This window comes from Brassica rapa, chromosome A02, assembly GCF_000309985.2.
Source record: "Brassica rapa cultivar Chiifu-401-42 chromosome A02, CAAS_Brap_v3.01, whole genome shotgun sequence".
Classification (NCBI taxonomy): domain Eukaryota; kingdom Viridiplantae; phylum Streptophyta; class Magnoliopsida; order Brassicales; family Brassicaceae; genus Brassica; species Brassica rapa.
Genome location: NC_024796.2, coordinates 10171778 through 10242476, shown reverse-complemented (window position 1 = coordinate 10242476; position 70699 = coordinate 10171778). Strand labels below are relative to the sequence as shown.

At 34.0% G+C, this 70699-nt stretch overlaps 10 protein-coding genes, 1 long non-coding RNA gene and 1 other non-coding gene across 12 annotated transcripts in view; 8 read left to right on the top strand and 4 right to left on the bottom strand.

Annotated features, from left to right (window-relative positions):
* The window catches only part of LOC103852483 (VQ motif-containing protein 8, chloroplastic), a 4390-nt gene extending 2331 nt beyond the window's left edge, over window positions 1-2059 (top strand). Inside the window, exon 1 of the mRNA XM_033283724.1 lies at window positions 1-2059. This exon is cut by the window's left edge and continues 2331 nt beyond it. Within this exon, the coding sequence (XP_033139615.1) occupies window positions 1278-1691 (414 nt within the window). The 5' untranslated portion in view covers window positions 1-1277 and the 3' untranslated portion in view covers window positions 1692-2059.
* A 2127-nt stretch (window positions 2060-4186) lies between these two features.
* LOC103852504 lies at window positions 4187-5523 on the top strand. The gene is made up of 2 exons (XM_009129405.1): window positions 4187-4191; window positions 4755-5523. Exons 1-2 carry the CDS (start codon window positions 4187-4189, stop codon window positions 5521-5523), a joined length of 774 nt encoding a protein of 257 aa, XP_009127653.1.
* A 5348-nt stretch (window positions 5524-10871) lies between these two features.
* On the bottom strand, window positions 10872-12275 carry LOC103852482. Its single transcript, XM_009129384.3, has one exon. The coding sequence runs from the start codon at window positions 12097-12099 to the stop codon at window positions 11149-11151; it is 951 nt and encodes a 316-aa protein (XP_009127632.1). The 5' UTR covers window positions 12100-12275; the 3' UTR covers window positions 10872-11148.
* Window positions 12276-12484: 209 nt separating this feature from the next.
* LOC103852480 lies at window positions 12485-19727 on the top strand. Its single transcript, XM_033283723.1, has one exon. The coding sequence runs from the start codon at window positions 18895-18897 to the stop codon at window positions 19336-19338; it is 444 nt and encodes a 147-aa protein (XP_033139614.1). The 5' UTR covers window positions 12485-18894; the 3' UTR covers window positions 19339-19727.
* Window positions 19728-24957: 5230 nt separating this feature from the next.
* Window positions 24958-27587, top strand: LOC103852478 (probable protein phosphatase 2C 15). Its single transcript, XM_009129381.3, has 8 exons — window positions 24958-25204; window positions 25300-25567; window positions 25643-25814; window positions 25883-26036; window positions 26097-26268; window positions 26360-26485; window positions 26789-27024; window positions 27096-27587. Exons 2-8 carry the CDS (start codon window positions 25382-25384, stop codon window positions 27328-27330), a joined length of 1281 nt encoding a protein of 426 aa, XP_009127629.1. The 5' UTR covers window positions 24958-25204; window positions 25300-25381; the 3' UTR covers window positions 27331-27587.
* A 1568-nt stretch (window positions 27588-29155) lies between these two features.
* Window positions 29156-34249, bottom strand: LOC103852503 (disease resistance protein RPS6). The gene is given in 6 exon segments (XM_033283729.1): window positions 29156-30339; window positions 30822-31228; window positions 31293-31544; window positions 31547-32562; window positions 32667-32958; window positions 32961-34249. Coding segments are annotated over 6 exon segments (2340 nt in total). The 5' UTR covers window positions 33019-34249; the 3' UTR covers window positions 29156-30024.
* A 291-nt stretch (window positions 34250-34540) lies between these two features.
* Window positions 34541-38228, top strand: LOC103852477 (probable leucine-rich repeat receptor-like protein kinase At1g68400). The gene is made up of 2 exons (XM_009129380.3): window positions 34541-36105; window positions 37396-38228. The coding sequence occupies exons 1-2, from the start codon at window positions 34767-34769 to the stop codon at window positions 38061-38063; spliced, it is 2007 nt and encodes a 668-aa protein (XP_009127628.1). The 5' UTR covers window positions 34541-34766; the 3' UTR covers window positions 38064-38228.
* A 1061-nt stretch (window positions 38229-39289) lies between these two features.
* LOC103852476 (glycosyltransferase BC10) lies at window positions 39290-42165 on the bottom strand. Its single transcript, XM_009129379.3, has 2 exons — window positions 41202-42165; window positions 39290-40153 (listed from the first exon to the last, which is right to left on the bottom strand). The coding sequence occupies exons 1-2, from the start codon at window positions 41775-41777 to the stop codon at window positions 39497-39499; spliced, it is 1233 nt and encodes a 410-aa protein (XP_009127627.1). The 5' UTR covers window positions 41778-42165; the 3' UTR covers window positions 39290-39496.
* LOC117131654 lies at window positions 41945-45477 on the top strand. The gene is made up of 2 exons (XR_004454744.1): window positions 41945-42173; window positions 43018-45477. It is a non-coding gene; the product is annotated as an uncharacterized LOC117131654 (long non-coding RNA).
* A 524-nt stretch (window positions 45478-46001) lies between these two features.
* LOC103852475 (chaperone protein dnaJ 15) lies at window positions 46002-48687 on the top strand. Its single transcript, XM_009129378.3, has 8 exons — window positions 46002-46793; window positions 46875-47298; window positions 47365-47415; window positions 47485-47574; window positions 47642-47750; window positions 47827-47975; window positions 48061-48114; window positions 48191-48687. The coding sequence occupies exons 1-8, from the start codon at window positions 46666-46668 to the stop codon at window positions 48416-48418; spliced, it is 1233 nt and encodes a 410-aa protein (XP_009127626.1). The 5' UTR covers window positions 46002-46665; the 3' UTR covers window positions 48419-48687.
* A 3727-nt stretch (window positions 48688-52414) lies between these two features.
* LOC103852473 (zinc finger protein GIS3) lies at window positions 52415-63575 on the top strand. Its single transcript, XM_009129376.3, has 2 exons — window positions 52415-63440; window positions 63473-63575. Exon 1 carries the CDS (start codon window positions 62620-62622, stop codon window positions 63316-63318), a length of 699 nt encoding a protein of 232 aa, XP_009127624.2. The 5' UTR covers window positions 52415-62619; the 3' UTR covers window positions 63319-63440; window positions 63473-63575.
* Window positions 63576-67683: 4108 nt separating this feature from the next.
* Window positions 67684-67790, bottom strand: LOC117132230. Its single transcript, XR_004455790.1, has one exon. It is a non-coding gene; the product is annotated as a small nucleolar RNA R71 (small nucleolar RNA).
* Window positions 67791-70699: the final 2909 nt, after the last annotated feature.

Genomic DNA, 70699 nt, shown 5'->3' with positions numbered 1-70699 from the left:
TATTTTTAATTTTTTTATATAAAAGTATCTATAATGTAAATCTAAACTACAATTTACTATTTTATAAGAGTATCACAAACATATGTTCTATTATTAAAAGTTAGATTTTAAAAAGAATATTTTATTCACATATATTTTTGTAAGTTATGTTCTTAAGTATTTGGGCTTTATTCTATTTTAAATTTAATATGAGTCTCAATTTAATTATGTTTAAATTTTTGGTCTCATTAATTTGGGGTTTATCTGTGTTAGAAATTAATTGTGTAGTCGATGGTACTATGCTTCTGGTGGGTGAAATGAATATTTCGATGTTTTTATAAATGGGGGAATAATATTTCGATAAAGTTGTGTTATAATAGGTTGTGCTTTGGCTTTGGTTCATGTAATTTATTTTGTTTGGGTAGGGTGGTTTAGCAATCGATGATTTAAATAGTTAAGAATAAATAATAATGTATCCAGTTTGATAGTTAGATTAAAAATCGCTTATATATAGGTAAAATATCTTGTCACATATTGTTATAATATATAGGAGAAGTCTAAAAAAATAGAAAAGAAAAGAGTCCAAACAATTTTTTTAAGTAGATTTATTAAAACTCCTTCCCTTTTAATAGTATTGATCTTTTATATTATTAATCATAAAATAAAATAATAATACCATACTAACAAATTAACATCTTTAACTGAAACTGTAAAGCAAAAAAAAAAAAATAGTGACAAGCCTAATAAAAACTCATATGTTGACATTTGATTCAACATAAAAATTAACTGGATACACAATAATCTAAATTTTTTTTAATAGTTTAAAATAAAAAAATTACTTCGTAAAATATGTATAAACATAATGGTTTATGTTACATATCTATAAATATACTGATCGTATCGGATATCTAGCTTTTTTAAAAAAAATATTTTTGATATTTTTCTTTTTACAGATATTACATTTTACTATTTACTTAATTACTTTGATTCAAATTTTTTATGGATATCCGAATTTTTTAAATCGACTCAAAATGAATAAACAGATCTAATCAAATTTAACAGAATATACCCAACCTTAACCGCAATTTAAAGTCAACGGTCAGAATCGTTGGCTCTAATATAATATGATTTTAATTTAATTATACTTACCCGCATATATAGTTATAACTTATATATAATCAGCTTAATGAATGTCTTGTCCGGATACACAAATTAATCCCTTTATCTTCAAAAGTCTTCCCTGATCTTTACTCCATCTCTGTTTAACCCATTCTCTTGATACTATTCAAGTACTCATCATGATTCCTACAAGATGCCATGAGCTCAGCGGCTCTCGTCCTCCGTCGCTTAAACTCACAGGAGAATCCCATTCCATCAAGAAAACGACTTCGTTCAACGTCTTCAAACAGTCACGGCGACATGGACGTGCAGCTCCCGTAGTCATCTACGCGCACTCTCCAAAGGTGATCCACACGCGTGCTGAAAACTTTATGGCCTTGGTTCAGCGGCTCACGGGTCTCGAAGGGATTAGAAGGCGTAACCCTAACGACGTCAACGAATCATCGTTGTCTGTGTTAACCACGGAAGAGGCCAGTGTCGGTACTGATGACACAAGTTGGGAGAGACATCAACAAAGGAAAAACCTAGTTGATATTCCATTGTATACGCCGAGCTCGATGGCCTTGTTTGGTTCTCCAACTCAACGTCTTTAATTATCTATCACCTAACCGGAACGATCCGGTTTAAACCCTCTGTTTAAGTTCATAAAAGACTTCCAATAGAATACTATAATATGGTTCCTTTATTATAGATAGATTATGCTTTTATTTGTTTGTACGTGTGTTCATCCGTTCTTAAGCTGGTTAGCTTAGTGGAGGAGTATTTGGTGTAAATGACACTTGGTTTCTTTAATCGGTTGGTTTGGAAAACTTGTTCTTATCGTTTTTACGGCAGTTTAAAGAAAAATACAAAAGAGTTACCAAAAAAAAAATACAAAAGAACCGCGAGTTTCTTCCAACACTCGTAAAAATACTGATCATATATGAAAAACAAAATATCTCATGATACAAAATGACAATATGATGCGGCAAAATAAATGTTGCTACAGAATAATTCAATTATATCGCATAAAATCGCAATTTTCAAATCTGTTGCAAAATCTTCGTTATTTTAAATGGATTAGTGATGACGTTTGAAAATGAATATACGTCATGTTGATTTTTCTGCTGCACATGGACGACCAAGTGCGATCGCGGGCTGAACTCACCAAATGAAGAGGTGTCGTCTTAACTCAATCGTAAAATTTTGTGTTTGATAAGAAGAAAATTTATGATGGAATATCCATCATATTTCTGTGTTGGAATATTACGTCAGAATTGGAGCATCAATATCAGTAGATACTATTTAAATTTCTCAATAAATAAGAAATATCAATATTTCGGTTTGTATCTATTTCCATTTATTTTTTAAAATTAAATATTGGTATTATGACACGTGAAATTTTTTATCTTTCACAAAGGTCCGAAGAGTTCTCAAACGAAAACATTTTCTGATTCTCTATTATTTTATATTTGATTTCTTTATTTTTATTTTAAGAACACATGTGAAAAGAACATCCGTTTTACGGATTCCAGTATATACTTATAGTATTATATTCTCTCTCTTTATTTATGTAGGATTGTTTATCAATTTTTTTCATCTTATTTGATTTTATCATATTGTTTTATGCATAATTTAAATTAATATACTATTATGTGAATATTTCTATTATGCAGCATTTTTTATTATTGATTTATTCATTTTTAGCTGTATATTTAATATTTCAATGTAAGAATATGAAAGATAAAACAAATTGCTATTATTTAAAATTTTAATTTTGGGTATAGTTTTATTTTATTTTTTTCAAATATGTTGCTTATCCTAGCAGAAAGAATTGTGGGTATCACGCAACGCAGTTAGTTGATGGTGGCGATCAAGGGCCTGACTGGTGTAACCGCAGTGGTTACAGAAGTTTGCGGATGCAGATGATTGCGGTTTTACCTGGTTTTAAAAGATTTGTACGGCCGGTGCTGTGGTTAGAAATTGAAGCGTCTGCAGGATACTTATGACTCGTTAACCACCAAATAAAATAACGGCTAAATAATAAATTAACAATATTTACATTTTATATAATTATTAAAATATCAAACATCACCATATGATGATAAATATAAAAATTATATTTTTGAAACTATATTTTAAAATTTTTAAATTTTAAATTTTTTTTAAACAATTATTGAAAATATTTTTTTATTTTAAAATTTATAATATAAATATAATATAATAGATATATTTTAGTATTTCTGTTATTTCAGTTTAAAATTTTAATTTTAATTTTTGTATTTATATTGTTTTTAGAAAAAGAAAAAACTATTTACTTTTCGCAACTGCCCACGACCGCAAACGCTAGCTTTTGAATTAAAGAGGTTAAAAGCGGTTTGAAGTGATTTAGAGCGGTTTGAGTGATTGTTGCAAAATGCCAATAACCGCTACAAACCGCAAAAGCTGCGTTTGCGGGTGGTAGCGGAGAAACTAGTCAACCCCCAAGTCTTCAATTTTTCTTGAATAATGCTTGTTGATCTAAGAAATTCAAAATAATTATATATCTTCTATTTTAGTATCTTTCATAAGTTTCCGAATCTTTTGTATGATTTACATTATTGTTGGTCAAAGTAAAGCAGCATATGTATGATTTACATTATTGTTGAAGTATTAATATTTAACATATTTTGAAAGAGTAACTTGTGGTTATAAATTTCATTATATACATTCACAAAGCAAAATTAAAGAAAATATAATATATCTGTAATTTTTATATTTTCATTTTTTTCTCTTTTTTTTGCATAGTTATGAGAATGGTCCACAACTTTAGTTTGTCGACCTCATTAATCCAAAATAATACCTTTTGTAGATGTCTTATTGTTGAGCCCAAATAACCAAATGAAATATTTTTCTATGTTCGTTAAGATTTAGGACCCATTGAGCCCAGATATAGGTTATTTATTCCACTCCATTATATCATATTCTAGTTCTGGTGGATTCAACAAAAAATGCATGATATAACAACTTACTCTGATATAGAGTAAACCTATTTTTACTTTATTATAGTGTACAAAATAGAATATCATTAAAATATTTTTACTTAAATTCTATTTTAGACAAAAATATAATGGGGTTAGACATGTACTAGTGTTCTACATGCTTCAATGTTCCAAAAGTAAATTTAATACAAAAAAGAGGAGACGATGGAAAAAGTTCACGAGAACGATATATACAATGGAAATGTTTCATATACATATCAATTAAAATTTGGAAGAATAATTGGTTTAGTGATGATCAGGGGCGAAGGCACGTTGATGGTAATGGGTGCACGTGCCCCTGTACAAATAATAAAATTTTAAAATTAAAACAGCTGAAATGGTAAAAATCAAGTTATACACTCAAGTTATACACTCATAGTTTTTCAGGTTCAAGTTCTCATTTATGCTCTTTTTATAAATAATTAGTATAAATTTCTAGCTTCGCTCCTGGTGACGATGATCTAGTGATTACTGTTTTAATATGTAATTTTGTGTTACTCCTAAAGTTGTGATATTTTTTCTTCTTATGTATCGGTTAAATCTCTTTTGGAAAGAAAATTTATGAAAAATGTATACAAAACATACCAGTTCCTGTCTCATAATTTAGCAGCAATCGGGTGTAACTAAAATGTAGACTTCAAATTGGTCCCCTTTTAGAAAAATCAGGGATTACTTGCAAGGAGAATCTAGCTTGTCAGTTGGAATCCGATCTTCATCGACGTTGGCTGAGCTATGGGACACTGATCATTGGGTCTTGCCTCCAGCAAGATCAGAGAAGCAAGTCCAAATCTACTCTTGCCTCTCATCACTACAGATCACGCCTTATGCTGATGCAATGGTCTGGTCACCTGAGGCAAGCCCAGAGAGCGTCTACTCAACTCGAAAGACGTATGATCTCTTGCGCGTTAAGGAACCAACAGTCCTCTGGCACAAAGAAGTCTGGTTTGGGGGAGAAATTCCCAAACACAAAGTCAGAACTTGGTTGATGGTGCTAAACCGCTGCCCTACCCGGGATCGTATGCTCCAGTGGGGACTTCAAACAGACAGCCACTGCCTCCTATGCAACTCCTACCCTGAATCACGATCACACCTATTCTTTGAATGTGCATTCTCATGGGAGATTTGGACCAATATCTTACGTCGCTGTGCCTTCTCACCGAGACGAAACTGGGATGCAACACTATTGGATCTCCAAGCTTATAGGGGTACTAAGCATACTCGAAAACTTCTCCTTCTAGCATGGCAAGGAACGATCTACTTCATCTGGTCGGAGAGAAACAACAGAATTCACAGGAACAATTTCCGTTCTTCCCACTCAATCATCTCTGAGATTGATCGCACTATCAGGAGAAAGCTTGCCTCCTTTAGGCTAGCAAACCCAGCTCTATCATCCGCCCTTCTGGAAATCTGGTTCTCAAATCAGTAACGGTCTCAGTCTTATCGCATATCTCTTCTCCTCCAACTATTTCTAACATTACTGATAGTATCAGATTGGGTTCTTTAATGTATCTCGACCTTTGGTCCACTAGCAACAGCTTGTAACATTTGCTTTCATGCATTTTCAATAGAAAAAATTTTATTAAAAGAAAAAAATCTAAAATCTAAAACTTATGCCTATTTTGTTAAATGCTTGGAGCGACTGGTTTGCGTGAAAATGTGAACGACATACATGAATAGAAGAAACGTGACCCCCAAAATCAAAGAACTGTTCAACATAAAGCAGCCAAAGTCTCCCTAAATATTAAAACATCCCCGATCAACACGTTTGGTTTATTATTTCCCAACCTAACAATTAAATTAAGAGGAAAAAACGTAGTTTTTATTTTAAATTCTTCAATTACTAAATATTTTAAAAGTAAAACGAAGTATAACAAGTATGTTATTTGGTAAAGTCTGGTTGGTTTCGTTTTAGTTTTTCAAGTATCTATTTTATTAGTATTAAAAATACAAATAGTATGGCTTAGAATGTTACGAACTGCCCCGTCCCGCACCGCAGTTAACAGTAACAAAAATCTTTACATATATCATATATCTATACGTTTTTCTAACTGTTAAAACCGCACTACAGTTAAACCGCTTGTCCCGCACCGCTCAAACCGCAGTTACCATTCGGAGTCTATGAGTGGTGCTAAAATTAGAGGAAATAAATAAATAAAAGGAATTCAACAGTAAAAATAGAAAGTGATAATGATTGTTAATATTTTCCCACCTGTATTGGAATTTAAATTCTTGTTTTGCTCCTGTGTCTCGGTTTCCTCATGGAAATAACAAAGAAAATTATTTTTCTCTCTCTTTTGATTGGTAAAATTAGCATGAAACTATTATATTTCGACCAGTCCTAGCCCATGTTAAAAAACACACGCACTTAGAGCATCTAAAAAAAACTCTATAATTTCAAATATAGAGTTTTTTGCTTTTCAAAAAGAAATTTTAAATTTTCAAATTTAAAGTTTTAAGTTTTAAGAAGTGAAACTTCATATTTGAAATTTCACTACTCAAAACTCTAAATTTAAAGTTTTATCTTTTTATTTGCATCTTTGTCTTTATAATTAATTATACATCACATTTATGATTCTTAAGTATTTTCTCATTCATAGTTTTAATCTTCAAAACTTTTTTATATTTTAAATATTTCAAATTTATTTTTATAAATTAAAATTTTTCATAGAAAAGTTTTTTTTTTAAATCAAAATAAGATTTATAATATTTTAAAAGTATAATTAGATACAAGAATATTACAAAAGAAACTTAATAATTTTTTAAGAATATATATACATGAAGATATAATTATTACACAAATTAAAATATTACATCAACACTAATAGTCTAGTAATTTTTCTTCCAAACTTCTAAAATATTGTCCAAACAAATTTTGTATAACCTAAAATGGTACATTAAAAAAATTATGTAATAATGTGGTATTTTTCTTGTAGTTTAATATTTAATTATGTATTTCTATTTATAATTTTATGTTTTAGTGTAAGATTTTATTAATTAATATTACTAGAATATTTTTATATTTGTGCTAGTTATCTACAAAAAATTATATGGATTTATATTAATTATGACAAATATAAAGAGCATAGTGTAAAATAAAAATAAATTTGAAGTTAAATTTGAAGTTTTACTTTTGGAGAAGAACGCCTTGAAACTTCAAATATAGAATTTGCAAGACTCTATAATAGAAAGTTTTTTTGGAGATGCTCTTAACCGAGTAATCGGCTGCCTAGGTGCATATGTTATGTGGCGATTAACTTCAAATCTTCTAATTTAATCGGCCAACATTTAGTCACACGGTTGAAATGATTAATCAGTGCAATACCGATTTTTAACAGCCTAATGAAAATAATTTTGAGAGTGCTGACAATTTTCCGGGTTTATTCATTGTTTAAAGTCACTAACTTTCATATATATCTTGATTACATTAGGTAATTTCGTAGCTTAAATCTAAAAAAAGAAAAAAAATATTTTTTATATATTCATAATTAATTTTATGGTTAGTTTAATAAAAAATATAGTATATATTAAGACATACCAATCTATTTCTCAAAATAATCTAAAAATTAATATAGTCATAACACATGTCATAACTCAAATGTTGTAATGTTTCTCAAATAATATATAAGAAATTAGAGACAATGTTTTTAAAACCCCATCTGGACCTTGAATCGGATAACTTTCTTGGTCACGGGATTATTGGATTGACCGCAGATTGGTAAATTAGTTAATTTTAGTATATAATTATATATTAAATATTTTAAAAATATAAGATTTTTTTTATTTTTCATACAATAAATTTCATATTTAAATTTGGGTTCATACTTTTTATTTTTATTTTAACGTATAAAATATTTAAATTATTTAGTAATTGTTTTGTAAGAAGCTAGGACATATAATAAAACATAGCATGACTTAAATTTCGTAAGTTTTTAAAATCTAATCTAAATAATAAAATTAAATTTTAAATTCTAAATAAACCAAAAGTAAAACATAAAAATTTAATAGATTTTCGATAACAAAAATATATTAACATCAAATCTCATTAACTAATTTTGGTTGTTTCTATCATTGTTCACTATATTTTTTCAGGTAGTAAGTGAAAAATTCATGCAAGTCTAAATATCACATTAAAATAGTTTAGACTATATTAAATATAATTTTGCAAAATCGAATCCAATCCAATGACTTTGTTCACGACAAAATATTATTTATCTAGAAACATGTAAAATCAAGAAAAGAGAGAGGTAACAGCATGTAATTTACTAAAAAGGAATTAAAAACACAGTTTATATGATATAAGTTAGAATTTAGGATGCTTGAAAAAATGTTATTCACGATGAACAAAATAAGCAAGAGTTTGAAAAAGAAAAAGGAGATATAGAAGATATGCAACAGCAAGGAAAACGATAAGTTTCTGAAAAACTAAAAATTAAAAAGTTCTTATTTGAAATACAAAACATATTTAGGTGATGATTGTTTCCATTAGTTTCTGGTTTTAGTTTTTGGTTTTTAGATTTTGGTTTTAGATTTTGGTTTTTAGTTTTTAACTTTTAGATTTTGGTTTTTGATTTTCAGCTTTTGGTTTTGGTTTTTGGTTTTACTGTATTTTTAGTTTTTTTTTATAAAATATGCAATACATTGCTTTAAAATAATAATTTTTAAAAAAATTACCATTAAAGTTTATCAAAATATAGTGGCTGTTATTTAAAATAAAAACATTACCATGTTTTAAATTATTTTACTTTTAAGTGTTATACTTAAATATAATTAATAAATATCTATAAATTATTAAAATTAAAATATTTTAAAAATTTGAAACTATTAATAAATTTTATTACATAAAATATTTTTCGTTTTTTAGAACTTGAATGGCTATTTTTTCAAATTAATATAATATATTGTATTAATAAAATATTTTAAATTTATAATTTTTAGTTGTTGTTTAGTATGTATAACAAAAAAAGGGAAAATTACATGTTTACCACTTTCATGTTACCACTTTTCATTTTTACCACCACTAAAAAGACATTTTCAAAAATATCTTCTTTACTAAATGACAAAAGACTCTTATGCCCTTATTATTTATATATATAATAAATCATTATTTAAATAAAAAATAAAATAATAATAATAATAATAATAAAAAAGTAATAATTTTTTTTTATGTTTTCGAATTATATTTTTTTCAAATTCGAAATTTTTTATAATTTTTTTTTGAATGTTCTTTTTTTGAAGTTTTTTTTTCAAATTTCTTTTTGAAAAACGAAATTTATGTTTGAAACTATTTTTAAAATTTTTTTATATTTTTTAAGTATTTATTTATATATTTATTAGAATCCTAAATTTAACATTCCAAAAACCTTACCCCACCCCTCAACTCTAAACCCTAAGTCTAGATTAGTTAACCTTAAGGGTATAATTGTGTTTTACCTTTCATTAAAAGTGATGGTAAAAATGGTTAGTGTAAACATGAAAAGTGTTACTATGAATGTGCTATTTATGGCAATTTTCCATAAAAAAATTCAATAATTTATTTATAGATATTAATAAGTAATTGGTTACAACTAATACTGAAATTATCTATATTTATTTACATATATGAAACACATAAATTATTTTACATTAGTGTTAAATGATAAAAAAAATTGTATGGGAATTTTACCTTTATGAAAACATTATTTACTTAATTATTAATTAATTAAAATATAGTATTTTATACAAAATAAACAAAATTCGTTTTTGTATTGAAAACCCACAAAAGTTGGTTTTGGCTTTTCTTCACAAATTGGTTGAAATTTTGAAAAACTAGTTTCCTAAATTTTAGGGAATCTATTTGTTAAAAAACTTGATTGGCAAGTGAAATGGTTTTTACAAAAACAAAAACTAAAAGCTAAAAACTTAATTGGATAAAAAATTGTTTTTACAAAAGCAAAAACCAAAAACTAAAACAAAAACTACAAACAATCAACCTCTTAATAAAATATTTAAAAATCTAAAAAAATGCTAAATAAAAATTACTCACTAGTTCATCTAGTGGTTCTACCAGTAGCTAGATTATTGGATTTAAGAGGTTTTAACAGGTTTTAAATTAATGGATATTTTAAAATCCAAGCTAGATCATTTAATAGGTCATCAGGTTTTGCCGGTCCGACCATGGATATGGATCGGAGTGACAACACTGATTTGAGGTAAACTGTTATATCTCATATCTGTTTTTTTTTCTAAAGTAGAATTACAATTTGTTTTTCTATTTATAAAGAAAGTAATTATATTGCTTAACTTTTATTCTATATTTAAAAAATGTTATTTAAAAAAATACATAGAAACAAGTCACGTTTTTACCTTATTTTTTTCTATTTACATACAAAGAATAAAGTAAAGTACATTGCCATTGTGGTTTCTGCCCTATACTATATTAAATATTTTAATCTCGTAATAACTATTTATTTCAAAACCTTTTACAAACTCGAAACCGGCCTTTGCTGGCTTCGCATTATGTGGCACTCACTTCAAGTGAAGTAACCGACCAAACCATCCAGACGACAAAACACACAAATTATTTACAAACAGCTTGTCGTTCTCGTTTAAACATTTTCGCCGTCTTTAATTTATAAACGCAACCGCCCCAATCAAATCTTAAATATTTTCCTCACTTTTGATTCTTAAAATTAGAATACAAGCTTTTTCTTCCATTTTCAGCCATATGTTCCATTATTAGTCCTTGCCATATTCTTACGACATTATATTCACAATTTATTTAAAAAACCTATTAGAAACTTGAAACCGGCCACATTGCTGGCTTCGCATTATTGAACCACTAATCGACCCAAACCAAACACTGAAAAATATGTTAAATCATTTTATTTTATTTTTTTATAAAATCATCCTCAGATGATTTTATTCAAATTTTAAAATAAAAACTGACGAGAAACAAACATACAAATTATTTACAAAACGTTCGGCGTCCCCGTTTTAAACATCTTCGCGTTTAAATCATTCGCCGTCTTTAATTTATAGACGCAACCGTCCCAATCAATTCTTAATCATTTAATCACCGCTTCTCCTCAACGAAACCATCAGCCCCGATAACGACGTCAGCGTCCCACCAAGTCTCACCATCAGATTCCGTCAACGCACCGTTAAACTTCCTCAAATCTCCCACGGCGATTTTTCCGCTGACGTCATCCCTGACGTATAACTTCTCCACGCCGCCGACGTCAACTCCGACTATGTTCCCAAGAAACCTCCCCGGCTGCCTCCACTCCGCCAGCAACGCCGGCATCCTAAAACCAACGCGTGGATCACACGCCTCCACCTTAACGGCGTCGCTGCCTTTCTTCTCCGCCGTCAAGAAAAACGACGACGGCGAAGAAGAGCTACAGTTTCTGAGAAACGACGCCACCACATTGTTCTGTTGATCATCATCTCCGTCGTAGTCTCCGCCGTCTATATCTAAATGATCCCAAAGCTTCACGACTCCGCTCGACCCGATCCCACCGAGATCCGGCCACGAGAGCAAACCCCCGAAGCTACCATTAAAACATGCGAAATTACCATTTTGCCCCTGGTCGTCATTACTGTAATAATCAGACCCTTTCACGCGGAAGCCTCCGTTGACCCATCCCTTATTATAGATAAAGTCAACATCCTTCTCGTCTTCGTCTTCATCATCTTCTCGATCATCTTCGTCTTCCTCGTCTGAAGAAACAGAGGAAGAGCAAGAAACATCGGAGTCGCTGTCGTAATCATCGAAAAGAGTTGGGGGAGATATCGAGACATCGATTTTTCGTAACCTAACAACTAAACTCTTGAGTCTTGTAATGAAATTTGTGAAATAAGCTAAGAAAGCAATAATCAAAGCTCCCCATTTCCAGAAACCGTAGGCTTGGTGTAGCTTTCCGATACCGGAAACAGCAACAGATCTGGAGAGAAACGACGGGTCGTTTATTGAGCTCATGCCCACTTCGAAATCTCTTATTATATTAATCATCGGAACCTCCATGGCTAAAAGTTTTTAAGCAAAGAAACAAAAAGAATAATTAGGCTAAAGAGAAAATGGTTGAGAGGAGAAAGAAGAAGAGGGTTGAATGCAAGAGGTGAAGTAAGTCTTATAAAGAGAGATGAGGAGCACGGTAACTAGTGGATGAGCGTGAGAGTTTTGTGGGCACACGTATGAAAAAAGTGAGAAAGATAAGGTAACAATCGGAATGAGTTAACTTGTGCCAGATGGGTTCTATGTGTCTATCATTAAAGTGTTAAAACCCATGTTCGAGAACTCGCTAGGCGCAACGCGTGCGGTCAGGTAACGCCTAGCGCCGAATCAATTAATCGGAGATTATACAGGGATTAATCGGGGCGTTATTTTGAGCATTTAATTCTGTAATTCGGTATATATATTAATTATGTGCGCCTTTAGTGATTTGTGACGTGGTCTAGTGGTGAGAGGTTCTAGTTTAAAACGCCTGGACCTGGGTTCGAGTAGAGTAGGCGCTTGTTTTGTCTCTTTTTTAAAAAATGAGGTTAAATGATTTGGAAATGACGAAATTAACCTTATCTTCTACCTTTCAATGTGATATCTCTGCAACCTCTGGCCGCTTTTCAATTGTTTTTTTCTCGATTTCACAGATCTTTCTCACTATTCTTGTATGTTTTAGTGAAAATACATCAAATCTAAGACACGCTTGCGATATCAAACAAGAAAACCATGAAAACTTTGAGTTTTTTTAAAGTTCCGATTTATTGGCCGTATAACATCAATTCGCCACGGATGCAGCCCGATTTGCGTGTTTCCGGCGATTACTCGGCCGCCTAGCCCGCGTTTTCGAACATGGGTTAAAACTATTATCTCTCTGCACCACAATAAAAAACAAATTTTCTTGTTTTTTCGGTGTTATTTTAGTAATTAAAATCATAAATACACGAGTAGTTCGAACCACCTACCACAATATAGCTTTATTTTAGTATTTGCCTTTTCCTACTTCACAATAATTGAAATAAGGTTTGGATTTGAGGCGCCCAAAATAATTGTGTTGGTGGTGGTTACTTTGTTAAGAGGATCACTGAGGTCCTCAAAGAATAGCTCTTTTTGTTTTTCCTTATGAACATTTTAAAACAATAATAGGATTATAATTTTATTATATGACAACTCATAAAATATGACAACTGTTTCCCCATACATATTTATTTTCTTATCATTATGTATTAAGGAAATTTGAATATACATACATGACTTTTATTTTAGAAAGATACTTAAGAGTACTAAATAAGTTTGACTATTATATGTGGCGATTAAATTTACTTTTATCTTTTAAAGTATGGTAAAAAGTAATTTATCATATTAGGTTAAATTACAGAATTACAGAATTTTCAAAACATATGAATATTGTTTTCGGTAAATCAGAAATTTTAAATTATATTAAAAACACAGAAAGGGTGCTAGAAACTCTCGTGGACCCGGTCTGAGACAATTTCGTATTGTAAGAACAAAGACATGTTAACCACAGATTTCCTGCCACGTGTCTCTCCTAAACGAGCGGGAAAACGAAATAGCATTTATATCCATTACTTATAAGTTGATTCCTACCAACATGAGCTGTAGATAGATTTGGTCCAGATGAATCACAATAATTTTTTATATGGTTAGATGCACGCCACGGTTTCTTCTATGAGAAGGTAACATCATCAGATCAAATCTTTACTTAATAGTTGATTAGGGGCTTTACGTTTTCATCTTGACTTAAAACTTATGTGTTCAACAAAAGAATTCAAAGCAAAGTCTATTTTGTTTTACTTATGTAAATGTTGGACTTTTCTTTTGGGATAAAGTTATAGGAGTAGATTTTAGTGCAATTTTTATTTTGAAGATAAGATTTTTCAACAGCTAATTAAGCTTATCCTCTCATGATGGTACATTACCCTTACACCGAATATGCCAGAATGGTGGCTTGACTCGATCCAATCCGTTTATTAGTGAAGGTATTCTTCTACCCTACAAATAAATGCATAAATGGATTAGTTTTTTTAAGCTATTGAATGGGTTACACTAGTAATGTGTTACCGATTTCTAAGGTATTGAGCTCTTTGAATGGATTTTTATGTTACTACATTTAATTATAGGGACGTGTAAATCATGATTTTCTGATTAAACAATACTCCAAGTTTAACACATCAATGTAAATTATTGCAGTATTTAAGATTCATTTTAATATTTATTAACTTTTGTCATTTTATATGATCTTTTCTTATTGAGATAAGATGTGTAAGAGAGGGGGGGGGGGGGGGGGGTAACTATTTAGTTAACACTTTTTTGGTAACTCTCAGTATAGAATACTCGTTCAGATGAAGTAGACAGTAATGATAAAATTTTGATAATGATGAGATTTGATTATTATGCATGGCAATAATGTGGAGTCAAGTTGAGATGCATGTTGTAATTTGTAAAGTGAAAGTGCAAGAAAAGTCATCCATTAAAATGATTTTATGATTTGGATAGGAAAATTATCAAGGAACGAATGTTTTTGAGAAAACTCTGAAAAGGAGAAGCCACCAATTCGACAGCTGGAAAAGGGTTTCAGAGTTGGGCCAAACGAATTTCAGAAGTGACCCACTTGGATTCACTATTGATCCAAATAAATCAAATCAAATGAAAATCTCTTCTGCCCAACAAATGAAAATCCTTCCTCTTTTGCTTTGTTTCCAGCCTAATCATAACAATAAGCACATCCAGGGATGTTAACTAAACAATTTTGGCCCGGCCCAGCCATATATGATACAAACCCGATCCTATTTGAATCCTATGAATGAAAGAGCTAGATGGTGACCAAGAAAACGAAAATGAACATTCACCAATTACAAGAAATAATTCAATTCCTTATCATTCTTATAAAATTACATAATTTACGAGGAATATTTTTTTACTAATATTCTTCTTATTATTTTTTCTGTAAAAAATAATATAACAAAATTATTTCTTACTAAATTTAGAAAGGAGCAATAATTTTTATTAATTCCTATAATTTTATTCTTCTTTATTCTTTTCATATTTTTTCATGATGTTCCTAAAATTGTCACCAGTTAAACCCTTAGTCTATCATATTATAAGTACATTATTTCAATTTATTTTCATTGTAGTAAATACTAATATTTTTCTGTTAAAGTAAATTTATTAAAAATTAATAATTTATATGTTCACAAAGAGTGTCATTTTGTGTATTTAGTAGTTCTTTTGTTACATTTTGTCTGTTTTCTTTTGTTATTTAGAGGTGGTGTCATAACTTCAAAATATGAATTCATATTTCTATCAATTGGTTGTATTTGAGTATTCAATCCTTTGTGACATTTCTCTGGGGTTATATTTCTATTTATCATTTCATGACACAATATAAAATAATAATGGGTATTTGCAACAACTCGTAGTATTTAATTTGAAATATGTAGAAACCAGGTTTACAAGACTCAAACTTAAGAACACTACCAAATACACAATTATTTTAAAATATTATGAATCAACTAATCTTTGACCAAATTGGCATCAACAAATTATGTAAAATGCAGCCGAATGCATATATTTGATGGGCTTGTGCGATGGCTGACCCTCTGCCCTCAATAGCCAATGTAAAAACCCGATCCTCTGCTCTCAATAGCCAATATAAAAACCAGGTTTACAAGACTCAAACTTAAGAACACTACCAAATACACAACTATTTTAAAATCGTCTGAATCAACTAATTTTGACAATTGGCCTCAACAAATTATGTAAAGTACAGCCAAAAGCATAATTGATGGGCTTGTGCCGATGACCGGCTCTCTGCTCTCAATAGCCAATGAATGAGTTGATCAATATATGATATGATTACTCAAGGAGAGATACGATTCAAAATTCTAGATTTTGTGTTAAGAATTAGTTAAAACTAGTGTTCTGTCTCGTACTACAGCACAAAAATTAATTTGCATATTTTATGAAAATCTAATATATACAATAATATTGGTTGAAGATCCAATGAAGTAACTGATGAGATCCTCAAAAAAGTTTCCTACCTGATATACTGTTGTTATAATCTGATCCAGTAAAATGATGTGGATTCTTTAGTCTAGTGTTGTGTTAGAAGAATACACTCATTTGTACGCACATCGTTTTATCTTTTTGTTTTTGTTTTTATTGACTCTTCATATTTTACATAATACTTGTGTTAATGGTCCACTAATCACGTGTTCACTCCTTTTCTATACAGAAGCATCACCAAAACATGCAAAACTTCTAATAAATTAGAACTTTTTGATTGAAGAATATACCTTTCTAAAGATAAGCCATAAAAACTAATTTAAAATAGCCAATTCTTTATATAGAGAGAATGTAATTATTTTTACTTCATTTGCAAATATTACTCTGGTTTCCCTGTCCTTTGGAAGAATTAAGCTCTGAAAAAAACAGACTGAAGTTACATCTTCTATCTGAATCATGTTAAACGAATCAAATGATATTAATTTGAACAGAATAGAAAAAGAATATGAATAGAGTAGTCACAGACCTGTACTGATTTTTGTTTATATACAGAAAAGCTGGGAAAATTGAATATGAATCGATGGAGAAAAAGAGAGAAAAAAAAAACAGTTATGGAAAATTATATAGTAGAAGATGAAACAGGTTGAAGTCATATCATGATTTGAGAAGTTATATATGACGTGAAACAGATTCGTAGATCAAAAGTTATGTAGGAGAAAAATTGTTTGAAGGGGTGAAAACTAATTTTGAACGTGGGATGAGATCCTTTGAGAAAATATAGGAGTTTAATTATATTTGAAGTTGCAAATTTTGGAAATTACGTGATGGTTTTTTTAGCCTTTTTAGTTTTTTTTTTGTAAAACAATAGCCATGTGTCATTATTTTAGTGGTCAAGTGACTTGTGCTTTAGTATATAAAAGATACATAACAATCAAAACCACTTTGTTTGACCATATATAGGCCCAGCCTTACAAAAATTGGGCTGGAAGCAGTAAAAAACGTGAGTTTTTTATTTAAATAAATAATAACTAGACAGTAACCTCTGATGTATGTGAAGTGAAATAGTTTATTAGATTATTTATAGTATGATGTACTAAGAGATTTGTCGTATAGCTTTTTATGAATTAATATTCATATATCTGTTTGGATTCATTTGATCTTTCAAATTTTCAGAGTAATAATTTAAATCTTATTTAAATATTTATAAATTTTGGTTTAAATTTGGTTCGAATCATTGTGGGTTCAGTTCGAATTTGAGTTCAAATACCCATTTTAATTACATATTCTTTTATAAAAAAACCAAAATATACCTAAATCCTCAAAATCTGAAAATAAAATAATATAAAACATACACATTTGAATAATGTAAGACTAACTATTTAAATTGACATAAAAATTAGTTCAATTAAAATATTTGGATGGAGAACAAATAAATGTTATCAGTATTTTAAACATTTACTGTTATTTTTAGATATTTACTTGTGACTATGTTGATAATTTTGAGATATTTTCATATTTTTGAATATCTAATAGATATAATTTTAAAATAATTAATATATTTTAGTATCCAAAATATTTTAGTTTGGATTAGTATCGAGTCTGGTTATTTGAATATTAAACTTTTAGATCCATCTGAGTATATTTAATCAATTTTAGTTTGTGTTTAATATTACTTTCAAATCTAGTTCGATTCGGTTTTGGATCCAGATTAGTTGATTAAAAAAAGTGTGCGAACACATTAAATTATCTGCGGTGGAGTTAAAAAATTAGTGTGTAAACTCATTAATTATTAAATAATTGTGAGACCGAAATATCAGCACACTCAAATTGAAATCAATGTGAAGCTACCACATGGCAAAATATAGTGTGAACACATTAATTACAAATATTTTTCTTTTAATATATAAGAGATAATGAAAAGTTAAAAAAATTAGTATGTGAAATTGAAATCAATGTGAGGCTGCTACGTAATTAATATAGCGTGAACGCATTAATTACAAATGTTTCTATTTTATATATAAGAGACGTCAGAAAAAAAATACATATAAGAGATAATGAAAAGTTAAAAGTGATGCTAATCAGGTTTGAACTGGCCACCTTTTAAAGCACAAGAGCAACATAACAACAAAAGGTAGCGTTGATTTTGAAAAATGGGTGGCAAAATATAGATATCCTAACAAAGCTTTGGCGGAAAGCATATGCTTCTATGGCTTCTAATCAGGACCGCTACTGACCACCTGCTACTGACCACCTGAATCTGGCTATGCAGTCTAATATTAGACTGTGTTTGTTGAACCAAAAAAAAAAAAGACTGTGTTTATTTGTTAGATATTCTTATGGAGGTTTTTTTTTTTGCAAATCAGTGGCATACGAAATAACTACTAGTCATCAAAATCACAAAAGGTACTGTGTCTCATTCCAAAACGCACTAAGAAGACGAGAATATTTAAAGCTGAAAAGATGAATCTAAGACCAGAAACATGTGGCTCTCATCAGGTTTCGCTATGCACATTGAAGAAAGTACAAGTGCAAACAACATGAGAAAGAAAAAGGAATCGAATAAAACAAACACTTTTTCTTTTTCAAATTTTCGGCAATGACACATTTGGAATTTCATCGGAAACTACGTCCTTAAGGTCCACATAAATTCCATTCAAAGCACGCACTTTTGAGAGAAGAGACTGCATCAAAAGAATAAAAAAGACAAATCAAAGTGTTTTTGCGTTTGATTCTCATTTGGAAACAGCTATAACGAGGCACGTTGTTATTAGCTCAAGTTTTCAATTTCGCAAATCCATGGCGACGCTGCAGAGAATCAAGTTCCTAGCGACGCAGTGTGGAGTTGCACCGAGCCCGACAAGAAGTCCAAGCCCGAGGACAAGTCCGTTGGTGCAGTTTCGTCGCAAGAAGACAACCTTAAAGATGCTTCTGAGTCTTATACCGCCTAGCCGCAGAGAGCAGCCGCTCATTCATCATGGCCGCTCCTTGGCTGCTGACAAGGACGTAGCTGCGAGCAAACTGCGAGACTTATTCGTGACTTCGTCTCCCGTAGAGGAAGGAGAAGAGAAAGAGAGACCGAAAGGGAAGACAAAAGAAGAAGTTCTTGCAGCCATGGCAGCTAAATTAAACGCAGCTGCTAGTTCACAGGTGGGGAACAATGCAGCACCGGTTTGGTTTAGATTCAGCAAGCGGCTTCTCCAGCGAGCTTGGCGTCCTAAGCTTGGTACCATTCCTGAGTAATGTATAACCAGTTTCTTGTCTTTCTTATGTGACACTCAAAACTAATTTGGAAACCATTTGTTTCTCTATGAAAAAAGTATATTTATGCTTTCATCAAATCTCGTATCTTGCCAACAAACTATAAGTTTGAATATATCATAAGAGCATCTCCAACAATCACCTCCAACAATCACCTTAGTTTTGAATGGGAAATACAAGAGGTTGAATGTGTATTGCTCCAATAATGGTCACTTTTAATTTGTTCTTTTAAAAAATTGATATTTACATTTTGAGTCCTTAATATCATTAATAATTTACAATAATCACTAATTTTTTATAAATACATATAAAATATTAGTATTTGACAAATATTAAAATAAAATATTTTGAGAAATATATAATAATAAATACTAAAATGTAACTATATATCAATAATATAAAAGTGCTAAATAAAATATTTATATGAAAATATAATGATAAGCACAAAAATGTGATATTAAAAAATTATTCATGAAATTATTATTATATATATATAAAGATAATGATTAAAGTTTGAAGGTACAATGTTACACCCTTAAAATTTGAGAGGATCAATGCTTGTTGGATGCAAAATCCTAAAAAATGAGAAGACACATAGCGACTGAAGATGCTCTAATAAAACAAATAAACTTTTATATTGAAAACTTCAACTACTAACAGTGACCAGAAACGCATAATAGATCATGAAATATCAAACCTCTTAAAGGATTATGTTTTTGATCTTTAGTACTTTCTATGTGTGAAATGTTGGTGTAGTATTGTTGTGGGCACGAAAGCCGACTTGACCAGATGGTCGAAGAAGCTTGAATCTGATCGACCAAAGATATGGTTGATATATCGATATGTATGGAATCTGACCTTATAACCTGAAAACAAATAGAAATTTGAATAGATTCTGATGATAATAATAATAACAAGAAGAATGAAAAAAGAAAATAAAATAAAAATAGATAAAGCGGTATCAAGTTGCTGGCACACTCTCAGCTTGATCAAATGATGGTTGAAGTGGATGCGATGGAACTGATGAATAGATGATTGACTCTATCAATCAGTGGGTCGATTGACTCTCTCAATCTGTGAACTAAGTGTGTTTGAATCACACAAACAATCTGAAATTCGCGAAATCAATAGAACAACAAAGAATCACACTTTGAATTCTAAAGACCAATTTTTATGCAAAGACTCTTCTTTGATAAAATAAGAACAAACTGATTTTATTACTTAAAGATTGTAAGGTTATTTGTACAAAGAAATAGAATGAGCTTATGTAAGTCGTGGTCTTTCTCAGAATTACAAAACTAAAAAAGAAAATCAAGCATTTAAAAACTAGCCGTTGGAGCTTTTGAGGGATCTTAGCTCCAATTAAAGAACTTGAGTCTTCTTCCTTGGAGTCTTCCTTATTGATTTAAGGTGCTGATCTCGTGCATAAACTCAAGGGAAAAGAGCTTTTGGGTTTTGAATGTATGAGACTCCAAATAAGGCAAACATGGGCAAGAATATATAGATCCTATGCTTGCTGGTCCATGATATGATGATGGCAAGTGCTCATGGGTGGTTGGATTTGTATTATGGAGGTCTTGGTTCAAGTAGTAATCCTCCTGGTTGAGATAGATTGGTTTGGAATTGATTGAACCGAAAGATTTTCCACTCTTTTCTTAAATGGCTCCGGGTGGGTTGGATGTCTTCTTCAAGGATCCATAACTTTTTGATCCGTAGAGATTTTCTGGTAATTCCAAACCTCAGTGATGAATTGATGAGTTGAACTTCTTGGAAAAGGTTTTCATGCTAAAGCTCCTTTTGGTTGTCGAGATATGCTCCTTGGACGAAACCTCAATCGCTAGATTCTCCTAGATGGCTTGTGTGGACGGTTTGGTGAGACTCTGATAAAGCCACAGATTTCAGGACCACAACAAGTATTTTGTTTAAGATTATGATTTTAGTGCTCTATATTTTTCTTATGTTGTATGTTAGTGAAATTTTCTGCATTTTTTTCCAAAAGTATTTGTGATACTGAGAGAATTACTGATTGTCAAAAAATCTTTGGTAAATACGAAATAACATAAATAAAAGAGAACCATAACGTTTGTTCCAGTTAAGCTTCAAAGATGATAAACTTAAGACACAATTCAATAATAAAAAAAGAAACTAGAGACTTATTTGGTAGGCACAAAACTAATGAAAGATACTCATTTCGGATCAGGATGCAAACACATTTTTGGTTTGAATATCATTATCTGGAATGGATCGAGAAACATTATAAAAGTTGAGTGTATATACAGAAACACGTGGGTGAAATTAGTGTGTCCGGTAAAGAACGGGGTGTGTTACATAAAAATTACAATACAAGGCCCCGTGTGATGGATACTCGTTTTGGAACAAAATGCTACCACATGTTGTCTCTGATTTCGACCACTGTCCTGTTGAGGCACATGTTTCTTTTCATCTCTGGATGAAAAACTAATTATGGTAAAGATCTACTGAAAAAGTAGTGGTCACACACAAGATGTTTAAAAGTGTTTCAGAAAGAATGTGATTGTGTTAAGGATCTATATCTGGATTAGAGTTTCTTAAGATGAACTGATTTGTGACAGCTATACTCGACTGAGAAATAGCTACAAACTGGAGCTGGTGCATTGATTTCATTAAACCCTGGTGACTAGCTGTGGAGCAAGTATGTACAAAAGTGATTTTCTCAGACACAAGAAAAATGGTGGCGACCGTAAAAAATGAGTTTTTGTAAATATGTGTTGATAAATTTCTCGATGAACAGTTATGTTGATTTTTATGGGGTCCTTACATCTCTTTTGCCAAAATCTCATTGATCAACATGTTGAGTGCTTGGATAACTTCATCTCTATCACATGTGGACCATCAAAATTAGACATTTCTTTGGGTCAGGAATGTTTTTGTTTAAGTGTGCTAGAGCTTTGCTAATTTCCCACTTATAATGAAAAACTCTTCCTTGTTTCACATCTTCATCAAAGTAGCCGACACACTCTCATCTTGATTTGTGTCTCTCTCCTTTCAAATCGTAACATGTACCATGTTCGCTGGAGCACTCAAACGAATCATGCAATTAAAATCCTAAATCTAATAAGTGGATTTACTCAGACATGATAACAAAAACGCAAATCATATTCTAAATAAATTTCACTAAAATATTAAGATAAAGAATATTATAGTTCAAAATCAAGAAGGAGTTATGAAGTTTCTCTCCAAAAACTCTCTAATATCTTTTTTTTTTTTTGAAACACAGCTTACTTTCATTCAAACTCAGTTGTTTTGGTTACAATAACAAGAGGGAATGTACCATCCTCTTTGATTAAAAAGATAAATTACAATGCCAAAAGAAGATAAAGTAGATAGTTCTTCGTGAGAAGATGACAGCGAATTCAAGACCAAGCTTAAATGCGTCGATAAGGCTTTCACAACAAAGTTGGATAGCTGAGAGATAGTCACATGAAAAAGTGACGTTAACATCCAATCCGCACCTCGGAGTATCGTCGAGACGAAATCCGCTGCATCTTCAGGTCCCGAACAGACCGCTCCACAAAATAGCAAGACGGTTATAGATATGGATGGACACTTCCATTTAATGTTTGGAAGGGAAACACTCTTTAACAAAGAGGTATTGGATAGCACGGTTCGCTTTTTCACGAGGACTGATGCTAGTGGTGGTGAAGGCGATCCCGGTGAGCCCACCGGTAAATGATTAGAGAGTAAACTCTTCGCACAAGAGAAATAGGGCGTTGTATGTAAATCTGCTTCGGTAAAAACTCCGTTGAACCCATCGGAAGTCTTCAGGCAATTAATCAAAGAGATTAAAAAACCCCACAAGACTGTGGGCTGTGAAAGCAATGGACTGGACCATTTATAATTAAAAGCAATTGGGCTAACCAAGCCCAAATTCAATATCTGAAGGCCCAGCTTAAGAAAAGTAGAATCGTGACCTTGTTGGAAAAGTGAGGCGGAGGAAGCGCGGTGATTGGCGGTGACGGTGGTAAGGGAGATGAGGGACGGCGAGCCCATGACTCTAAACTGGAACAGTTTCGGATCTAGAAACCGCGTTTTATGTGGAATCCCACTAACACCGGTCAAGACATCAGAAGTTGTTGTCTGAGAATGAGCTTGCGAAGAGATGGAGGGCGAACGTCGGTGAGGATCTTCTAGCCGGAGTAACATCGAGAGGGGGAGGATGAAATACACGGATCTGCGGTTTGAGCTTACAGATCTGAGACCACGATGAGGCGGGCGGTAAAGGGTGAGACGGCGGGTAGAAGATCTACATAGATTCACAGAACGGGAGTCCCCGTAGAACAACGGCGTCGAAGAAACCTTCGGCCTAGAGGAGACCATCGGAGCCCCGATGGATAAATAACGTGACCTTGAGCAGCAAAGAACACGAGAGCTGGAGCGAAAGGAGAGTAGAGAGATACAGGTCGATGATGACGTCGCCGCGAGTAGCCAGCGCCGACGGGAAAACGCATCGCCGGCGCCGGAGAACATTGATTTATGGAGTGCCTCGAGCCCCGTGACTGAGAGCGTTTCTTCAAAAACAACTGAGGAAACTATAAACTCTCTAATATCAGAGACTAGATTATATAGGTCAAAACACGTTCGAAATTGCAAATAATTCTAGACTTTTTTGGTAATTCTTGAAAACTTGATAAATCATGTCAGCTTTTTTTGTCTATGTGGGTGTCGATCTACTCAAGTCAAAAATACAGACTCTAACTTGATCTTTTTAGCATTACTTCACTTCATAATTCAATATGTTCTAGAATCTTTAAAGTTGTATGGAACATACTTAAACCTATAAAAAATACTTATAAAGATTCTAAAAATGACTCGAAACATTTTTTCGGTCTAAATGTTATTTTATTTCAATATTGTCTATCAAAGACAATAACAAAACATTTGATATGATAAATCATATAAAAAAATCCAAAACAAGCTTTTGAGAAACAATCTAACCGGTAAAAAAAGATCTGACAAATACTACTACAAAAAAAATCAATGATGAAGCCCAGCCCGAAATTTGGTTTGATGATGCCAATATATTGATATCAAAATGATCTCGTTTCGTGCTTTTTAACAGTCAAAGTGGTTTCCCATATCACAACGTGCTGCAGTCACCTTCATTGCCTACACGATAAAAAAATTTCCAGATAAAGATAGATCCTTTTCTTTGGTTAAAAATGTTCTAGAAGAAATCTCTTCCGAAAAATATACTCTAAACCCGTTAAACAAATCTGTGACAACCATTACAACAACAATCAAAGCAAAACGAGTATATATCTTCGATTACAAAAGCTGACGGAGAACAAAAATATCCATGTAAACTTACAACAAATCACTTAGAATAAAACCACAATACTAGAAAACACAGAAGAAAAGTCACCTGCGTAGACTCACACAAAAAAAAAAATCTCCTTTTTACCATGCGATATAAACTCGAAACATAACATAAAGATTCTAAAATAAAAGTTAAATCATAGTCAACACCTATAAAAACATTAATTAACCCAACAAATAATGAGAATGACTAGAAAACCAAATTAAAATGAAAAGTACTACCGTATTATCTTTTTTTTTCATTGAAGATATGAATTATTGTGGGGTTTTTATTTTGGAGTGAGCACCAACAATCACGCGTTTTATGTCTCCGCGTTGAGCTTTCTTCCTTCACCCTTCGGAAAACCATTTTAATAATTTTCTTCAACTCACTTTTGTCCTTATCCGTGTCTCTGCCTGAATCGGGCAGATATGCACTTTGCTCTTCTTCTTGTCTTCGCCACCGGCAAATCGCGAGGCAGACATTCTCTCGCCAACAAAGAGAGCCTTAAGTGTTAGTCCATTTCTCTTACAAGTAACAAACAAAAGCTACTTCCTTTACTTACTTCTTGATTCAGATTTACTTTTCGTCTTATATGTTATTTGCAGGTCAAGTAAACTCATGACTTGGCTCTGAAAGATTGTTTCTTTTAGTAATTTGAGATTGTTGTAAGGTCGTCTCGGGTCTGTAATGGCGTCTAGAGAAGGAAAGAGGCCTAGTCATGAGACTCTTGTGCCTCTTGCCGCTCTGTTAAGCAGAGAGACGAGAGCTGCTAAGATGGAGAAACCGATTGTGAGATACGGGGAAGCTGCTCAATCTAGGAAAGGCGAAGATTATCTCTTGATCAACACTGATACTACTTTCTCTGTCTTTGCGGTAACATTAAAGATATGTTCTGTAATTAATGTATTGATTAATCTATACCTTAGTGTTGTGTTTATTTATTGTTAGATATTCGATGGGCACAATGGAAAAGCTGCAGCTGTTTTCACAAGGGAGAATCTGTTGAACCATGTGCTTAGTGCTCTTCCCCGCGGGCTTAGCCGTGATGAGTGGCTTCAAGCTTTGCCTCGTGCGTTAGTCTCCGGATTCGTCAAGACTGACAAGGAGTTTCAGAGCAGAGGTATTGTATAGCCTCTAGTAGTTAATGAATGATGGTTGTGGTTTATTTACTTTCTTGATTGATAACAGGAGAAACTTCCGGAACAACAGCCACGTTTGTTATAGTAGATGGATGGACTGTGACTGTTGCATGTGTTGGGGACTCCCGCTGCATCTTGGATACTTCAGGCGGTTCAGTTTCAAACCTCACTGTGGATCACAGGCTTGAAGATAATAAAGAAGAGTATGTATCTTGCTTTTGCTTTTTGCATCTTAAAGCAAACATCTAACCCCTGTTATATAGGAGAGAACGGGTGACTGCTAGTGGTGGAGAAGTTGGAAGGCTAAGCATTGTTGGAGGCGTTGAGATTGGTCCTCTACGGTGTTGGCCTGGAGGTCTCTGCCTTTCAAGGTCTATTGGGGATATGGATGTTGGAGAGTTCATTGTTCCAGTTCCTTTTGTAAAGCAAGTGAAGGTACATACCATAGTCTCATTGTTTCCTTATAGATTTATTTTGCCATTTTACAAAAAAAACACTCACAATTGTTTATATATGAATATAAAAGCTATCAAACCTTGGAGGAAGGCTTATAATAGCCTCAGACGGTATATGGGACGCTCTCTCCTCAGAAGCTGCAGCTAAAGCTTGCCGTGGATTACCAGCTGAACTTGCTGCTAGACAAGTAGTTAAGGTAATACTCGCTCTGTTTCATAATAGACATGATGTTATGACTAATAGCACACAAATTAAGTGATTTACTTTTTCAAAAAAAAATTATCATTAAAATATAAATAAAAACTAAATTAACTAATCATAAAAAGAACTGGAAAATACCATTTGTTGAACAGTGAACATTGAAATGTCATAACCTCTTATAATTTGAAACATCAAAAATCTTCTAGTATTATGAAACGGAGGGAATATAAGTTTCTTACAACATATTGTGTAGTTGGGATTTGTAGACAAGTGATTGAGGTTGAGGTTTGTGTTGCAGGAAGCATTGAGAAGAAGGGGACTAAAGGATGACACAACCTGCATTGTGGTCGACATAATCCCACCAGACAACTCCCAAGAACCGTCCTCTTCTCCTCTTAAGAAACACAACAACTTCTTTAGATCTTTGCTCTTTAGAAAGAAATCGAACTCATCTAACAAACTCTCCAAGAAACTCTCCACTGTCAGTATCGTTGAAGAGCTGTTCGAAGAAGGCTCTGCAATGCTAGCAGAAAGGTCAGTCCTTATTCTCCCTCAAAGACTTGAGCATGATCTCTTAGCAAATGTTTATGTTGATTTTCTTGCAGGTTAGGATCAGGTGACTGTTCTAAGGAACCAACAACAGGAGGAGGAGGAGGAGGGATATTCACGTGTGCGATATGCCAACTAGACTTGGCTCCAAGTGAAGGTATATCGGTCCACGCTGGTTCAATCTTCTCCACGAGTTTGAAGCCGTGGCAAGGACCCTTCTTATGCACAGACTGTCGTGACAAAAAGGACGCAATGGAAGGAAAGCGCCCAAGTGGAGTTAAAGTCATCTAAGATTGAAGAATGGTATCCACTTCCACTTCTCACACACACACATACACTCTATATTCATATTCATTGTAATTCTTTCTTCTTTGGTTCGTTGTTTATTGTATCCATTCAAATAAATTTGAGTTGGACTGATTCTTTATGCATATGAGAATCAGGTTCAGTGTCGGATAGAGTGCATTGATTGGTATACGGTTTGAAAAGCTTGTGTTCTTACTAAAGCAAAAAACTTATGTCTTCTCTTTTGTCATTCTCTGAAAAAACGAGTTGTTGCATTCCTTTTTTATACTTACATTATAATATATTAAAAACCTAAGTACTATGAAATATAGAGGTGAATCCAAACTTTTGAAAAGCTGGCAAGCAAATCCATAATCAACCTTATGTAAGGTTTTGTTGGTCTCCTCCATCTCCTAAATATGCCAGACTCTAGCAAACCAAATATTAATGGCATGACCGGAGTCTGTTTCTTAAAATCCTCTGCAGATGAAGTTATCACAAGCCACATACCATTACATTATCTTGCTGGAGCAGGTATTAAAACCAAAGTTAGCAACACAAAAAGAATCAAATATAGAAACTGATGGGCAGCCATCTTTGGTCAGAGTGGCAGAAGATTTTGTATAGGTTTTTAAATTATGATCCTCCTATCCTATGCTACTCAATATGGACATGTTGTGTAGTTTCTTGACAGGTGCTTCATGTAGTCTGTATAGGGATGTTAATTACAGGGTTATGGCCTAACCCTCTTTTGTTTATTATAAGCCCAGCCCTATTTTAACCCAGCCATATTTTAACCCTATTATAATCAAGGATTATGGCTGGTACCAGGATTTGTCCATTTCATTGAAAAAAAATAATTTATTTATTTTTGTTCTTAAATATTAAAGATAAAATTAAAAAAATAAAGAGATAATATGATTCTTTCCTCCAACTTGAGCATCAAAATTAAGTTTTTCTGTCAAAATCGAAAAATCGAGTTTTTTCCCCACAAGGCCACAACTAAGAATAATTTTTTTCCGTCAAAAACAAAAATTGTGTTTAACCCAGCCAAAACCTAATTTGAGTTTTTCCACCAAAACCACAAAATCGACTTTTCTCGCCAAAACCGGAAAATCAAGTTTTTTTGGCCAAAACTACAAAATCGAGTTTCCGACAAAACCGCAAAATCAAGTTTTTCTGTCAAAACTAAAAATCAAGTTTTTCCCCCAAAACCACAAACTCGAGTTTTTCCGTCAAAACCAAAAAATTGATTTTTTTTCTCACCAAAACCGGAAAATGAGTTTTCCCGCCAAAACCACAAACCCGAGTTTTCCCGCCAAAACCACAAATCCGAGTTTTCCCGCCAAAACCACAAACCCGAGTTTTCCCGCCAAAACCACAAATCCGATTTTTTCCGCCAAAACCACAAATCCGAGTTTTCCCGCCAAAACCACAAACCCGAGTTTTCCCGCCAAAACCGCAAACCCGAGTTTTTCCCGCCAAAATCGCAAACCCGAGTTTTTCCCGCAAAAAACGAAAATTTGAGTTTCCCGCCAAAGACAAAATTTAAGTTTTTCGGAAAAAAAATCACAATTGGGGTTTTCCGCCTAAACCGCAAGATCGAGTTTTCCCGCCATAATTTAAAATTGAGTTTTTTCGGTTTTGACGGGAAATTTGATTTTGTGGTTTTGGCTGGAATATTCGATATTTAGTTTTTGTTGGGGAAAACTCAGTTTTCGTTTTTGGCGGGAAAACTTGATTCTTAGTTGTGGGGAAAAACTCGATTTTTAGTTTTTGGCGGAAAAATTCGATTTTCTGTTTTAGCTAAAACTTGATTTTCCATTTTGGCAAAAAAATTTGATTTTTTTTTTGTTTTTGAAAATTTTATGGAAAAATTATATTTTGCATCATCTAACAAATTAAAAACTTTAGTATATATTTAAATATTGTAAAATAATTGTGTGAATCAAAATTAAAGGGTTAAGATTTAAACCCTAGACCTATTAGGGCCAGCCTTTTTTAAACCCTGTTACATAAATAAGGGTTAGGGTTACAGATGGTTTCAGAGGGTTTGGGCTAACCCTGTGGGGTTGAGCCCATATTAACATCCCTAAGTCTGTAAAACACAATGGAATGATCTATTATTATAGAAACAGTCATGTATTGGTCCTCAAAAACGAATTATGAGATACATATATAGTATTCAGTTTCAGTTGATGCTTAAGTAATGCTTCTTCGCATTCGCTTCCTGCATCTCATCGTTTCCACCAACTCATCTCCAGGTTCGTCACCTAGTTCAGTCTCATGGCAAATACCATAAACAGTATTCTCTTCATCGGGTTCATAAACACGTGGAAGAATGTTTTGATCACTAATTGTCTGTTCTCCGCTACTGAATAGGCTTATACCCCATTTCTTTAACTTGAACGTAGACTCCCCATTATTACTTACATGAAGTTGTATATCCACCTGATCGTAGCATGCATTGTCTTTGTTTAGGGGAAAACGACAGTCCATTATAAATAGATGGCTGTCCTTCTGATTTGTCAAAAAGCTATGTGGCTGTCCAAAGGATTCAAAGATGTTCCCAAATCTGCCTTTGAACCGACAACTCACATGGATATATACTCCATTGACATCACTTGTGGGCATAGAGTCGTGTGCAAACCCTAAATCGGAAGAGGGGGTGCAAGAGAAAGCAGTGAGATAGAGGAATAGTCATTGAGGAAAAGCTTCCAGTAGCTTGATGAGAACCTCTTCGATCCCTGTTTCGCTTAGAAAAAGCTCTGAGATGTTGGTCGAGATATCAGGAAAACTCCTCAACCGTGAGCAACTAGTAAGATCGAGTATGTCGAGAGATTTGAGGTTGATGCCGTTAGGAAGAGTTTCCAAGTTTATGCAGTGTCTAATGCTCAAACTTTTCAGTTTATTGAGATTACGAAATAAAGAAGGAAGCTCCACCAAAGTTGGTATATCCGAGAGGTACAACCTCGTTAAAGAGGAAGACAGCATGGCCATGAGAGGTGTAAGCGGCTGAAAAACAAACAAAACAAAAACTAGTAAAATTGTTATTTCTGTGAAGGGGAAATTTCCTAAAAATACATAAACTAAATTTTGTTAAGATATTTAATATCCAAATTTTTTTGTTACCCAGTTTAATATCTCAACTAATTATTTTATTTTCCAATTCAATGCACTAAATTTTAAAACTGTAAATTAAAATTATTAATAAATTTCAAACAAAATTTAAAAAATCTTCAGAATTCAAAAATAAACTTTAAAAATTCTAATTTGATTTCAGATTTTAGGAATGAATAAAAAATTGGATGAAGATTTTAAAATTTTTAATATATTAGTTTAAATGAAAATATGAATTGGTAGTATATTTGATATTTTAAATGAAAATATGAATTGGTAGTAATTTTCCTTTCACTAATTGCTTCTTACGAAATATAGACCTAGCCACAATAATTTCTTATGAAGTGCTTAGAACGCACGTTAGGTTAAGTACATACCTGGACTCTTTCCCACAAATTTTCACTCTTTATTCTACACATTCCAAGCTCAGCAAGATTCTCTAGACGCAAGCTAGATGGAAATTCTTCAATGGCTGTTTCGCTTAAATCAAGCACGGAAATGTTGGTTGAAATATCAGGAAAACTCTTCAACCTCGAGCATCCCTTGAGAGTGAACCGTTCTAGAGACTCCAGATTCATTCCGGTTGGAAGAATCTCCAAATTTTCACAGAATGTCACATCCAACTTCTTGAGTTTGTTGAGATATTGAATAGAGGAAGGAAGCTCCACCAAACTCGAGCAAAACGCAAGATTAAGTGTTTCAAGATTAATAGCCATAGAAAGATTTGGGATTTCTTTAAGATTTCTAGATCTCTGTAAATCCATGTTCCTTAGCCTGTAAGTGACTATAGTAAAAGTCAGGTACACCTTATTTGAAATTATTGTTATCTAATATTTATATCTAAAAACTTACATGAACTCCTTCCCACAATTTCTCTAGCTTGCTCCCTTGCATATGAAGCTTAACGAGATATGTAGGACAAAAGTTAGAAGGCATACATTTCATTGGGTATCCATCCAACCTTAAGAATCTAAGTTTCGGCGGCAAATAGTCAAGGCCTTCCCCAAAACGCCATATGACTTCTTTTTCATGGTCCCATTTCTTAGTGTACATGTTTAGAAACCGGAAATTCCGCATCCCTTTGAAGGCCGTCTTATGTATTCTTTTCCCATTTCTTCTACTAGGCAGTGCATTTCAACGATATTTATATCTAATGATTGTATTATACGTATGAGGGACTTCTCAACAAGAGTTTCTAGACCTATATCAACATTCAACTCACTATCTGCAAGCATCAACTTAATGTTCTTGATTTCATCACCGTTAAGGAAACATGCAATGTGACGAAATAATGCTTGATGTTCCTTCCTCTCTAATCCATCGTAGCTAACTCGTAGGGCTTTTTCTATTTTTCCGTCTAGCCCTTTCCCTAGTGTTGGCAACATGTCTACCCAGTACTTCTTGTTTCTCGCCCGCAAACATGAACCTAAAATGTTTAGACCCAAAGGAAGACCACCTGCTCGTGCTGCAACTTCAGAAGCGAGCTCCATGAAACCAACAGGTGGATAATTTTGTCTAAAAGCAGATTGACAGAACATTCGAAGAGCTAAATTTTCAGATGGCATACCCACCTCGTAAATACATTTGATCCCATGACCCTTTAGAATGGCTCTGCTTCGAGGACCAAACCATTCATCTCCACCCACCAAAGTATCTAACACCACTTGGTCATCCAAATCATCAATGATAATAAGAACTTTAAGGTCCTTTAGCTTCCCTTTAACCACGCCTAAGTGATCTACCTCTATGATTTTCTTATCTAATATTTTAGAGAGGAAATTTTCTTGCAAGTGCAACTTCATGTTATAGTCATCCGGGTTGGATTTACTATAATTTTCCATACTCTTGGAGATGAAACGTCTGTCTATGTAAATACTACCTTGGAAGTGTAGAGAGAGCCGACCGAACAGAACTCTTGCGATTGTCGTCTTACCAATTCCCGAAGAGCCCCATATACCAACCATCCTCACTTCTTCAGATTCCAAATGCAACAACGCACTCATTTGAGCTATATGATCCTCAATGCCAACAAAGTTATCAAAATCCTTTGATGGAGTTAAAAGCAGTTTGTCCAAAACATCATTGGCAATTCCTTCAATCATTGTAGCTTTGTTGCCCTAACAAAGGACAAAGGTAACTTCACAAACATGTTTTTCTTACAGCAAATTGATTGTTTGTTAATGAAGTATAAGCATGATGTAATGATTCATAAAATCTCCCACCAGCTCACAGAATGGTATCCAAGGATGTTTGCTACATTGGTCAAAGCTTCCTTCCATCTAGTTTTCACTTCTTCTGTTTTGTTGTGGCATGTCTCTTCAAAGATCTTTCCAAAGTCACCGGTTTGTTTTCGTACATGAGAAGGATCCAAACCGTAGAAAACCGGTATCACCCTTTGACCAAACTTTTTCTTGCGATTCATGATCTCCACCAATTCGTTAAGGCACCAACTTGAAGAGGCGTAGTTTCTGGACAACACAACCACAACAATCCTTGAATTCTTGATTGCATGTTGAGCTCGGGATCAAGTGACAGGCTTCTCTTGATCTCGTTGTCTTTAAACGCAGTGATCATACACACAACTGCGAGAATAGGAGGTAGAAGAAGAATAAGATGATGATGATGAAAGAGCCATAAAGAAAGAACTGAAACTAGTTTTTAGAAGAAGAACGGCTTGGTGATGAAGGAGCCATATAATTTAGCAATTTCACCATTGTGTATAAGTTTTTACTTGCGCAAGTTGACTTAATCACGGCCACACAAGTCACGAAGACCACTGACATAGAAGAGTCATTGAACTCATTAATGATGGTCGGTCAAAAATTTGCAAAACCGGCCCGAAATGTTGGCGACTCGTTCGGACCAAACCGATTGATGTCTCTAGTGACAAACTATCTTAAATGGACCCAAGAAAAGACACGAGATTTGTATGATTTGGCTTCCACCCTTGGCCTTACGCTCCTTTGGCATATTTCCTTATTACTCAATTTTCGAAAAAGGCCAAAAGATTATTCTATACATGATTTCTTTCGCCAAAACATAGTTTTTTAAATATCTAAAATACTTTTCACGAAATTAAGAAACTTTAAAGGTTCGGGTTTGGAATTTGATTTATAACAAACAGCTTTTGCAGATTTATTTCAAAATTTATCGGAAGTTTCACATATATATATTATACCCCAAGTAGAGCTATTCTGTATGCAGGAGAGTTCTGTCCATCTTAAATGTGTGTATTTAGAATTGTAGGTCGTGGAGTTGTTGTTCAAAAAGCTATTGATTACAAGAGCATCTCTAACATATTAGTATTATATTTTAAATTAAATATAGTAATTCTAAAATAGAATTAAAATTTACGTCAATATTCATTTTAATATAAAAATAGAGTAATAAATAATAATTTTAATTTTTACTCTAAAATAGAAAATATTTTATTCCCAAATGAAATTTGTAGTAAATATGAAATAAAATAGGATATGTTCTAGTTGTATGATAAATGAATTTGATTGCTCATAACAAAACTTGCTCATAATATAACACATGATAAATAATACTAAGACTTTTTTTTTCTTGGTAAAAATGTTAAAAATAATACTAAGACTTTAAATGTTTTCATTTTATAACATCTTTAAATGTTTACATTATACAGTTAATAAAGTCAAAATACCATTAGATGTCATAAGTTTAGTATTAGTTAAAAATAGTAATGGAATTTGTAAGGTTGCGACGTATGTTTATGATGGGGAACAATTTTGCATGAAACAAGCAAAGACATTGTTGAAGCAAAAGCTCAGACTTCTGCTGCTTTATTATGAATAAAGCAAAAAGCTCATCTTCTCCTGCAGCGAAAATAATAAATCAACAAACAAAAGTCTCGAGAAACGTTGAAAGAACCCCACTTTTCTCTTTATTTACCAGATTGTACCATCTTTCAAAATTATGCAAAAATTGTTAATAGAGATTGTTTTCTTGGTTTAGGAGTAGTAATTATGAACATTAATCTTCTTCACATGGAACAAAATCTATAGAGTTAACCCGTGAGAGATCACAGGCACGCGTGTGGCAGAAGCAAATATTACAACCGTTACGGGGAACATCAAAACCCTTTGACTCTCTTTAAAACCCTCTATACACTGGTCAAATCCGAAACAATCGTACGGTCCAGATACTCAGATAGCAAAGAAGGGTAAATTAGTCATTGTCGTTACGTCACAAAACCAGTACACAATAAACGCTTTAGTTACGACCATACCACTTTCCTCTCAACGCTCTTTTCTTGAAACTCTCTCTATCTCTTGTCTGTCTGCAAATTTGTCGGAGCGACAATGGAGAAACGGTCTTTCTTCAGCCAGCATTTGCTTCTCTCTCTACTCCTTCTCTGCTGCTTCCTTTCTTCTTCTTCAAGCTCTGATTTAGAGGCTCTTCTAAACTTCAAATCCGCCGCTGATTCCACCGGGAAACTCTCCTCATGGAACTCGACCACCGACCCGTGCAAATGGACCGGAGTCTCCTGCGTCGGAAACCGAGTCACGCGACTCGTCCTCGAGAACCTCGAACTCACCGGGTCAATCGCCTCACTCGCCTCGCTCACCGAGCTCCGAGTTCTCAGCCTCAAGCGTAACCGCTTCTCCGGTCCAGTCCCCGACATCTCGAACCTCACAGCATTGAAGCTACTCTTCTTATCGGAAAACCAATTCTCCGGAGAGTTTCCGGCGTCGGTTACTTCACTCACTCGTCTTTACCGCCTTGATCTTTCCTTCAACAACTTCTCCGGCGAGATTCCACCGACGCTAACCCATTTAACCCATCTCCTCACTCTCCGGTTAGAAACAAACCGGTTCTCCGGTCAGATACCAGACATCAGTCTCTCCGATCTCCAAGATTTCAACGTCTCCGACAACAACCTGGTTGGTCGGATACCAAACTCCTTGTCGGAATTCCCGAGCTCAGTCTTCGGACAAAACCCATCTCTCTGCGGAGCTCCATTGGTAAAATGCAACGAACCAACTAAACCGGGTCAACCCGATAGAGCAACAGCTTCTCCTCTAAACAACCCGGAAACCATTCCTTCCTCTCCGACATCAGTTCACACCGCCAAAGACGGCGACAAAAGCAGCACGGCGAGGATCAGTACATTGGCACTAGTAGCTATCATACTCGGAGACGTCATTATCCTAAGCCTCGTCTCTCTCCTTCTCTACTGCTGCTTCTGGAGACAATACGCCGCAAACAGGAAGAAACCCTCGAAGGTTCTCGAAGGAGAGAAGATAGTCTACTCCTCGAGTCCTTACCCAACGGCGGCGCAGAACAGTGGCAACAACCAGCAGCAACAAGGCGGCGAGAGGGGTAGAATGGTCTTTTTCGAAGGAACTAGGCGGTTCGAGCTTGAAGATCTTCTCAGAGCCTCGGCGGAGATGCTGGGGAAAGGAGGGTTTGGGACGGCGTACAAGGCGGTGCTTGACGACGGCAACGAGGTGGCGGTGAAGCGGTTGAAAGATGCGGTGAATGTGACTGGGAAGAAAGAGTTTGAGCAGCAGATGGAGGTTTTGGGAAGGCTACGTCATAGTAATCTTGTGAGCTTGAAAGCTTATTACTTCGCTAGAGAAGAGAAGCTTCTTGTCTGTGAATACATGCCTAATGGTAGCCTCTTCTGGCTTCTCCATGGTACGTCGTCGTTTTCAGTTCTTTACTTTTATGTTAATCATTACCAATTCTAGAAATCAGTTGCTAATCAGTTTAGAGATTTAGGGGTAATTATTTTTACCAAAAGTTGGCTTAGGTTTATGTTTCCATAGGAGGAGAAATTATAGAAATGATAGGGATGTTCCTGTGTGGGCCAAAAACAGGTGATTACCGATTCCTGGTACATGAAAGGAAATGATATTTAGGGTAACGCCAAAAGGCATTAAGAGTAGGGTTAATACTTTGGACGTATATCCAAAGTAGCACTGCAGATTTTAACCAAACCGAGCTAACAAAACCAAATCTAGATTTTTGGTTCTTGGTTTGTTTTTAGTAAGGTAGAATTGATTACCAATAGTTCGAAATTACTGCAGTTACTGGTTCGGTTCGGCTCGTTTGGCCGGAACCTATCAATTAATCTTAAATTTTTAGTTTTCGTAGATGAGTTATACCAAATTATATAGGAAACTAGATTTGTTTATACCAAAAGTAAACTTATTTTTATCATTTTTACTAGAATTTAGTCATTTGGTTTTTGGTTCTGGTTTGGTTAATCTAGTTGAAGTGATCACCAATATTTCAAAATTTCTACTGGTTCGGTTCGGCTCGTCTGGCCGGAACAATTAATTTTAAATTTTCCTAGATGAATTATAACAAATTTTATAGGAAACTAGATTGTTTATACCAAAAGTAAATTAAATTTTTATCATTACTAGAATTTAGTCAAACTGAATTATTTGAATATGATTTAAATCTGATGTTAACCTTATTACAAAAAGTTTATTTTTTGTTTAGTAAAATTAAAAATCGAAATTAATTAAGAACAGAACCAAACCAAACCAAACCAAAACTTATTATATTGAAGTAGTAATCTTTTAGAAAAACTTTGGTTAATCGATAACCTAAAAAGGGCTGGGTTCGGTTAACCAAAGCCGCCTAATCCAAACTGATTCACTTTCACGTGGGCATTTATTATTATTACTAAATGTAGATAATTGAGAATTTAAAGACTCTGGATAGACACAGATATTGGCAACAAGTTGGACAAATAAAGTCCTGATCTGTCTCATTTAATCGCTTTTTGTTGTTTCTTCGGCTCGGCTTCTACTCTTTGTCTCTTCCACCTAATCATTTAATTTAATATAATCACTTCGTTCATTGTTTTACACTACTTTTACTAACTAATAAAGCGACTAATTACATTTTTCAAGATAAGTGTCATATTCGTAATATTATGATAGTGTCTAATTGGTTATTTACGCTTTGGTGTAGGTAATCGTGGACCGGGTCGGACCCCACTAGACTGGACCACGCGCCTCAAGATCGCAGCTGGGGCGGCGCGTGGAGTAGCTTTTATCCACAACTCATGTAAAACCCTGAAGCTCACTCACGGTGACATAAAATCCACCAACGTCCTCCTCGACGGCTCCGGCAACGCTCGTGTTTCCGATTTTGGCCTCTCTATCTTCGCACCTTCGCAAACCACCGCCAAGTCTAACGGCTACCGTGCACCGGAGCTGCTGGACGGTCGTAAACCCACCCAAAAATCCGACGTCTACTCGTTTGGAGTGTTACTTCTCGAGATTCTCACCGGGAAGTGTCCAAACTTAGTGGAGACGGGTCACTCGGGCGGAGCAATGGATTTACCGAGGTGGGTTCAATCGGTGGTGAGAGAGGAGTGGACGGCTGAAGTGTTCGATTTGGAGCTGATGAGGTATAAGGATATAGAGGAGGAGATGGTGGGACTGCTGCAGATTGCTATGGCCTGCACTGCGGCCACGGCGGATCACCGGCCAAAGATGGGTCACGTGGTGAAGATGATAGAGGAGATACGTGGTGGTGGCTCTGAGACCTCGCCGTGTAACGACGGGATCAATTCTGCGGCGGAGTCCTCTCCATGCTTGTCTGAGGACACGTGTGGTGGGACTACTAGTCAGTAGCGAGATGTGTTAACTTAAAGTCTGTGTAAATTACGTAAGCAGAATCATTACCTTTGCTTCATAACACTTACACTTCTAGAGTTCTAGGCGTTTCTTAGTTGTTTTCACTTTTAATTTGTTTTGTAATGTTGCTAGTTTCTGTTTTATGGATATTGCTAGTTTCTATTTAGATCTTAAACATTTTTTAAAAAATATTAAAATACCAAACATAAACTGAAAGTTCATAATATTTTGCGTTAAAATTTTACATCTACACTATAAAATATTTTTGTAATTGAAAGCAGGAATCTCTCTTTTTCTTTTTTTTTTATTTGTATCTAAAGCCAAAAATTAGGTTGGTACTTTTGAAATATTGGGTTGCGTAACACACAAGTAGTATTAAACTAACGAAGAAAGTAGTGAGTGATGATTACTTTAGAAAGTCCGGGTCTAAATGCATGTAACGCCGCCCACTAGTGATGCCTTAATGTCCGGTCCATTATTCTTTCTGATTTCTCGGACGATGAAAACTACACGAGAAAGGACTTTATAGAGTATAATGGAACCATGTGCGCGCTTGTTATCGCATAGTATGGTAACATTGTCGGCTACTAATTGTATAGTATAGCATTAGATTAAGAGTTACACGATAGTCAACAAAAGAAACATACAATATCGAATACATGTGATTGTTAAAGGTTATTTCGTTGGCTGATATTACGGACGAACAAACCATTTACGGCAATGTGTAAATGAATCATCCAAAAATCTGTAGAAGACTTTTTCATGAACCATTACAAATAGATGACCCGGACACAATTATTTCATTTCATGGTAGTCAAGTAGTCTGAAAATTCATCTTGATGTTGGAAAAATAAGATTTGAGAGGATTTATTTCTACAAAGTATTCAATCTTTCACAAGCCTTTGCAAATTAATATGACTTTCTATCTAGAATCCATAAACAAACTGTAGGAAGTGGTTACGCCCATAAGCAAACTGTTGATTAAGGAAACATTATGATCCAAGAAAGAGGTTTAGCTATAAAAAGAGAAGAAAGAACGAGACAATTATAAAGTTCAAGCAAAAAAAAAATAAAATAAAAAGTACGAGACAATTATCTTGGATCACGAATGGAGGTAGCATTCTTATACTTCAAACAGTAAGAGGATATGCATAGATATTCATGTATTAGCGTCTATTTCATATCAAGTTCGCATAAGCAAAGTGAAAGCTTAGATCAAAACGTTAGGCATGGATAATACCAACTGCTAAATAAGAATTTTTGAACAGAGAACAACCCGGTATCTTGACCGGAACTAGATAAATTGGAACCGACATCCACAGAAATTATTCTCACTTTATAAATGATCATTTATGAATTGAGGAAAAGAACAAAAAGAATACAGCGTAACGTTGACAAATTGACAAAAATAAATTACGAAAGAAGAATGATCAGAAATATAAAACAGAAGGTGCAAGCCTGAGCAACCTGCCGAGAGCAGTGGGCAAGAACTTGCGAGCAAATAAATAACAAACATTCGTCTTCTCTCCGTTGTGGTAACACTGCCTATTCTTATCATCACCATTCCTCAGCTTCACCAACAACTCTTCTGTCACCTCGTATCTGATAAACCGGGTTGGGTGGGGCCCACCGTTCGTCCAGTCAACCCAAGTGAGAGTCCTGTTCGAGTTGCGGCCACCCAAGCTAGATTTGATGTTGAGGAGCGTAGGGATATAGTGCTCGTCTGCGTAGCAACCGTGGTGGCAATAACGGTAAAAGAGAGGCCAATAGGTTGTGTCGGAGATGATCTCAAGGGCCATGGCACGGTCTAACTCGAACCACTGGGAGCCTTTTCGCCAGTGGCGTAGCTGGACACGTGGTTTCATTTCAGGACTGTATCTACCACGTCCAACGCCACCGAGTTGGTCGTAGGACTCAACGTGAGTTTGAGTTGATGTCGTGAGGTAAGAGTAAACGGTTGTGAAGTTGAAGAGAGGGATGCATGATTCGGAAAGAAGTACGAATCGTTCGTTTGATATGTCTAACAAAGCATTTGCTAGTAATCTTTGTTCTGCTTCCACCATATTAACATATCCCCAGTCCACTCGCTGCATTATCAATAAAACAATGTTGTTTTTTAACATTAATAAAAACAATGTTACAAGACCCGTATAAGTTTATAAAATAAATAACGCAAATTTATCCAGAAAAAACATAAGCTAATCTAGTTGTGGTCAATTGATATAATTGAACTAATACTAAAATTATATTCAAATGACCGCGTGACATAATGGACCAAGAAAAAAAGTATATCGATGAAGTTAGAATCAAATCCAACTTGTTAACCAACTTTGTAAGATTTATCCTTCTAAAATAGGTAACACTAGGCGCACTCAACAAAAGTCACGTCACAAGAGAAGATTGATGAATCTTAAATTGAGAAAGTTACGGGAAATAATTAATTTGGAATTTGACTTTTGATTTGAGAGATTACGGGAAGTAATCAATTGGGATATGTTTTTCATTTAAGACAGATGCGTTTGTGCCAACTAAATTAAATTAACCACTAATAAGATCATATATTCATCTTCCTTTACGGGGTACATGCGTTTGCACCTGCGATTCTTGTTGGCAAAAACGTTTATGTTAACTAACGAATAAACCATGCAATAATAGATTGACCCAAAAAGAAAAGGAAAACCATGCAATGTATTGTAGCATATACTTATATAATAAAATAGCACTGGCACCGACGATGGACCACAAACAATTACTTGTTTAAATCTTTTTAATAATTTATGTAACAAAAAGCAACCGTAGTGTGCAAGATAATCTACATTCCCTTCACAATCTTATATGAAATTTGAACTCTTTAATGTAAAATTTTTGTTTTGACATTTACTCAATCACAGTCAGAGCATGTTTACAACAAAAGCACACAGTTTTCAATAAAGTTAAGAGTGTAAGATTTGTAACATTATTAATTTCAAGAATTTGTATAGCAATTTGTTATTCTTTCCTTTTTGATATCGATTTGACAGCTTGATATAGTTTGAATATCTTATAGAAATGTTACAAAAATTTAATTTTAAACGTTTTTTCGTTTGATCTTTATTTCATTCAAAAAATGAAAACATCAAAGTGTAGGAAACTGACCTTGCTTGGGATCTGTCGGCCATGGAAGACGGAACCTTCGGGATAGGACTCGTTATTAGAAGGATACGAGTGAACGTAAATATTGAAAAGCTCTTCATGTCCTTTAAAGAATTTCTCCCATAAAGGAGCCAGAGGTAAATGACCTTTTGTCAAAAACATGAAAGCAACCTTTGGTGTTCGATAAAAAGGATAACTTCTGATCTTAGGTGCCATTGAAGCTCTCCAAAGAAGTTCTTCATCTTCCATGTCGTGCATGATCTTCTTCGGCGACCTCAGAAACCCTTTGAGCCCGACGCGCACGGGCTTAGAAGGTGGAGGGGGAGGAGAAGGAATAGTAGGAGGAGGAGGAGACGAGACAAGGAAGAGCTGAGAGATCCGTTGGATGTTGAGAGAAGATGTGGAAGATATGTCTTGTAGAGAGGAATGGAGAAGGATACCGATGATTATGCCGCAACATAGAATAAGGGAAAATGAAATGAGATTGAGGAAATGATGGTATTGAGCATTGAGAAGCTTTGCTACTAGAGATGGTGATGAAGAAGACAAAAATGAGCTTTGCTCTTTTAGGTTCTTCATGGAGAGAAAGAAAGAGAGAGTTGTGTTTTAGGGGTGAATGGATTTACAAAGTTTGAAGATGGAGGAGAGACAAGTTCTTTGCTTTAAGGGCAAGAGATATGATACCCGCCTTTACAAGTGGAGAATTCTATTTATACTATTTTGTGGAGTCTTTGCTTGTCAAAATAGAAAATTTTGGGGTTGAAAAGATGAATTTTTCTTACAAAATAAAGGTTTCATATAAAGTCTATGTACTAAACATTAATGGAAGAATCTGTTAGAAACTAGTTATGGAAGATTTTAACGGGTAATGGTGATTTAATCGCATATTAAAACTGAATAATTTAGTACAGAAAATGACAGACAATAATATATTCAGGTGAATAGCTGAAATTTATGGAATTGATTCTTTAGTTAGTATAGGGCTGGGCAAATAAACCGAACCCGAAAACCCGAACCGAATCCGATCCGATAAAAATGAATCCGAACCGATCCGAACCCGACGTAAATACCGAATGGGTCTTGTTTTGTGGTATTTCGGGTTATGGGTGTTATCCGAACCGAACCCGAATCTAAATGGATATCCGATAGAACCCGAAACATTTAAAACCTCGAATAGATCTTGTACCAAACATGATCTCAATTCCTAATATGTATCCAAAATACACTAAGAAATATTGAACATCCAAAATACTTATCTATTACATGAAGGTTGGTGGTTCTATTACATGAAGGTTGATGGTTAAAGATGACCGTTGAATTTTGAAGTATTTAGATTTTGATTTTATTTTCGTTAAACAATGTTTCTTATTTCATGAGAACTTGGTTTTCGTTTTATGTTTTTATTTATTTGGTTTTCTTTTTATCAGTAAATATATTTACTTTTCGTTTGACCTTGAATGATCACGGTTGATGTTCCTTATTTTTGAATCGATTTTACTTAAGTTTTGGTTACAAAATAGGTACAAATCAGGTATTTTAAAGCTGAAGAACCGATTTTACTCATGTTTTGGTTATAAAATAGGTAAAAATCAGACTCTTTTAAACCGAAAAACCGATTGGGACCGAACCCGAAAGTATATTGGGTTGTACCGGTTCTTTGAAGATTTATTAACCCCGACCCGAACCCGATAGAACCCGAACCGGTCCCGAACCGAACTTTTATATAATCCGAATGGGGCTGATTTTGATAAATCCGAAAAACCGAAACCCGATTGGATAAAACCGAAACCCGATTGGGACTCCGGATGCCCAGGCCTAGTTAGTAAAATATTTTTATTAACTTTTTTGGTCAGCAATATCCTTAAGAAACCTAAGAAGATTACGTACTACTAGTCAAAATAAACTCAATAAAAACGCCACTATGTTAAGTTTTTTTTTTGGCATGAGTTTTTTTTTTCATACACAGTAAATGCCAATCGGGCAACTTCGATAAGTTTGGTGAGAAAAACGTAAAAGAACTTCAAAGTGCAACATAAATTAATTGACGTTTATTTTTGTTTGAAGTAAAACTGTCACTGCCATTTATAACCATAAATTAAAAATTGTTGACCTAAAATGAGTTTTAGTTAAAAAAGCTTCAAGTAAAATGATTCGAAGAAAACACTTTTTCAACAAAAAAATTTAACATAATTTTTAGTAATTATCCGTTAATGTTTTAGTTTTAGTATAAAGTGATTTTATATGAAAACCAACTTTATATAAAAACAACATGAATTTATTTTAAAAGAAAGTATTTAATGGAAACTTTTTCAAGTAAAAATAATTATAGTAAAACCATTATATTAACTAGTGTAAATTTCCATCTCGTTCTATCATCAAAGTGACTGTACGTACTTATTAAATTAAAACCATGGGAAGACAAAAGTATAAAACAGACGAGTGTGAATTATACAAATGACTGCTTCGTGTCAAAACCTTTTAGGATTTGCATGTTTAACAACTAACATAAAGCGATATGAAATTTAACATTTAGACCAAGAAAACGATATGAAAAGTTGGTCACAAATGTGAAGAACAAAGAAGTAGGTTGGTATCTGAGAAATCACAAATATTTTCCGTTATTATTCATATTTCCTTGGTTCAACAAATTCAGCCTTCAACTTTGTTCTAAGGAGCCAGGCCACAAACTTTCAGCCATCATTAGTCTTCGTCTAATCTGTCGATTTTCAATTGACTTCCTTTATTATTATGCTCAGTTTCACTTCTAGGAAACGAACAAAATCTTAGACCATCAGCATTGGTGAACCTCACTATTCAGATTTCCAATGCTCCTATTATTATTATTTTAATTTTATTTTTGTTTTATTTTAAAAAAAAAGAATTAATATTCATCTAATTGCGAACCGCCACGTGGTGTTAGGCCCGCAGAACAGTAATGATACGGGGTCTTCTCAGCGACTTCGCACGATCCGAGTTCAACACTATTGAAATATTTTAATATTTTTTTTATGGAAAACTGTCTAAACTTTTGCTAACACCCTTCAATGCTGATGCTCTTATGCCCTAAACGGCATGAAGCTTCCAATAATACTTTATGACTTTCCAGGAAGGATGGCACGTGTTACATAATTATTGTCTCTAGCTCAACCAATCTTTGACATATAATTTACAAAGTATATTTACCAATTTTTGTCATGTATTTGGTTTTTACCGCTTCTGTGTATTTTTTTTATCTTTTTGTTTCATTGCCTGCATCTGCTTCTATAGATCCGATCATGCCACCACCAGACCCCAACCCAATAATAAAGCCATTATCTTCCCCCAAGCCCCAAAAGTATTTAGTGCCATGCATGGACATTCAAGATCAACAAGTCTTAGAAAAGCAAGAAGATCTTTATCCTAATTCCTAAAAGAATCAAGAACCTAGAATATTTTGCTAAGTCGAACACTCAAAATTAAGTGAAATAAAAGAGTTTAAATATAATTTCTTGTAACATATTTAATATATTTATTAAACTAGTCCTTTTAATTTTTCTTTTCTTTCAAATTAGCTTAAATCTTGTTTTTTAATAAATGATAATGTACATTCTTATTTATGGTTTTTTGCTTTTTTTTTTTAATTCGACATTAGAAGATCACTGGAGAATATAAATTTATAGTTTTGTAATTGATAGTTTAAAATTCTAATAAAATAAGTGAAATTGCATCCCATATACATAACTTTTCCCTTAATTAACTAAATACCCTAAATCCCACAACATCATACCTTAGTTGTTAGACACACAACTTATCACATCATGTGTATTCACCTAATCTAACTTCTTTGTGGTTATTTAGCTAATTGACTCATAAAATAACACAATTCTTCCGTTTATAATTTTGTCTAAAAATTTATTTTCAAATGGTTTTTGATGAGATGAACTCATACTTGACCGAACTTGATACAAAATAAGAAGTGTTTCAAACACTGCAGAAAATGAATAGAGATAAATTTCATGGCAAGGTGGTCTAAAGGTAGGATACAAAATTTTGGTTTATTCTCTCACTTCTTATATGTTTAGATAAAAAAACTTGTTTTACTTAACCTTTAATAATTCAACTCTAAATGTAAAAGATACTAAAATTTAAAATTAAATATATTTTTAAGCACAAAATAAATTGAACATCTTATAAGTAAAGTACAAAGTAACACATAAAATTCAACATTATATAGTAGTACCACTATAAATTAATATATACAATAAATTACTAAATTTTGTCAGTTTCGAATTGGATGAATGTAACATATAATACAATAATATAATAAGATAATTATTTTTTAAAAAAAATTATGTAAATATATGGTCACAATATAATATAAAACTAGATTTTGATCCGCGCTTTTAAAGCCAGTTTTTTTTTCAATTGACAAATATTTAGTAAATGTCATATTTTCATATATTTGTGTTTTATTTTATAAAAGACTTAAACTTTTTATCTTTATTTATCGTATTTCATTTTAAATGACTATTTATGTTTAAAAAATTAAACTTTATTTCTTTAATGAATTAAGTTGGTATAACTCTGATAATTATGTGTTAATATTTTAATAAAAAAATTATATACTTTTAATAAAGATTTATACTTTTCAATGAAAAAATCAATTTTTTTATGAATGCTTAAATTATATTAAGAAAAAAATAATAATAATTAAGAATAGTTAAAAAAAAATTATTTGAACTTGGACTCAATGGCCCAAAGGAAAAAAAATGTGAGAACTGAATCTGATTTCTTAATCGGCTCAAATGGCCCAAGAGAGATCTGATGTAGGCTGGATCCGAAAAAATGACCCAATATAGATGTGTTATTAATATTACTTGATTGCCTTTAATGAAACATGCAATGTTAGTAAATAAAAGGGCAGATTAAGGTACAAAGGACAATAGGATCATGTTTTAATAGTATAGATACAAATAACATTTATATAAATATAAATAATATATTGTATAGATTGTTTTTAATTCTATCTTTCTTTTTTAAATATTTTAGAATATATTGATGTTATTTTATCATTTTACACTTATAGTGTATTTACATTTACTGTACATATTTTTGATACACCATTTAATCATATAAAGTTAACATTAAATTTGTACTTTTATAATTTAATCAATACATATGATACTATAAAATCAAGTATGTTTCTTATTTTTACATACAAATATATTTTATAATATGTAAATCGAAAATGTAAGATTTCTTTATTAATAAATTTATGGTTAGTTGGTGTAATTTTTCTATTTTCTATGTCATGTAAAAAGAAAAAAAGAAAAAAAAAAAACTTAAAAGACCAGGCGTATGCAACTTGTTTCAAGGGTTTGGTCTGAGTAACCCGAAGTGGCATCCTCATCAAATCAAATCAAAATTTGACTTGGTCCTGGGAAACCCTCGTCTCGATTTCAGATATTCGTATTCCTGGTGAGAGACGATGAGTTCCAAAAAGGCTGAAGGCTCGTCTTCTCCGGCAACTCGAAGGGACCCTTACGAGGTCCTCTCCGTATCAAGAACCGCCTCTGATCAAGAAATCAAATCCTCTTACAGAAAACTTGCTCTAAAGTAACCTCCTTTCTTCTTCTTCTTCTTAGATTCTCGATGTAATCTTTTATTCGATCCAAACCAATTTGATTTTTTTGATAGGTATCATCCAGACAAGAACGCCAACAACCCTGATGCTTCCGAGCTTTTCAAGGAAGTCGCATATTCATACAGCATCTTGTCTGATCCTGATAAGAGAAGACAATACGACAATGCAGGCTTTGAGGCCATTGATGCTGATGGAATGGACATGGAAATTGACTTGTCTAACCTTGGAACCGTTAACACCATGTTTGCAGCTTTATTCAGCAAGCTAGGTGTGCCTATCAAGACTAGTGTATCTGCCAATGTTCTCGAAGAGGCTATGAACGGCACTGTTACTGTTAGGCCCCTTCCTATTGGAACATCTGTTAGCGGCAAGGTTGAGAAGCAATGCGCTCACTTTTTTGGAGTGACGATAAGTGAACAACAAGCTGAGTCAGGTGTGGTTGTTAGAGTTACCTCAACGGCACAAAGTAAATTTAAGGTATATGCCGTTACTGAACCATGACTGTATCCATCTAGCTTCTAACTCTTATCTATCTATCTGCAGTTACTTTATTTTGAGCAAGATTCAAGTGGCGGCTATGGATTGGCCTTACAGGTAAACTTAATATTAAAACAATGTTGTTCTTAGCATTACACCATTACTGAACTGTCTTTGTTGTTGCAGGAAGAGAGTGAGAAAACAGGCAAGGTGACGTCAGCTGGCATGTACTTCTTACATTTTCAAGTGTACAGAATGGACTCTACTATCAATGCGGTATGCAAGCTTTTGAGCTTCTTTTCTTTTCGATCGTTAGAATGTGAAAGCATTCCTTATTGTGCAGTTAGCTGTAGCCAAAGACCCTGAATCTGCTTTCTTTAAGAGACTGGAAGGTCTTCAACCTTGTGAGGTTTCAGAACTGAAAGCTGGCACTCATATATTTGCAGTTTATGGTAATGAATAATTCTTCTCTTTTACTGGACTGTCTTTGAGACTTTTAGTTTAAGTGGTCTCTGGCTACTTTTTCAGGTGATAACTTTTTCAAGACTGCATCCTACACAATGGAGGCACTCTGTGCCAAGACCTACGAGGACACAACAGAGAATTTGAAGGAGATTGAAGCTCAGATTTTAAGAAAGAGAAACGATCTGCGGCAGTTTGAAACTGAGTACCGAAAAGTAACTTTCTGCTATTAAGAGCTCAGTTAGTTAGTATTCAGGTAGACCATATATAATTATGCTTTTGTTATATTCTTTTTGCAAGGCTTTGGCGCGGTTTCAAGAAGTAACCAACAGATATACACAGGAGAAGCAAACGGTGCGTTTATTGGATCTCTTTGTTTTGTGAGGAACTCTTGCATTGATTGATATGTCTTGTTTGGATGATGGTAAAGGTGGATGAACTGCTAAAGCAACGGGATTCAATCCATTCCTCTTTCTCTGTGGTGAAGACACCAAGCGGTAGCAACTTGAGCAATGGAAGTAGCAGCAAAGCTCAAGGAGATGAATCTAAAGGAGATGGGGATAGTGTGGGTGAAGAAGGGGGATCAGAGAGTAGAGACAAATCGAAGAGAAAATGGTTCAACTTGAACCTAAAAGGATCTGATAAGAAGGTTGGTTGACCTCACTTTAAACGCAGATTTGTTGTGTGTCATTGTTTTATTCGTTAAAACAGATGTGTCCCTGGGGGGGGGGGGGTTGCTCTATGTGTAGGCATATATATATATATATATGTTCATCAGAATGGTTTGTTGATAGAGAGATGCAAAAAGCTCAACTTGATGGTGGTTTTGAAATGTATGCAAATGCATCATTGATTCATTGTTTGTAACATTTATTATTGAGACCTGTCATTGTTTCAACACTTCCCTATAGTTATTTAAATTGTACTTGATGTTGACCAAATGGGTAATGCTGTGGATTTGTAGGTGAGGTCAAGGGTTCGAGAGAGTTAGATTGCGGGGTTTATAGTGGGTTCAGGGTATTTTTGCATTGACCATTTTGTCTATGGTTCTTTTTCCCTGCATGCTTAGTGTCACTTGTCAAAGTACTTCCATCTATTTTCCACTCACTCTTGTAGCTATATACTCAACAATCACTTACCAAAATTTTTCTTAAGAGTTGCCAAATCTAGAAAGAAAATTGATTCAGAGGCTTAAATTTGGTTGAAGATGGTGTAAACCCAATGTTCTAAAAATTGTTAGGCGGTGATCGCGGGCGCTTAGGCTGATTGTTTGAATGCCAAAACCAATTTAAACAAAAAAATTGGTTTGAAAAGTCGTTTAGCTCATATCCGATTTACTGATTAGGTGAGCGCCGCCTAGACCGATTTTTAGAACACACGTAAAACTTGTTCAGCCATTAACACAATGTGGCTAAGTAAATATGTTTTACTCAAGGTGTAGAGCCTGAGGAGGAGAAAATGTGTTTGAAATTAATATGTGTGCAGTTATATCGGTAAATATGTTCATTAGAATGATCCTTAGATTCTTTTAATGTGCATGAATTGTTGTTGTCATAGAAATTTTAAGTTTAGGTTATTATGCAACAGTATTATTTCGTTGTAAGTTTTTGAAGTAACCCTTTTCTCTTTGGGCCATAAATAATGGAAAGAATAATCATCATTTTCTTGCAAAGGACAAAAAATAATACATATGAAAAATATTTTTTTTACAATAAACAACTGCTCTATTAATCAAACTATAGTAGGTCTGAGAATTCAGATCAGATTAGAACAATCAATAAAAACTAAAACTCTTATGAAAAGATCGCGCAGTCCTGGTTAGAGAGTCGACTGTCTTGTTATGTGCCCTTGGAACGTGAGAGATCTTAAATTCTTGGAAGCGTTCTTGTAGTGATGCTAACTCTGATAGTTTTGTCGAAAAATCTTTGATTATCGCAATTACCTCCTTGCAGTCTGTCCCGAAATACTGACATGTGGTATGTTGAATCATGTTCTCCGTAGCCCAGATGAGAACATCCAATTCTGAGTGTAGAAGGGACAAGCATCTCTTCTTATTTTTAAACCCATTAGTTGTTGATTTCCCATTTCATCTAACCGTACCCAATCATATGATTCTACAGTTTAAGATCCCACATGCATAGAGCTGTGTATTCTGTGTCTGGTGTGGTGGCTGTGCATCATCATTATGATTTAAGTTTGCATCAAACCACCCATTACATTCAGTTTGGGCACGTCGGATTAGCTTCGCCGGTTCTGATCAATTCCAATAAGTTTATTGTCCTTCATTTTCTTCAGAATATATATTTGGTTTCTGTAGTAATGATGGACACATACTAGGTTGATCGAGAAATGTTATTCAATAAGATTACGGAGAATTATATCTTTAAAGTCTAATAAAGAAGAAAGTCGGGCTAAATAATTTATATGATTTACATACTGGTTTTTAGACGTATGCATGTAAGTTACCTTCCTTTTATTGAAGCTACTTTTTAGTAATTGTAAATGTCAAATGACTAGATTTCAACTAAACATCCTCAATTAGAAGTCAAGATGTCAAATTATATATCTTTTTAAAGAACAAAAGGCATGAAGTAAAAGGATAATTGGCTGACGAGTGTTCTTAATATAAAAAGGCCGACCATTAAAAAAGGTTTACCTGTGTTGACTTTTGAATCCATTGGATTAACAACACTTGGATTTGATTGGTGATCAAATGTTCTGTAGTGCATTGGAGGTTTTCTACTGGTTATGGAAAAAATAGTAGCTATATTACCAAAACTAACATTAAAAACAGCTTCGACATATTGGTAACATTTGAGTGGCGGTTTCTTACTTTTGGAGGAATTCATGCCAATTTGTTTTGCTTTTGGTGGTGAATTTCCTAAAGAACAAATCACACAAGTTTTGGTATATCTTATATCGTTAGACACTGTAATATTATTCATACGAATTTTGTATCATGGAGTTATACTAACAGTACTTATAACTTAGTTTAACGAGCTAATTCTCAAGAAGCTTTAGATAACCTTCGTCATCATAGCCTAGTTTTAGATGTTTTTTTCCAAGTCGTCATTTTAATAAGGGAAATTAGGTGATATAACCAAACAAAAACCCATAATTTATTATATAACCAAAATCACACCCTCTCTCCTCTTCTCTCTTCCTATCTCTCTCTAACCTCTTTCTACAAAACTAATTTTACTTTTTTTTTTGGTTATATCACAAATAAGCCATTTTAATAAAGTTCAAAAAAAAAGTCGTCATTTTAATTCGTATCATAAACATATCTTTGTGTTTTACATTACTAGTCAATTCAAAGCCTAGTAGCTAAACGTGAAACGCTTACATGTTTTTTACCTTTGCATGTTTATGATAAGAATTAAGAATGGGAATAAAATTTATATAGGAAGGTAAAACTGTGGGTTCATACAAAAAGTATTTATTGGAGTATGATTTCTATAAGATTTAGGAAATTATACTAATCTATTTTAGATAAGGATTTATCTTGTTTTCCTAGATAGCTTTGGTTTTAAGTTTTCCTATTGTCAACATACTTAGCTTGGTATTTATACCAAGCCACATTATCAATAATATTCAAGTTTACTTTGATCCTAAACTAAGATTTGTCATGGTATCAGAGCCAGGTTTGCTAGCTTCTCAAGCACGGCAACAACAACCTACATCATCAAAATCAAACACATCTCGACCAGCGAACAAAGATCCTACGCGCCAATGCACTGTCTGTGGCCGAACAGGACACGAAGCTTCTGGTTGTTTCACAGTTATTGGCTACCCCGACTGGTGGGAAGGGAGTCAAAAACCCAGGGTTCCTATCCGACCAAAACAAACTGAATCAGTGAAAAGCGTTACGCCAAAGGCTAATACGGCAACTGTTGCTAAAACAAATACCGCAAAGGTCCAAGTTAATGTCACAATCACTGATGCAGATCGTCAAGGTCTAAGTGGAATCACCGATGAACAATGGAGTATTGTTCAGAAATTAATCAACAAGGGAACAACCAATGAGCATCTAAAGGGTAAGAGTAACGAATGTGTATGGATCCTAGACACAGGAGCCACACATCATATGACTGGTTGTCTTGACGCAATGGAGAATACACGCGATATTACGCACATACCAGTCCTATTGCCTGCAGGTTCTGAGGCGATGGCTTCTAAACAAGGAACCGTCAAGCTTACACCCAAGCTACACATTGAGAATGTGTACTACGTGGCGGGATTCCATATTAATCTTATCTCGTTTGGCCAACTTGTTACAGATAATTTTTTGGTTGGACAAGTTACTGATAAACTGATGATTTTACAGGACCGTACCTCGAGGATGCTGATTGGAGCGGGTGAAAGAGAGGGAGGGGGATTGTACCGATTTCGAGGGATTGAGTCTATGGCGTCACTCCAGACAACTGTTTTAGAAGATTCAGCTTTATGGCATCGTCGTCTTGGGCATCCGTCTTCTCGGGTCACTGGCATAATCTCACCGTCATCTACTACACACGATACTGATCTTATCAAGTCTTGTGATATCTGTTTTCGAGCTAAACATGCTCGGCAAAGTTTTTCGGATAGCTTTCATAATGCAAAAGAGATTTTTGATTTAATTCATTGTGATTTTTGTCAATATTACACGATAACTTTGAAAATAAATGTTTAGCAAACTATTGAATTCAAATATAAATCGATTGGATTCGTAGTTAGATGTTAACTAATTAAAATTTCTGGAACGGAAGAAATCATCAAATTCTGCCAGAAGTAATATTTTGAGAATCGAGGTTTTTTTTTACCGAGCGTTAATTTCAGCTTGCTTACTAGTGTAACGGTCTGAACGGAGCCCGAAAGTTTATTTTAGTTTGTTTTGTTAGTGGGAATTGGCTTTCAACACCACAACATAAAGTGACTAAATTTCTGATGTCTGATTTTTTTTTTGTAAAGGCTTTTACCGTTCAAGCCTCAGCTCGAATTCGTTGTTAACTTTTCGTGAAGATTAATCAAAACATATTTTGCTATTGTAGTGTATGGTTTTTATCTTAAAAGATGCTTAGTCTAATAAGTTGATTTAAATGAAAGTAAGTTGTGCTAAAAGATAAATAAAAGATTTTCTAATAGTTTTCCATGGTCGCTTCCTCGATGTGAGGCATAAAACGTGGCTGCATATCTAACAAAGAAAATATGTGGCTGCTTATATCTTGAGACCACGGATCAATGATCATATTAAATGTTTTTTTTTTTTTTTTTTTTTGGTAAACATGTTAAATCATATTAAATGTTGTTTATATATTCTGTTTTAGTTAACTTTTATAACGATACTTTACGTAAGTACTAAATCACGTGTATCAAAGCTTTATCAGAGAACATTGCAGAACTGCGTAGTAATAAAGTATAACTGGAGTATAACTTGCATCGAACTAAAAAGAAAAAAAAAACTTGCATCGAACTTCCATATGTATAATATGCATACACATATGTTGTTATCTTAAAATATTTTCTTAAAAGATATGTATATGAATATACTAGTGTATAACAGTAAAAATATCAAGATTCTTATAGATTTATTTTTATTCTTACTGTTCCTTTTTTTTTTCCGAAAAATCGTTCCTTTACTTCTTACAATTCTGCATTTACAATTCTGCATTAGTAGTTTAAAACAGTTTCTGAATTTCATATCCGTGGCAGATGCTTCCTAAATAATACTCTTTCCATTACATCTTAATTTTTTTAAATGTAAAATTTTTATTTCAAAATAAGTATCGTTTATATTCTATTGAATTTATATTTTAATTTATTTTTCTGTTGATTCAAATGTGGTTATATGTACATATAATAATTTTTTTATTTACAAATTTACATAATTTTTTAATCTGTGTGCACATATTTAAAACGACAACTAAAATAAGACCGAAAGAGTATTATAATTAATAATTTCCTAGCGATTAGTAAAGCCCGATTTTTTTTTCTTTTTTTTTGTCAACAAGTAAAGCCCGATTAATAATGGCATTTAAGAGTATAGATGTATCTGTGTGACAGTGCGTGCATGTTAATGTAACCACTTGACGTGTCCCACTTTGATTAATTTGTAAGTTCGCAGCCTAAAGCCCCTCTGCTTTAAGAAAAGCTATATCTAGTATTAAAAAAACATTTAATTTGCTCGATTAAGTGTCACTTGGAATGTATGATGGGGCTTCGGGAGGAATCATCACACCCCACCATCTTTGGTTGGCTTCAGAAAGATGCTTAGGAGATATCTATTAAAGGAGATTGGGATTTGAATAATCAAATGTCTAATTTTGGTTTTTGTGGAGTCTTCCTGATGTGTGGGTCAAGATTAAACTAATCGCATTTATCAACCAAAAGCTACATTATAGTTTTATTATTCTCTTTTGTGGGATCGACTTTATTTTAAAGTAATAATTTATTATAAACCCCATTGGTTGAATTTCGCTGCTAATCAAATTATGGTGGGTCATAATGTTGATCTTGGAGATCTTGTAATGATAATATAAACACCATTTACGTCAAAATCGATTAGACTAATTGATAAGAAAACCTAAATGGTGCTAGAAAAAACCATCAAGATATATACAGCTGGTACTTCTATTTGTCAAATAATAACACTTTTGCCGGGACTATAGATTGAATGAAGAGATCAATTGTATTATTCCCAAATTCGTGATTTTATGAATTTCAAGAGATTAAACATCACTATTATCAGATTGTCAACCGTTTGGTTGATGGTTGCCATCAGTTTCTTGTCTATAAACATCACTTCTTTATCATGGAAAATATGTTTGACCCGTTATGCTGTAAGAAAGAACTTCTTCATACTTATATAGGTTTGATTATAGTGTCTTATAGTGTCGGCTCTGTCTTTAAGCAGAAGCTTTAGCAGTTAAAACTGGCCTTTTAGAGGCAGTCAACTTGGGATTACGAACGCTGACTATCTGGTCAGATTCACAGTCTCTCAGCACCACCATCTCGTCCCGATCGAAATCAGTTGAAGCACAAGGAGTGCTATTTGATATTGAGCATCTTTGTAATATTTTTTCTGCTGTTTATTTTCGTCATGTTCCCAGGCTTAACAATGTTGAAGCTGATGCTTTAGCAAAGTTTGCTCTGTCGAACCCTCAGAACATTGTTTGATTGCTTTATCTAATGAAGGTTTGTTCAAAAAAAATAAACGACTAACAGTGATTTGTGAAAAGTATAAAATTGTTGATAGAAATTATAGAATCAGAGGACAATTTTATTTTAACTTAGTTACATGATTTAAATAATAGGATTTTATTTTATTATTCGAACATTATTTTGTGCAATAGTGGAACTGTGGAAGTACGTAATGACAGAACACACATCATAATTTCGAAGTGTAGTTGGTAAAAAAAACCTGTGAAATTATTAAATCATTTTAACATTATGTCATTTGTCTATTAAAACCATAATGTTTACTAATTTGAATATTGTAGCCACAGAAATTTAAATAATCCACATGAATTGCAGCTCCATTTCATTGGTATGTCCATTTACCACCACCTAACAAGATAGAAAGAAAGATCTCATATAAAAATATCGTTATATGTTTTCCAATGGACCAAATTTTCATTCAATCGATTTAAATTTGAGACCTAGAAACATCGACTTGTTCAAGAAGAAATTTAAATCCTATCAGTTTATAAACTTTATACTCAAAGCAAGTTGGCCAATACTTTCTCCTTATTTTCCTTTTAAAAACTTTCATTAAACTGGAGTGTCTTCGCCTAAAGTTGTTTTGTGAAGTAATTTAAAGAAACTTTTTTTGTGCCATAAATCTTTGGTCAAATTTTATTTGGACAATTTCTGGTGAAACCGGTTCTCAACTGTCTTAAGACGCAAGATTAGTGGTCTTCCATCTCAATGAGATGCATGTTTATTTGAAAATTCTGGAAATTTTGTAGTAGCTTTGAACAAAGTTGGGCTAACATGGCTATGGTTCATGTAATCTCTATAATATATATATAAAGACTTTTCTATTTTTCTATTTCAAATCTGTTTATGGAGAAGGTAGCAAGAGATATAGACATTGTGGATTCATAATCACATGTATAATCCTTAATTAGTGGAGATAATCTATAAGTGCCTATATCCACCCACTTTCTCATATTTGGAACTTTTCTCTTAGCCCCTAACTAAATGACTATGTCAAGTGGCCACCGAGCAGATCTGGTCCCCAAGCAAGAAAAAACCTAAACATTTAAACTCTTAAATTACATTTGAAAGTTAATTCTAGGATTGGCAATCTTTGTTTTCTAAAGTATGCTAATCTTTGTTTTTCTAGTAATAGGATATAGGCCAATATATATATATGCTTGTATGTGTTCTCAAACCATACACACATTATATTAGTCCTTCAGTTGCATAAAGAAACGAGGAACATATTACTCGATGCACAAAACATTATTAATAAAAAAAAGTCAAAACAAAGTTCCATTGGATGCGCTAAAGAAAGAAAAAGAAGGGGAAAGTTAATTGCATGTTGGACATCATTTTGCTTTTAGTTATTTCCAATAAGAAATATTTGATGTATAACATGATTATCATGATAAAAAACAGTGACAAAACAATCTACCTGCATAAGTAAATTGTAGGTCCACATGACATGCATATTGTATATCGAGGAGCGTAGGGTTGAGATTCTTAGAAGGATTAGTTAATCATCTATATTTTCAGTTTTAAAATTCTAAAATAAATTAGGTCTAGTTTAACGAAATTGGTGTATGTAAATAATAATCGACCTAGGGGTGAGATTACGCATATTATGTTCGCTACAAGTTGAACACTTAGTAATTTTAAAACAAAATTTCCAAGGTTTTCGATAATCAAAGTTAGCTGGAACGAATTCTCTGATGATCGTGTTCTCCATGAAACAGAGATCTCCGATAGATTTCAAAAGAAAATTGAAGCATCTTCAACACATATTTGAGTTAGTTTTATAATATTATGTCACCATATGAATGCCAAAATCAATTTGATTAGGGATTTGTAAGTGACTTTGGGTGTGAGAAGAGATTTGAAGAAGATAGATACAAGCAACCAGCGAAAACGAGTAATGCAGATTCGCCTGGAGATATATAATTAAAAGGGAGACAAGATGGGACATTTCTGCAGCCCCTAACGAAGACTTTAGTTCATAAGATTTACACAATTATTACTTTTGCACAAAGAAAAGCTTAATCAAATTCGAAACCACCCAATTAGCTTTTGATTGAGTAAGTAAGATTCGCAAATCTGTGAGCCCTCTTTATATATATATACTTAATCTGATTGATGTATACAAGTGTGTGCGTGTGAATCTTAACGTTAATCACGCAAACGTACTCGTGGAACAAGGAGTCGTCATTTGGTACGTAATTTGTGGGGAACATGTTAACATCTGAGACTTTTTTTTTTGCTCATTCCTCTGTTTTTTTCTGTCCTTAACAGACTCAACTTTTAATGAACCTAGTAGTGTTCACATTAGTTACCATTGTCTTCTGATGTTTTTTTTCCAAAGCCAGCTTACTTGTTTTAGATTAAACTGAACATTATTCAAATCTGGATTTCAATATTTTAATATATGGCAAAACATGTTTTTTTTTCTTAATATTATATTTATTTAAAATACGAAAAAACCCGAATCGGGGTTCGGGGATTTCGGAATCGATTACAGATTTGAATCAGCGAACCCGTTTCTATGCCAACCTACTAAGTTTCCTTTACACAAACCTGACCTGCACAGTCCACTTAAAAAAGAAAGACATACGCGGAACCGATATCGTTCTCAACCAGTGGATCTCTCTTGCATGTGAAGATGGAATAAATGCAGGAGATCCACATTGCTAGTACACCCCGAGCCTAAGCGACTGTACTCATCATATGAGCCGACCTTCCAACCGGAGTAGTTGACTACCGGTTACTTCAACAAACCGCAATCTATCTGGACAATGAAGCTCATAAAAGCCGGGAAATCAGGGAAGGATCCGAGACAACCAAAACACTTACAAAGGTAGAATCTCCACACCTTCAACTTCAAGCAAGAGAACAGGTTGGATAAGGGTAGCTTATCGACTCAGCAATCAGTACCTGCAAAAAGAGAAGGAGCCGTCCTACCTACTTAACCAAGCGGTCAATCAGGCACTGGGATGGCCGTACACCACACAAACCTAAAAATTATCATAAATTCTATCAACGAAAATTCAACACAAAATGGGCATTTATCATTGTACTCGAATAAAAAAATTTCCTCAAGCTTGCAAAAATATATTTGCTGTATTTTCAGATTAGACATTAATATAAGAAAACTAACAAGAAATCCTTCATCATTTCAAGAATTTTTTTATGTATATCACTAAATCAAATGTCATGTCGGTTTGTATAACTTTCAAATCTTGAATATGAATCCAGTTTTTGTGAGAAAAATTCATGTCAAACTACATACTGAAACCATGGTTTGTATAACCACGATTATTATAATAATCTTAACAAAATATAACTAAAATACAATATTTGGAATGTTATACTCAACCAACTTATAGACTACCTCCGTTCAAGGAAATTAGAAATACAATTCCTAATTTTAGGTATGAAATTAACCAAATGATATCAATCTTACTAACACAATCGCCATATTCATTTCAATCTTTTAAATGTGATCTATTGAATAACCACATACGAATATTATTATTTGAACAACATCCTAATTGTTTGAGCTAATTGTTAGGCTAAGTTTTGATAATGTAGCTTAAATATTATTAATTTAAATAAAGTAAATTTTATATAGCTTTTTAATTCGTATTTTCAAATTTTAGTTTAAATTTAAAGACTGATAACAAATGTTTAAATATAAAACTTCTATTTTTAGTTAGTTATTTATATAATTGATAAAAATCAAATTAAACAAAAATAATAAAACAACCAACTAATATAATTGATGGGTTGATAAATAATAAATATGTTGCATTTAAACCAAAGTATTCTTGTATTTTAAATGTCATATTAATCAAATATATATATATATATATATCTTATGTTAATTGGAAAATTATGTATTACCAAACATATAAAAAAATATTGCTCAATATAAAACAAAAAATGAACATCATTGCGGGTGAACGGATCAAACTCTAGTTTATTTTAAATGCATGTATAACATGTTAACTAGTGTATTTTCGTGGTTTAATCGCATTTTATCTTTTTCAATTTTACTTATTATTATTTAACTTAAATCTTAACTTTAATATTAATTATATTTTTAAAAATCAATGAAATCAAAACAAAAACTAAATGAACCAAAATAAATTTTATCTAAATGGTATTAATTCTTAAAATATTTTTATCTATCTTGTTTATTGTAAATTCATTCAAAAAGATTTGACCGCTTTTCTAGGTGTGAACTCATGAGATTGTTAGCTATTTAAAAAATAAAGCAATCATTTTCATTTGACTTATCAAATATTGATATTATTATTTAATTAAAATATAATGTTCATTTTAATATCATAGATTTATTTAAATCTAAAATATTAATTATATTTAAGTTAAGCGATGTTTTTAAAACTGGACCAACCTGGTTGGTCAAACTGTTGCTCTTTCTTTTATCTGGTTAGAATTGTGGTTTTAACATATTTGAATTAAACATAAGAAATTGATCAATAATCCAGTTAAATTTGCTGAAGCCGATGACCCAGTTCAATATCGAAACTCGATTTTTGCAGTTTTGAATCAAAACTTAAATTCATAATTTAAAATATATGTTAAAATGTCATATTTTAATTGTTATTATTGTTTTCTCATTAAAATTTGATTTCAAAAATCATATATATCTATATATATTATTATTTACAATACTTTTATATTTAGTTTTAAACAATATTTTAAAAATTGGACTGGACCGGTCGGACAGCAACTCTTTCCTTTATCTGATTAGAAGTTGTATTAAAAACCTTATTTAAATTAACTCGACAAATGGTTAAAAAATCAGTCAAACACACCAAAACCGGTGACCTGTCTTAATACCAACACTCGGGTTTTCAATTTTGAATTAAAAAATAAAAATTATAAACTTATAAAATATTTCAAATAGTAATATTATTTTAAATGTTATCTAGCAAACCTGTAAAATATATTTTCAAATAGCAAACATATTTCGTATTGATTTTTTTTTTTCAAAACCACGCTTATTTTACATGCTGCATGAACGTTAGTTATATTGTGCCGTACCTTATTTTGCACCGTTTATATCATCAAAATCCACGATTATCATTTTTTTTTTTGAACATAATTATCACTTTTTAGAATATTAACATTTTTAAGTTTATAAACACTTAAAATTCAGCATTTAAGCTTCTTATTTATTGTCATTAGGTTGGTAGAGTGTCCATTGAGTTGTACATTACGATATAGAGAATATTCGGGTTAATGATTTATCGAAATGGATAGAAACTTCAATAGAGTGTTTTTATATTGTTTTTGAGCAGTTCTCACTTCACAAACAGTTTAAGCACAAAGTTCAGAATACCTGAGGAGTTCCACGATTATCATTATGACCGTTAGAATCACAGAAAATGAAAGAAAACCAAAAATGTAGATGGAAAAGAACAAGTATAACATTAGTCAAAAAAGGAAAAAAAAAAGAACAAGTAGAAAAAATTAACACACATAAAAGATTAAGGGAAATTGGGGCCTATAGACATGAAAAAAGTATAATTTGCACACTAACCAATTGACCTATTACACCAATATGTCTCGTGTCTTTTATGTAATAATGCCTTTTTACCCTCGTAAGCAACTGGTTCAACCTGTAAAATAATAACAATTTACATTATTAATTATTTCTTGCAAAAATAACTCGTGCCTCTTTGATATCCATTCATCCTCTGCAAGTAATTTAATTTTGGGGAAGATGAATCTGTCTCTTCTCAAATTTGTGGGATTGTTGATGAAATTGTCTTTGTTGATGGTTGTGCTGAATAATAGAGCTTCGTAGACTCGTGTGGTGAGCGACAAGACTTGTGCAGTGGCGATCACCTCCATCTATATAATCGGCTCCATCATCACGATCAATAATCTCACCACCACCACCACCGTATTCGTTTTTGCCGCAGTTGTTCTTCTTCCCCTAACTTCTACAACCGTGTGTTCTTCCATTCCATCTACTGTATCAAGTATAATTTTTTTTCTCTCCAATACGGTTTATCCACTGATTTCGTCAAATACACTTATATTTCGTCATATTTGATCGGAGAAGATAACAGATTTTGTTTATTGTATTATCTTTTATTTTATGTATATAGAATAGAAATATAAAACAATATGTATTATGTTTGTTTTATTCATATTATGTAATGCATTCTGTTACTATACTATTATATTATGTTCCATTCCATTTGGTTTATGGTTTATATTTGGGTTTAGGTTTACTGATTAAAGTTTATGGCTTATATTTGGATAAGGATTTACTGATTAGAGCTTAGGGTTTAGTATTTAGAAGGTGAGGGATATGATTAGGGTTTAGGGTTTTAATTTTTCCATGCAATCACATACAATTCATAAGCATACTATGTTATTTATTTTGTTCATTCTATTTGGGTTTAGGGTTTACTGATTAGAGTTTAGGGTTTATATTTGGATAATGATTTAGTGATTAGATCTTAGGGTTTAGTATTTAGAAGGTGAGGGCGTATGGTTGGGGTTTAGTGTTTTAACTTTTTCCATACAATCATAGACAATTCATAATTTTATCAATATGTACCATGTTATTTATTTTGTTCCATTTTATTTAGGTTTTAGGTTTATATTTGGGTTTATTGTTTACATTTGGGTTTAGGGTTTACTGATTAAAGTTTAGGGTTTAATATTTATGGGTGGGGTGAGACTGAGATAAGGTTTAGTATCTAGGAATTGGAGTAGGGATATGTTTAGTATTTAGGGGTTGTAGCTGGGGTTGTAATCCTATACTACTTCGGTGATAAGGGTTTAAGATTTAGTATTTTTGAGTTAGGGGTGATGTGGAATTTTGGTTTATTTCTTAGGGGCTGGGATGAGGTTGGTATCCTAAACAACTTTTATAATATGGAATAGAATATGTCGGCTATTTCGTATAAAATGACTTTATTCATTTTTATACTATACAGATGGACTGGAATACTGATTTTTCAGTTTAGTGTATGTTGGTTTCAGGTTCAGGCTGGGTAAGCAGTACATACTTCGATATCAGCATAGAAGTTCAAATTATTTACTGTTAAAAATGTAAACTATAAAAACATTTCCCCTTTTTTCTTGTGAATTTTTTTTTGTGTTTTGATATGTGGTTCTCATCACGACACACAAAACTTACGTATCATCACTTTTAACTGGTTACTTGTTAACGTAAGGGGCAAAATCGGTTAGTTTGTGTATGAAATGTCTGACACTAAATAACGTCAAAATCAAAGCTACTTGCTTAATTTAGTCTTCGTTTGCAAATTAGCCCAGAGATTAATAAGCCGAAACTCGAGAATTCCTAACACTGAAAAAAAAACGAGACAAATAAAATACAAGTGGGCCCGGTCCCATTATCCATGTCGTCTCGGTCCGTGTGTTCCTCAAACTCCCACTTTCACTTTTCTCTTAACTTCTAGGGATGATCACAAAGTAAAAAAAAAAGAAATCATATATTTCACACACATACACACTTGCAGTCTTGCACAGTGTCTCCCATGTTACTGTACAAAGTCCACATCTCAGTTACTTCCACGTTTCTTATATATATGCCTTCGACACATCCAGCTCCTCTTATTAAAAACCCATCTCTCGCTCTCTCTTTCTCTAAAACATAACAATTCTACATATATAATGGAGGAGATTGATTTTCGTTCAAAGACATCAACTTCTCGTCTAAAGCTATTTGGATTTAGTGTTGATGGAGAAGAAGATTTGTTCGATCAGTCGGTGAGAACTAACCAATCATCCGTATCGACGGAGCCTAGCGAGTTTCCGGTGGGATCCTCGGGAGGAAGTGGTAGTGGTGTACGAAGCCGAGGAGGAGGAGGAGGAGAGCGTAAGTATGAGTGTCAATACTGTTGTAGGGAGTTTGGTAACTCTCAAGCTTTGGGCGGTCACCAAAACGCTCACAAGAAAGAGCGTCAGCAACTCAAACGCGCTCAGCTTCAAGCTACACGAAACGCTGCCGCTAATTATTCGAACGCTGGATCTGCGTCTCCGTATTTACGGAATCCTATAGTCTCCGCCTTCGCTCCTCAGCCTCATCACCTATCTTCCGCCATGTCTCCGCCGGGGGGAGGAGGTCCTTGGATGTATCTTCCACGTGTATCACCGTCTCACCTTCACGTGCCACATGGGTGCGTGATTCAGGATGGTGCGGGTGGGTTCTCGTATGATTCTGGATTCAGGTTTAATGGGTCTCAGATGAGACACGTTCAGACTCATGGGCCAAGACCATCGGTGAAAGGATTTTCAAGAGAAGTGGGGCCAACTTTTGATGATGGATTAGGGTTGGATTTGCATCTGAGTCTTGCACCAGCTGGTCATTAATGTTTAATCATATGCCTCCTGCAAGTATAACAGGAGGGTAGCTCGTGTATAATTCTCTACATTTTAATTGATTTTATTTATTTATAGTGATTTTAAATTCCAGTATTGTTTGTGTAGCAAAAGTATTTAGCCTTATTTGACCAAAAAAAAAAAGGTATTTAGCCTTCAATCATGTTTCACTCCCAAAAAAAAGTACTCAGAATGCTTTAACCAATTCATGTACAAAGTCCAAGAAGATATAACGTATTGTTGTGATTCCTGAAGCTCTAAGTTTGAGTCGGTCGGCCTAGACCTATTAAATTAACAAAATAACTGAGTTACAAAGCAGACGTGACAAGTAAATAATAGAAATAAAGCTGCATGTATAACTGAGTTACAAAGACTTGAAATCATTTGTAAACAAACATTATTGTAAAAAAGCAATGTACGATATACGACCGCTGGATAACATAAAAGCATATCCCGAATTTTTTTTTTCCTGATGATCCAGGGGTATTTTGGAGTCGAATCCCAACCAATTAATTTTTTAGAAACTTATCATAGACGTCATACAGACCAAATTGCTTTATTGAAAATTCAAATTCATTAGATATCTATGTCGCCTGAACATACAAATAGATAAATGTGAGATGATAAGTTTCAAATTTAGTGTATTTAGCACCTTTGCAAATTTGTTGTACCATCCGACTACGTTCGTATAGTTAAAATTATTTTTTTTAACATAATTATTGTTTCAAACATAATTATTTCTCGAGTGAAATATGAAATTATTGTTTTTAACATAATTATAAAATTGTGGGATATTGAAAATGAGAAAAAGACCAAAATAACACTAAATCAAGTTTTTGTTTTCAAACTATCATTTAAGGCCAAAAGTCACAAAAATAGCACTTAAGGGGTGGGGTTTAGGGTTTAGAATTTATGGTTTAGGGTTTAGAGTTTAGGTTTTAAGGTTTAGAGTTGAGAAGTGAGGTTTTGGGGATAAGATTTCAAATTTTGAAAAATAAAAAAATTTAAATTTTTCAAAAGATAAAATGTTATTTTGGTCATTTTAGTTTTTGAGTGCTATTTCTGTGATATAAACTTAGAAATGTGCTATTTTGGAGATTTGCCCATTGAAAATTTTGCAAGTTTGCGGCAAAATTGAGCTTAAATTACTAAATTAGTCAAAAGGGCCTCACTCGACATTTTCGTTATGCGTTTGAAATTGATACGGCTCCAAAGTTCTGAGGTCTATATATGCATGATTTGTTTTATATTCAGCATTGATCCTACATAAGCATATCATTATCAATCAAATTATAATTGGCTATTTACTTGGAGTTGTCGCGTTTAATTTCTTGGTTCTCATTTAGAAAATGTTATATATATTTAAAAACTTTGCGACGCCTATTTAACCGAATAAGAACTTATAAATTCTAGAATATGCCGGTCCATGTTATTGTTGTCTATTACCGTACTAATCTAATACAGTTCAGTTATAAATGTTTTCACATATGTGGATTGTAGGACCAATGAATCCTTAGTTCAATTATAGGAACTAGATATGCTTTAACTCTAACTTATCAAAGTCAATTCTCTTTGTTCTTAAGTTTGATTACCAATTCTCTTTATTCTTAAGTTCAATTATTTGTGACCATTCGCTAGCAACGGCTATAAAGAAATGAAAAGTTTATAAAATACAGAGAGTTTTGGCGAATATTAGTATATAGGATAAGATCCGCGCCTTGCGCGGGATTAAGTTATTATTTTTATTATATTTTGGAGAATGAAACAATAGTTTGGCTTCATTTGGATTACGGGTGTTCAATCCGGATATCGGGTTGGTTTCGTTTCGGTTCAGTTTTTTTCGGTATTTGGTTAGTAAAATATAACTACTATTCTAAATCCATATTTACTTTGACTTTAGTCTTTCACATACTTTTGAAAGATTTCAACTGGATGACTAAATTGATCAGCCAATCTTGTTGTCTTAAATCATTAGTGTTTATATATATATATATATTATTTAGTTTGAATATTTATTAAATAAAAATTCATATGCGTTATATTTTATGATCATTTGTAACTTATTATGACAAAAAAATAATCTATTGATCACAAAATTTTCAGAGTGGGAATATTCAAATTTCTAATAATATATAGACGTTTTTAAAAATTCAAATATAACATATAAAAAAAAATATAAATGTTTTTATTATATATTTAATGTGATTTTTTAATATCTTTCAATAATATAAAATTAAAAAAAAGAACTAAGATACCAAAATTGTTATCAAATATTTATTATTCATAATAATTAATTTTCATATATACGTTAATCATATTAGGTAATTCTGTAGCTTCTAATTAAAGAAAGTGCAAAAAGAACTTTGGTAGATTATTTATCAATTCGATAGTTAGTTTAATACAAAATATAATTGATATATGGTGTTTTATACATCTTGTATATATGCTTTTAAATTGGTTTTCAAGTCTTTATCGAGTCTTCCTAGTCCTTTTGGAGTCATTACAGGTCTGGAGTTGCATTGGATGGGAGTTGGACCAGCTGGAACAAAAGAGGCAGACAACAGTGCAATTCAGTGATTTTCACGCAGAACAGTCTTGATGACTGTTCCGGAAAGTGGAGCAACCCGAGTGACTGTTCCGAGTGACTGTTCCAGCGGCAGAGATTTTTAAGGAAACTACAACCTATTTCGGGATTTGCCCTAATTTCTCTATTTTTCTCTCCCAGCCGCCTGTGGCTTTGATATATCTTCTTTTTCTATTTTTCCTGATCATGCTACGCTATTCTAGACAGAAGAAAACCATTGGAGACTTTTGTGCTTTTGGATTGTAAAGGGAGAAGGCTCCATCTCTCTCACCATAGAGAAGATTATCCTGAACCCTCTTTCTATCTCTTTTATTTACATGAAGTCTTATTCAGAATTGATCTCTGTGTTTTCTCTGTTCATGGCTGAGTAGTCAACTTGCTTAGTCTAGGGTGTTCGGGTGTTAGATCCGTGAGTTAAACATAGATAAGTGAAACCATTGATTGTCTTCATTCATAACTGTTCTTAATGCTTGCATTAATCTGGCCGCTTAATGTTAGATCCTAGGTTTAACCTGTTCATTAACCGTGTAATAGGTTGCTAGATCTGTTATGAATGAGCCTAGCATCCCTAATCAGCGAAAGTAGATATTAGGGTGTTTGGTGAACCTATCGGACTTGATCTCTATTGCTTGCTGTCGCATCTTGATCCAAACGAGAGTTTAGGTATCAAGATCGATCAGCATAGGGAGCAGTACCACGACAGTGGGCTGTTCTACTTGAGTGATCCGAGTTCTAGACTTGCTCTTAATTAAACTTGAATAATTGTTTGGCTCACACTTGTTTAACACCCGACCAAACCACCCTAGGCTAGCATTTTAATCATCTGAAATCTTTAATTAATCTTTTTACTTGCTTGTTACGAAATCAACTTTAAAACCCCCATATTGTTTTAGCTTGATATTGATCCCATAAAGATAAAGTGTAATAGTTGGTCTCTGTGGATTCGATCCTAAAGTGCTACATCGACATACCATTCGATTGTGGTAGTGTGCACATTAGGTTATTTGGTGTGCGTATACACGTAATATCAAATTGGCGCCGTTGCCGGGGACCATCTTTTTACCTTTATTTTTCGGTTATTTATTTAGTCTAAGACCTCTAACTTGCCTTATCCTTTTTGTTGCAGCTAATGTTCCAGGTGCATGACCAGTAGACATACTCGGAGAAACGCACAAGGAGAGTTAGTTACATTTACCAACCAGGAGCTAGCAAGGTTAGAAAGAACAAATCGTCAACAGCCAAGGCAAACTGACACCACTATGGGTGATCACGCCAATCAGGATGATCTCGCTGCGGCTATGGCACTCATGCAGCAGCAGATGCAACAAATGCAGCAGACCATCCAAGCTCAGCAGGATGCTGCTGAACAGGCTGCTCTCGCGCAGCAGGAACAACAGGCGCAGACTGTTCCAATCGGGCAGAGAAACCTTCCGCGTAACATCCCTACTACGCGCTCTGCCATTGTTCCTCCACTCTGCACCAGGCAGGACTTCGAGATCAAGCCTGCTTTGATCGGTCTAGTACAGAGAAAGGTGTTCTCTGGTCTCTCTACAGAAATTCCAATGGAGCATATTGAGAGCTTCGAAAAAGTCTGCAGTTTCACTCGCGTGAATGGTGTTCCACCAGACTACATCACGTGCATGTTATTCCCATTCTCTCTTGATGGAAAAGCTGCACGGTGGTTGAACTCTCTCCCTACCGGCTCTCTCACTTCATGGGAACAGATCCGATCAGCGTTCCTCAGCCATTTCTACTCTAAGGCGAGAACAGCTGCATTGAGGAACAAGATCACCTCCTTCAAACAGCTCACTGATGAGCCTTTCTGCGACGCATGGGAGCGCTTCAATGACTATCGCAGAGAATGTCCTCACCATGGATTTGATGATGATTATCTCCTGGACATTTTCTATGATGGAGTGGACTGGAAATACCAAGGTGCTCTAAACTCTGCGAGCAATGGAGATTTCATGACTCAAACCACTGCTGGAGCGTTTAAGCTGATTGAGAACATGGCTGCTAGCTCAGCTAATAAGAAAGAGGAGAGTGATTGCTCCATGAAAGGGAACAGTTCTGACGCCCAGAAAATAGATGAGCTGACTGCCAAGGTTGATCAGCTACTAAAAAACAACCAAGGACACGTTTTCAGCATGGAACAACCTACGGCCGGGCATATTCAGAACCAGAACCAGCGACAACCCCAGAGCAATCCGCATGCTGTTCCAGCTACCGGGAACAGTCAACCAGATGAGCTGAAGGGTCTGGGTATGATGATGCAACAGCTGCTGCAGGGTCAGCAGGTTCAGGCCAAGGCGTTGAATCAGGTAACCAAGGAAATAGACACCAGGATGGGCAACATGTTCACTGAGCTGAATAACAAGTATGACAATCTTGCGATCCATATAAGAAAGATCGATGTTCAGCTTGCTCAAACAGTTGAGAGTGTCAAGAGGCAACAAGAGACGCTTCCTGGAAGAACTGATAAAAATCCTAGGACTGAGCACTGTAATGCAATAGAGCAGCCGTTTGCTGAGACTGCTTCAGGCGCAGAAGATAGAGCAGAGCAGTCTGCTAGCCCTGGAGTGACTGCTCCTAGCGAACCTGCTGAGACTCCCCCATCTCGAGTCTATGTTCCCAAGGTTCCCTATCCAATTCCACCTAGACATCTGATGGATCCCATTAGTGAAGAGCAGCTGATAGGTTTTAACAAGATGGTGAGAAGGCTTCCTAAAGAACTTGCATTCGAAGATGCTCTGCAGATTCGTCCATTGCTCCAGTTCTTTAAACACTGTAGAGAGACTCAAGAGGAGATCAAGGTCCTCTATATCAAAGCACTGTCTACACCAGCATTGAAGGTATTGCCTAAGGTTGATGATCCTGGAAAGTTTGTTTTCCCATGCTCCATCGCAGGAACAACCTTCAAGGATGCTCTGTGTGACTCTGGTTCTTGTGTGAATCTCGTCTCAAAGGCTATTGTAGACGATTTGGGTATTGCTGATGTTGAGCGTTCTCAGCTGACCCTGACCTTTGCAAACTCTTCCAGAGCAGTCCCATATGGAACCATCCGCAGCCTTCATGTTCAAGTAGGGGAATGCATTGTTCCTGCTGAGTTTCAAGTTGTTGAGATGAACAAGGATCATGAGATGCCTTTGATATTTGGAAGGACATTCATGGCTACTGTTGGAGCAACCATCGATATGCCCAACAAGAGAGTCTGCTTCTCCAACATCAACAAGAAAGTTTTCTACAAGGCTGTACCCACCAGATCTTCCTCATCACACGCCTCTCGCATCTCAGTGTTTGATGTAGAAAAGCTGAAGTTGTTCCAGAAAGGAGCATGGTGATAAGGGTGAGAGCAGGCTGTTCTCTGATGAAGATCCTAGCACTGATCCTACTAAATTCAGAGGGAATTCAAGGGTGAAACAGAAAGTCCAGAAGAAAAGGATCAAGGGAGATCCTACAATGACTTTGATACCTCTCAAGTGTGATGAGAACTCCATTGAGTATGAGGTAAAGTGCAAAGGGTACCTCTAAACCGTTCTCTAAAGTCAGAGCTATTCTCACACATGAGCTGAAGGAGAAAGGGGAAGCTGCTGTGAAAGGGTTGTTGAGCAGAGTTTTGAAGCTGAACATGTCTGATTGTGGAGCTTGTTTTGGAACAAGCCCTCCTGCTCAACCCGACTGATCCCAGTCACCAAGTCAAGCTAGAGACTTAAACCAAGCGCTTGGTGGGAGGCAACCCACTGGTGAGTGTCATTAACATTAGGATTTTCTTTTTACTTATTTTTGTTTTTAGTTTGTTGAGTCTCAGGTCAGAAATCAGAAAATCCGAGACCCTTGACTGGAGCAAGCAGCTGGCTGCTCTCATTCCAGAGCATCCTTTACCGGAGCAACCGCGTCTTGCTCTGTCAGGCTGCTCCGCGCCAGGTAAGTATCTCGAACAAAAAAAAATGTTTATTCTTGATTTCACCTTCTCTCTGATTTATTTTCACACCAGGGACGTTGTGAAGTAAGTCTGGGGAGGGTTTTCGTCGTTTACTAACTCGTTTCTTTCTTTTGTTTTTCTTTTGGGTCAATTTGAGTCAGTTTTTATTGAGTCAGTCAAAATTTTGTGGGAATTAGGACCTTATTCCGTGTTGATCACTAACCACCTCGTGCTTTAGTTATCTTATTCAGTGACCTTAGCAGTGGCGAAAGACACACATGTGGACCTGGAACACCCTGACATATCTCACTTGATTCTCCAGAAGTTCTCAGCCGATCAGGTTACACTGGGTAGACTTAACTCCACCTTACTTGAACCTAATCTTGACTGAAATTCTTCTTGTTATGGGCATTAGATCAGGGAAACGAGAACACACTCAGGACTTCTTATCCTTTTTATCCATCTTGCTGATCCTGAGTGGCTAGCTCATCTTTAGCTAGTTCCCACCCTGCACCTTAGCCTTTATTCCACCTTCATGCATTTGTTTTTCAGTGTCATATGTGCAGATATGTGCAAAAAGGTCGGAGAGGAAAGGATCAACGCAGCCTGCTACTCGTTACTGCTGCAGAAATTCAGTCAGAAAGGAGAACAAGCAGATTAAGGGAGCAACTGCTCCATAACCAATGAACTGCGCAAGAGCAGGGGTGGAGAACCAGAATGGTTGCAAAATCAGAACCACCAGTGGCACTCAGAACGATCATGTATTACCTCCTTCTTCGTCACATCACCATATCAGTCTTCAAAAAAAAAAAAAAAAAAAAAAAAAAAAACGAGATTAATGTGATGGAGAAGGGGAAGAAAGAAAA

What these genes read in the sequence shown, in the direction of transcription:
- LOC103852478 (XM_009129381.3), top strand. Translation starts at nt 25,382, where the DNA reads ATGGCGTCTAGAGAAGGAAAGAGGCCTAGTCATGAGACTCTTGTGCCT. An exon ending in CTTGAAGATAATAAAGAAGA is followed by an intron (nt 26,037 to 26,096) that starts GTATGTATCTTG and finishes CCTGTTATATAG; the next exon opens with GAGAGAACGGGTGACTGCTA. An exon ending in TCTGCAATGCTAGCAGAAAG is followed by an intron (nt 27,025 to 27,095) that starts GTCAGTCCTTAT and finishes ATTTTCTTGCAG; the next exon opens with GTTAGGATCAGGTGACTGTT.
- LOC103852476 (XM_009129379.3), bottom strand. Translation starts at nt 41,777, where the DNA reads ATGAAGAACCTAAAAGAGCAAAGCTCATTTTTGTCTTCTTCATCACCA. An exon ending in GCCGACAGATCCCAAGCAAG is followed by an intron (nt 40,154 to 41,201) that starts GTCAGTTTCCTA and finishes TTGATAATGCAG; the next exon opens with CGAGTGGACTGGGGATATGT.
- LOC103852477 (XM_009129380.3), top strand. Translation starts at nt 34,767, where the DNA reads ATGGAGAAACGGTCTTTCTTCAGCCAGCATTTGCTTCTCTCTCTACTC. An exon ending in CCTCTTCTGGCTTCTCCATG is followed by an intron (nt 36,106 to 37,395) that starts GTACGTCGTCGT and finishes GCTTTGGTGTAG; the next exon opens with GTAATCGTGGACCGGGTCGG.
- LOC103852475 (XM_009129378.3), top strand. Translation starts at nt 46,666, where the DNA reads ATGAGTTCCAAAAAGGCTGAAGGCTCGTCTTCTCCGGCAACTCGAAGG. An exon ending in TACAGAAAACTTGCTCTAAA is followed by an intron (nt 46,794 to 46,874) that starts GTAACCTCCTTT and finishes TTTTTTTGATAG; the next exon opens with GTATCATCCAGACAAGAACG. An exon ending in TTGAAACTGAGTACCGAAAA is followed by an intron (nt 47,976 to 48,060) that starts GTAACTTTCTGC and finishes TCTTTTTGCAAG; the next exon opens with GCTTTGGCGCGGTTTCAAGA.
- LOC103852482 (XM_009129384.3), bottom strand. Translation starts at nt 12,099, where the DNA reads ATGGAGGTTCCGATGATTAATATAATAAGAGATTTCGAAGTGGGCATG.
- LOC103852480 (XM_033283723.1), top strand. Translation starts at nt 18,895, where the DNA reads ATGGCGACGCTGCAGAGAATCAAGTTCCTAGCGACGCAGTGTGGAGTT.
- LOC103852473 (XM_009129376.3), top strand. Translation starts at nt 62,620, where the DNA reads ATGGAGGAGATTGATTTTCGTTCAAAGACATCAACTTCTCGTCTAAAG.